General features: G+C 36.7%; 1 protein-coding gene across 1 annotated transcript; it reads left to right on the forward strand.

Annotated features, from left to right (window-relative positions):
- Window positions 1-22,791: 22,791 nt before the first annotated feature.
- On the forward strand, window positions 22,792-57,865 carry LYPLAL1 (lysophospholipase like 1). Its single transcript, XM_032872939.1, has 5 exons — window positions 22,792-22,928; window positions 27,993-28,092; window positions 45,115-45,284; window positions 56,619-56,734; window positions 57,522-57,865. The coding sequence occupies exons 1-5, from the start codon at window positions 22,835-22,837 to the stop codon at window positions 57,759-57,761; spliced, it is 720 nt and encodes a 239-aa protein (XP_032728830.1). The 5' UTR covers window positions 22,792-22,834; the 3' UTR covers window positions 57,762-57,865.
- The last annotated feature ends 14,224 nt before the right edge of the window (window positions 57,866-72,089 follow it).

Here is a 72,089-nt window from a genome sequence, read left to right on the forward strand (position 1 = left end):
CGACAAAGCAGGAAAGAATGTCCAATGGAAAAAAGACAGCCTCTTCAATAAATGGTGTTGGGAAAATTGGATAGCCACATGCAGAAAAATGAAATTGGATCATTTCCTTACACCACACACAAAAATAGACTCAAAATGGATGAAGGACCTCAATGTGAGAAAGGAATCCATCAAAATCCTTCAGGAGAACACAGGCAGCAACCTCTTTGACCTCAGCCACAGCAACATCTTCCTAGGAACATCACCAAAGGCAAGGGAAGCAAGGGCAAAAATGAACTATTGGGATTTTATCAAGATCAAAAGCTTTTGCACAGCAAAGGAAACAGTTAACAAAACCAAAAGACAACTGACAGAATGGGAGAAGATATTTGCAAACAACATATCAGATAAAGGGCTAGTGTCCAGAATCTGTAAAGAACTTAGCAAACTCAACACCCAAAGAACAAATAATCCAATCAAGAAATGGGCAGAAGACATGAATAGACATTTCTGCAAAGAAGACATCCAGATGGCCAACAGACACATGAAAAAGTGCTCCATATCACTCGGCATCAGGGAAATACAAATCAAAACCACAATGAGATACCACCTCACACCAGTCAGAATGGCTAAAATTAACAATTCTGGAAATGACAGATGCTGGCGAGGATGCGGAGAAAAGGGAACCCTCCTACACTGTTGGTGGGAATGCAAGCTGGTGCAAGCACTCTGGAAAACAGCATGGAGGTTCCTCAAAATGTTGAAAATAGAACTACCCTATGACCCAGCAATTGCACTGCTGGGTATTTACCCTAAAGATACAAACGTAGTGATCCGAAGGGGCACGTGCACCCGAATGTTTATAGCAGCAATGTCTACAATAGCCAAACTATGGAAAGAACCTAGATGTCCATCAACAGATGAATGGATAAAGAAGATGTGGTATATATACACAATGGAATACTATGCAGCCATCAAAAGAAATGAAATCTTGCCATTTGCGACGACGTGGATGGAACTAGAGGGTATCATGCTTAGCGAAATAAGTCAATCAGAGAAAGACAACTATCATATGATCTCCCTGATATGAGGGAGAGGAGATGCAACATGGGGGGTTAATGGGGTAGGAGAAGAGTAAATGAAACAAGTTGGGATTGGGAGGGAGACAAACCATAAGTGACTCTTAATCTCACAAAACAAACTGAGGGTTGCTGGGGGGAGGGGGGTTGGGAGAGGGGGGGTGGGGTTATGGACATTGGGGAGGGTATGTGCTATGGTGAGTGCTGTGAAGTGTGTAAACCTGGAGATTCACAGACCTGTACCCCTGGGGAAAAAATAAATATATGTTTATAAAAAAAAAAAGTTTAGTGACATGGACAAAACAAATAATGACTAAACTTACAGATTCTATATCTCACCTATAGGGTGAGATTTTTCATGAATGCAAAAAGTATCAGTTTAGGTAATGCCATTTTCATAAATCTCATGGTTTTCCAGCTTTGAGATAAAATAGGGGTTGGCAAATTATAGTCCATGAGTCAAATACAGCCTACCACCTGTTTTTGTACAGCCTGTGAACTAAAAATAACATTTTAAATACCTGAAAAAAATTAAAAAAATTAATCATAAAAAAAAAGACTAGATATCTAAGTGGAATTAAAGATTCATATAGGGCATAAATAAAAATGTAATTTTAGAAAAAAACATAATATATTCTTCACCGTGGACACATTACAAAGTGGGAGAAAGGAAATTATTACAAGCCTTGATGCTGGTCCACATTATTGAGATTTATCAAAATGAAAGGAATATGGAAATTTTGACTCCAGACCAAGTCATTCTCACCAGCTTGGACAGAATGCAGTTTCCTGGGGTTGGGAAAAGTCACTGACTTGGGTTAGGGTAGTTGTACAGCAAGAGGCGGTGCTGATAGGCACTATACACTTCAGTCCTCTCTGAATAGGAAGGGTTGAGATCCATTCACTTTCCTCTCTACTTGTGATACCCAACTGTCATCAAAAAGAGGGATATAATGTCAAGTATGTCCTTCTGAGACAGCTACTTGATGTTTTGCTTACTTTCAATAATATATGAGGAACCTTGATCTCAGTAGTCAAGGGGAACAGGTTTAGAAGACAACTAAGACCCAGAATTACCTGTGGCATTGAGATGCACACGCACTTCTAGTCATCAAGTTTTCTGAATGCCTGCTCTATGGCAAGCATAATGCTAGTCTCCAGTGGGAGAATTTCCTGCAAATCACATAAAAAAGTATCTAATAGGACAAGAAGTAATGGGAATAAGCCAGATTCTGGTCACTAGTTCTGGTGAACAAACACAGGAAAGCACATAAAGTAGATCATTCTTCTGAGGGATGCCATTGACCAGATTAAATTCCCATGGTAAGGTTTTAAAAAGAGAGAGAGAAGAAAAGTTGTATTCTCTTTCCCTCAACAAGGTGGGATGATTTTTTAAAAGCAAATACTAAACACAAACTTGACACAGGGGAAAAGTCTTTGAAAAGATACGCTTTCAGCATAAATATTTCAATATAACTCAGCAATGCATTCAAAATGAAATGTGAATTTTTCACTATCAAGGAAGTTCAAAGCCCTCCAACTGAATGTATTTGACCTGTTTGGTAGCAAAATAAATATGATGGGTGGTCTGGTTCAGGCACCTGTCCAAGTCCAGTCCCATTTTCATAGTATCAACATTTAAAAGCCCCATTCCCACTACATCAACAACAGCACATGGGAACATCTCCTGGACACATGGCAACCAAAGCATTATACAAACACATTTGCTCTGCAAGCCAGACTGTAGTGCAAACTCAGCAAATGAAGAAGGGATTTGCATGTTACAACTCAGCACTTTACCACTTGAAATACATCACATGGATTTGAGGAGTTAGGATTCATGTCATTAAGAGTCAGTACACTTTGCAAAAGCATGGACAACATTTTCCAGCTCAAATGGCAGAGAAGAGGCTAAAACACAGGTTTTCTGACTTTTAAATCAGTCTATTTTCAGTTACACAGGATGCTTCTCAGCTCAGTTTCCCATATCACTAAAGCCTGGTATAAAGCTACTATCTACCAACTTCCCCCCACTCCTTTAACATATAAGGTGTAGCCTATAGGTCAAGTCAACTAGATTTCAGTGCACGACTCTGCCATTACTTCTGTGTACCCAAGTAAGTCCCCTAAGTTCTCTTATATCCATTTTTTTCTAGCCTAACTATTGATTAGATTGAAGAGGTTTTGAAAGGATTGTATGAAGATTCTCAAAAGTTACAAGTACCACATAAGTATGTTAGTATTAATAATAATAATCATCTTCCTGAGGTTAAGGATTATATACATACTTATCAACTGAAATATCAAGCACTGTTCTAAACTTGTGTAACCTGATTTATTCTTTATCACAAGCCTATGAAAGAGTTGTTATTATTATTCCCATCCTATTACAAATGTCTGAGGCTCAGAGAGGCCAATAGGGGGACATGGTCACTATTTCATAAGGCGTATGATATAGTTACTAGAACTGGACCAGTAGTGAGCAGACCTTCACTCTGTTTCTGGTTTCAGGGACCTCCTAGCCAGAGCCAAGAACACCAAACATGTATTCATGACTCACTAGTCAAACTCAATGATGAGCAGCATGTTCTTTCACATGTCTCTGAATCCCACTTCGCCCACCGACCTCAATGATATGTGTGAGGGTCAGTCAGAAAACCCATTTTGTACAGGTGCAATGGGCTATTAACAGTATCTGTTAAGAAACAAATGCCTCAAATTAACAACTAGACTGGTCTTTCCACTCTTGCTTTACCCCTTCTGTGGTCTAGTCTAGCAGGTGGTGATTTGGTTTTGATATCAAGGTAGAACTTGATGATTCTATTCCCATGCATATGAGAGTCAGGAGATGCTGCAAGACATGCAAGGCCATAAGACCGTTGATTCTGCCATGACATACAACGTCCAAGGAATAGCTCCACTGCCAAACCACTTCCTGTTTCAGATCCTGAGGTCTCCACATTTTTAGCCAATCACCCTAGATAGGACCTAAGTAGGACCTCCCCTCTATAACTTGTCTGGCTGACAACCTTTAAGGCATGAAATAATGCAAGCCTGAGACATTATCATGACCACTTGTAGTAGGTTGAATATTGTCCTCTCGGTATGTTACCTGATGTGGAAACAGGTCCTGTACAGATGCAATTTATTAAAAATTGTGAGATGAAGTTATCCTGGATTTAGGCTTCACATGAAACCCAAAGACAGGGGTCTTTATCAAAGAAAGGACAGGGAGATTTGGGCACAGAGATACCCAGGCACAGAGGAGATGGAGATGTAGGAAAGAATGCCTTGGGAAGATGGAGGCAGAGATTGGAGAGTTGCAGAACAAACCAAGAAACACTAAGGATTGCCAGGAGCCACCAGGAGCTGGAAGAATCTCGGAAGAATCCTTCCCTAGGGCCTTGGGAGGGAAGATGGCACCCACCTGGATTTCAGACTTCCAGCCTTCAAATCTGTGAAGAATAAACTGTCTTTTTAAGCAAACCAGGTTGTGGTAATTTGTTAACAGCAGCCCTGAGGAATTAATGTACCCTTCCTACTGCTTTTTCTATAAAGAATTACACCAGGTAGGTCAAAGACTTCAGAGTTCACCAAAGAATCAGAGATTCTAAATACTGGACTCAGTTTAAAATTCTGTAAATCATACTCTGCCTGGGGAAAAAATTATGTGAATCATATTTCACATACAGAAAACATAAGCCATTACTGGCAACATTTATTTCCACTTTTGATGGTCCAATAATGAGAACAAAATCTATTTACAGTCAAGAGACTTTTTCCCTTGTGTAGCATACTTCTACATAATTATAATATAGCATGAGCTTAAAAAACATGTCCTACAAAAATAAACTTAAAGGAAATACTTTAGAAAAAAGCTAATTCCAAGAATATAATAAAACACTCATATTTCTGCCATCAAACAGCAATTTCAAGACATATTTTCATTACTTTTGGTTACTACTGATCTATCTAGCCCAGTTTTAAATCTATTACACAGTAAAGTTCTTTTAAAATATTCACTAATCCACATTTTTCCACAACCTAAACAACTAAGAACCATCAAAGATGATTTTTTTAAACATACTTTAACTGAGTCCATTTATGCATTTTGGACTATTTTGTCCCGGATTATTACCCAAATGAAACATAGACAAGACCCCAAATTTTCACTTATTAGGGAAAAAAAGCCTGTAAAAATTTTATGCTTTGCAATCAAAGGTAGTACTCCCAGCATGGTGCCTGCTACCCGTGTGCAGCTGTGAATGAAAAAAATCAAGGTGTGATTAAACGGTCTTTTTCATATTATTCTCCATTAAAGGTTTTTTAATTGGAACACAGCCATCATTAACAAAGTCTGTTCACCAGAAGTCTTTGCTCCAGGTGATGAAAGGAGCCACCCAACTTCTGACTTCTTGCCAGGCTGATGCCTGCTACTGACATCTCTCAATAGTGTACCCATGTCAGTTTTAATAAAGGAAATAACATAAAAATAACTCTGTTTATAAGCTTTTGACATCCTGTGACTCCATAAGAAATTTAATTTTCACAGCACAAACAGGAAGCACTGGGGCAGAGCTTCTCTCTTCTGTACACATACCTCTCTCTCCCATCCCCATTCTGTCCCTCCTTTCCCATCTCTCCACGTCCCTCAGTAGTAGGACTGTGTACTGGTGGCCTGGCCTGAAAACTTCAGAACCATTTTTGTGCTTCCTTCAGTGTGTTCCCTGTATCTAATTTGTCGTCAAAACATCCCTTAACTGAAGCAGTGCCCATTTGGGTCACAGCTCCAGCTCTCAGATCTCCTATTTCCTGTCACCCGAATCTTCTCCATGACACCCTGGGGCAGGCAGACTCCTCCCCACTGGAATCCCTCCCACAGGCAAATATGCCTAAAACATTACCTCTTCATGGAATTCCCCTGCTTAATATTTTGTTCTGGTTCCCCATTGTCCACTAGATGAAAGCACTAATCCCACAATGGGTTTTCAGATCCCTCTACAATTCTGCTCAATTTATGTGCCCATCTCTCTTTTTCTTGTAAACTCCAACACAGATACTGCTCCAGACAGGTCAGTGTCCACATGACTTCCTTTCTAACTGTACCTCTTCCTTCTCCAGGCCTCATGATCACTTTTTCATTCAATCCCAGGTTCCTCTTCAACTTTGGGCAGAGAATGTCCTTCCTCTTAACCTCTTACCTCTTACTTCCTCTTACTCTTAAAGTCCCTGCTCAGTCCTGCTTCCTCAGGGAGTCTTCTCACACTACTCTACACAATAATTTTCCATCTCTGAAATAATTAACCCCTGCCCTTTATATACATATTATTATATATATAATATATATTATATTATATATGTTATATATAATATATTATATTATATTTATATTATACATTATATTTTATATATAATATATTATATTATATTTATATTATACATTATATTATATTTATATTATATGTTATATATATATATTATAAATATATATATATATCTTCCTGGCCTTCCATCTCTCACATTCCCTCACGCTCAACTAAATTGGCTCAGACACCTGGGTGGAGACCTGTAGGCTTTATCCTCTTATTATTTTCCCAGTTTATCTGCCCTTTCTTGGCTTAATTCTTTCCTTGTTTAGCCTATACAGTATCCCATTCTCATCAATCTAATCCATAGTCTCACCTCACCTTAACCTTCAGCCTTGCTATCTCTAATACTGATTAATAAATTGTTTATTTCTTCTGTTTCTTTTCAGAAGCTACTAGTACAAATTTGATGACAATGTAGTTTAGCTCCTTTAAATTTTCTGTATATATTTCTGTCTATTTAGCCAATCTTAGCAAATCTTCTCTACTCTTACTCATCTTCCGTTTCTTTTAAGCCTTTATAGGGATTCTTAAGTGCCTAACCTGTTCCCTTTTCCTTTCATTCTTAACAAATGGCCATCAGAAGGTATAATCTTGTTCAGTGTCACTATCATTACATTCGGATTTGCCTAAATTTCTTCCTAGTCTTCAAGGACGAGCACCCCTACTCTCCACGGCTATCACTCCGTTCCCCTTCCATCTTCTTCAGGTTCCACTCTTCTACTTCACTCTCTCCTTTGGCTTCTTTTGTCAATTTATAACATGTTCAAAACATCCCATATTTTATGTTTTTTAAAGCTTTATTTATTTATTTATTTATTTTAGAGAGAGAGAGCATGCACGAGCATGAGTGGGGGGAGGGACGGGGGAGAGAGAGAATCTCAAGCAGATTCCTCGCTGAGCATGGAGCCTTACGTGGAGTTCAATCTCATGACCCCTTAGATCATGACCTAAGCTGAAATCAAGAATCCGACACTTAACCATCTGAGCCACCCAGGCACCCCAGCATTCCCTTATTTTAAAATGTCCCCATGGCCTTCTTGGCTTTACAAGTAAACTTGTTGAAGGAATAACCATGTTCAGTTCTTTACTCTTGATTCCCAGTCTGAGCCACAGCAATCTGACTCCTACCCTACTGTTTTACTGAAACTACTCTCAAAAACATGCATATATACACAGAGGAATGCTATTAAGCCATAAAAAAGGAAAGAAATTCTGCTATTTGCAACAAAATGGATGGACCCTGAGGGCATTATGCTAAGTGAAAGAATTTCTGCTGACATTTCACATAGCTTACAGGAAGTTGAAGTCATTGTTTTCACTCGACACTTGCTTGGTCCTCTGTATTCTTTACATTTGCTAATAGCTGCTCCAAAATACTTGGAGATAGTCATTTGAGACTATTTCCTATCCCATACCTCCAAGTCCAGTAGGTAACCAAGTCTTAACCCATTCTACCTTTCCAATCTTCCCTCACTCTTATCCTGAAAACCTAAATTCAGGTAATTCTTGAATCTCCCCAGTCTACTGAAAAAGACATCTAATGAGTCCCTCCTTCAAAAGCATGCCTCCCTTTTTCAATCTACTCAATATACCAGCCCTAAAGTTATTCATGTTGCTAGAGCTACCTTGTTACATACATGACCATGTCACTTTTTTATTTAAGAAAATCAACTCTGATCTGAAATATGTTTCTAAAGACTACCCTGTCTTTTATCTTCCCAAGGTAAAATAAGGTTTATTCATAAAGGTTTGTTGAGAAAACCAGTGTATAATGTTTGCCCATGTGGTTTTTATTTGAGAGATGGTTCCTATTTTCTGCCATTGTTCAAAGTACCAGGTGCCATCTTGAAACCATTTCTTCCTCTTTCCAGATGCAATTCCCTCTACTCCAAAAAGGTCTCTCCTCATCAGTGGTTGCATACCTGCTTCATTTGCCTATTGTGGCAATTCAGTTGTTATCTCATGGCCATGGTTAAAAGATGGCATTTAGGCTTCAGTGAGCTCTCTTAAAGATGTCATGCTTATGTCTACGGCAAAAGTATTTTCACTTGGCTATAAAATTAATGTCACTTTTACAATGTCTGCTGCAGTGTCTACTGTCCTGGCTTTCCAACTGGAATAATAATTTGAGGAGGATTAAAGGAACTCACCTAACTGAAGATGATCTTGGATTTTCAGGCTTATTTTCAAAGATTTACAATTGTTACTTTGCATTTTACATGTGCAAACAAAACCATCAAGCCAATTAAAGCTGCTTCCAATTACTATGACAGCACATGAAGGTGCTTATTCACTGTCCGTGCCAGCCTGGGCATCCTGCAAGTCTTAACACATGGCTCTCCCCTCCCACCATGGCTGGGAGAACTTGAGGATCTTTTTTCAAACCTTGTTTAAGATGTGTAAAGGCTGTTCTTCCACTCTACCTTCTTAATGTAAAGCCCTACTTCATAGCAGACTGAAAGCCTGATTTTGTGTTGACGTTTAAGCCTTTCTCACAACATAAATACCGAGAACTTTATCTGAGTTTACTTGTACTGTCTAACTCAAGATGGATCTTAAAAATGCTTTAAGAATCTCCCCCTGGTTTGTCATGTGTTAGGGTGTGTGAGAGCAGGGAAGAAGCAGCCAAGGATTAAGGTTGTTTATCTTCAAATTTTTAGCTTGTAGTCAATCATTTCGTTTTAATGTGCTACATCATACCACAGTAATTGTTTTAACCCATTTGTGCCAGTCATTACAGCCTTTCTGTGAAATCAACTTACTTTGTCTTTTTGAAACTGCTTTCTAGAAAACAAGAGAAATAAAGATTTGAAGTGCTTATATTAATAATTACATCAAAATCCCACTATTTAAGTAGAATTTGGGCTTGTATATTTCTCTACTGACTCACAATTTTGAGCATATTTGTCAAGCAAGCCCTGAGCCATCTATATTTTGTAAGATATAAAAGCAATCAATCAATTCATTAACTAATTGGTTAACTTTTAATTACCTTTCTGTTTCACTTGTCCTCTAACTACATAGCTGTCAACATTTGTTTAAGAAAGCCAAATTTTGGCGTGCCTGGGTGGCTCAGTGGGTTAAGCCTCTGCCTTCAGCTCAGGTCATGATTTCAGCGTCCTGGGATCAAGCCACGCATTGGGCTCTTTGCTCAGCAGGGAGCCTGCTTCCCCCCTTCTCTCTCTACCTTCCTCTCTGCCTACTTGTGATCTATCAAATAAATAAATAAAATCTTAAAAAAAAGAAAGCCAAATTTTATACTGATAATCATTTTAATAAGACATTTTTCCATGTTATAGAAGTTTTGGGATACAAAATCTTACAACTATAATGTCCTCTTAAAAAAAAAAAAAAAAAGACACCCTTCCCCCAAGTTAAAGAAAAGCTATAAATTTAGGCCAATATAAACTTGTCAGAGTTCTCCCTCTCAATTTCACACCAGGGCGTGGTGCTACACAGCTGGGGAGCTGAGCTAATAAGTGTTGAAAAATGAAAAATGCTGCTTTATGGCATCACATAAACTGGCAAAAAGATTACTTTTACCTCCACCCCATTTTCGACAAACAAATGCCAAAATGTAGATGCTGTAAGAATGAGACTTTATGGTATTAGACCCATGGGGCAAACAGAGTTGTCTTGCGGGATTTTCTTTTTATTGAATACTATATATAATAAGAAGTGGCATAACATTTATAAAATCTAATCACTTTTTGTTCCTTTTTGAACCTCAAAGGGGTCATTTCTAGGAAAGCTGTTGGAAACACTGCATAATGATCTATTTACCCAGTAGTGAAACAGGATTATCCCTCCTACAAGGAGACTGAGCTCCCCCCAACAGTATAAATACCATAATATGAATGCACAAAATGAGCATTTTGCAGACCGTCACATTCAACAAATATTTATTGAGTAACTATAATAAAGTTCAGAGAGTGAGGCTAAGTGCGCTTGTGACATTTACATTAAATAATATAACCAGGATCGAGTTGTTTTTCTTGGGCTGATTTGTTTCCTAGCTGATGGCCATTCACCTACTCACTCGTCACTCACTAGCCATCCATGTGGTACTTAGTCAGCAAATACCTATTGTACATTTACCATCTCCAAGTCATATAGGCCCACTAAATCACGAGAACTCTACCATTACAACAGATATCCCAAATTTATCATGAGAAGAAATCCCTTTATTCAAGGACTAGAAATCCCCCTGATAGAACTGGAACAAGGTAAGCAAAAAAAGAGAGGCATGAGGGTACCTTGTCAGGAACATTCCTTCCTTATAAAGACGTAGACTGAACCTCAGTGAAAAGGGGAAGAGAAGGTAGCTCAAGGCCCTATGCTCAGGCTTCTACGTGTTGCTAAGAGTCCAGCACCTGGGAATTTCTGATTATAATATTTAGAGAACTGGGGTTGCCTGTTCTACTTATTCCTTCCTGACTTTCCTCACCTAGAAACATATTCTTCCGCTCTAATCTTGCTAAAATTTTACCCTCAACTTTTTTATAGTAGTTATTAGTATTTATCTCATAAATATATTCACCTTCTGTCTCTCTACTAAATGTAAACTTCTGAAGGGTAGGGCATCTTACGTGTCGGTCACTCACGAACAGCATTTGGCATAGTGCATTATGGATATTCTATGTAATCAAATACTCATAGCATCAGATAATACTTACTGTAGTCCCAGATAAAGATGAAAAATACTAATGGAGAAAACTAAAAAGCATACCTAACATTTGGGAAAAGTACCATTTGAGTAATCTAAATCATATGCTGATTAATAAATAATAAGATGAAATGAGAAAATTCTGATTATAGCTTTTAAAATGTGTAATTACATGAAGAAGGCACTGAAAAGTGACCTTCAAACTCCCCAAAAATATTTGAGTATATTTTATAGGGTAAATTGAAACCTACAATTACATGAGCTGAGTCATTTTACCATTTTTATGTTCCATAATTCAATAAAAGTCATCACTGGAGTATCTTCCTCACAAAGGCAAATTCTGCAAATGGCAGTTGGTTTTCAAGAATGAATCTATTACCCTGTCATTATTACTACTGAGTTACTGCTCAGTTTACAATTACATACCCCAAAATGGTAAGAACAAGAAGGATTTTTGTTAATTATAATAGGTTCTAACGATTAAGCAAATGGCCATAATATGTATCTTTTTTTTCTCATTATCTTGCTGCTATATAATCTGAGATACAAAAAGGAAAATATACGGTCTTTAAGAATACGGATTTGTCCATCTATCAGTACTATTAACATTTTACCTAATCTGGTTAAGTTTAAGGAAAGTTTCTACTACCAATCCTTGGGTAATAGTTACTAAAGTTTAGGTATCCGGTCAAACTTTCAGGATGACTAAAAATGAGAAGACAGTTCACCATATCACCACATCACCACATCACATATCTAGGAAGGTGGCACTGATTTCTCATTTCATTCTGGAAGAGAGGATTATTACACTTTGGTTTGTTTTTGTTTTTGTTTTTTTTAAGATTTGGACTGTTCAAATTTGGAAAGTTGTGAATTTTGGACAATTTTACATTAATCTGAGACACCTGGATATGTGAGTAATCACCAATTTTATATCACTTACAGTGAGATTTTTTTCATCCACTTGAATTCAAATGATGGTCATCACGATACAATGTTACTGGGCTAGGCACAAAATACCCAAAAGGCTTATGTGAGGGTAAAGTGAGTCAACCACAAATAGCAGGTCCTGAAAGAAACACTCTGACAGAGGCAATAAAGCACTTCTTCAAACAATGTGGAGGTGGGAAACTTCAGCAGAACAACTTGGAATGTAGTAATGTGGAATGTGGGGACATCTTTCGAAGAAAGGATTTAGTCAACCACAGGTCAAAAAAGAAAATAATTATAAACAATGACAACCTCTGAGAACAACAGCCATAGCCACAAATTAAAGTTCTTTCTTCAAAGGGCTTCATTTTAAGCTTCAGATCCCAAAATAATTGCCATGATTAGCATAACTTTGAAAGTAAAGAATGTTCTTTTTTTCTAACTTGTGATATAATTTAAAAGAAAAAAGTATTTTGTTCTCTACAGTATTTCTGTCCTGTTTTTTGGGTTTTGCCTTGTGTTTTGGGGGGTTTTTTTGGAGCTCATATGAATCTTTTAAATGAAGTCCTTGGAGAAGTTTCTTTGATTGACCCTACTGGAAATATCCTAGAGATCTGCAGAACACAGTTAAGAAATGGTTGTTGTTGAGTACAAAGAGTCTGGTTGAACTTCTACTATCACATTCTACATTTTCCTTCTCCGGTTTTCCTTACTCAAAAATGAATAAATCCCCCCCCCTTTTGAAGATTTTACTTATTTATTTGAGAGAGAGCGAGCAAATGAAAGGAAGAGAGAGAGTGCGAGCATGAGCAGGAGTAGAGAGGGGAAGAGGGGGAAGCTGACTCCTCATGGAACAGGACTCTGGGATCATGGCTTGAGCCGAAGGGTGACACTTAACTGACTGAGCCACCCAGGTGTCCCTAAATAAGTCCCTTTAATGAGAGAAACTTGCTGCTATCCAAAAAGTACAATTGGAAAAAACTCGTGTATCTTGTGTTTACGGCTGGGACGTCAGGTCAAAATCAAAATTGTGTCCTGCATGAATTGAAATAATCAAGAGATTTCATTTGCTGTGCATTTTTTTAAAGATTTTATTTATTTATTTGACAGAGAGATCACAAGTAGGCAGAGAGGCAGGCGGGAGTGGGGGAAGCAGGCTCCCCACGGAGCAGAGAGCCCGATGTGGGGTTCGATCCCAGGACCCTGGGATCATGACCCAAGCCAAGGGCAGAGGCTTTAACCCACTGAGCCACCCAGGTGCCCCTTGCTGTGCATTTTTATGTTTTCTGGAAGTTTGCTTTAACACAAAAAAACAGATTTATTGATACTTCTGTCTTCACCTTGGTCTACTGAATGGCTTCAGACAATGAGATTGGAGTCTATGTTGTGTGTGTCAAAGGAAACATAGGATTCACCTTCTCTACCTCCATTCCTGGTATGCCTTCTCTGAATAGGTAACAAATTGGAGGTAGCTGTTACCCTGGTTGGCTTCCAGATGTTAAGCATGTGACTAGACAGAGTTCTTTTCTGTGGAGACTGGCAAGACAGGGAAACTTGGTCTATGCAATGATTTTACTAACAATGAAACACACTTTTGTTTTTGTCTATAAGCTCCACCTGCATGATGTAAAAAACCTACATAAATAGGATACTATTTTTGTGGGGGAGAGGAAGATTTAAATCTGTATAGCACACGTGAATCTACTCATTTTTTAAAAGAAAAAATAGCTGACTAAATGAAAGCTAATTATTATTTTTTAACTCTTTACTTTTTTTGTTTTAGATTTTCATGCTTTATAGAAAGGGATATACATTCTTACAGTCTGTTAAGTTACAACAAGCCCTTTTCATGTTTTATAAACTTCTAAGTAAAAATTTGCTGTTAAATTGTTTTCAGCTAAATTTGAACACTGATGCACTTTACATTTCTTTTGGCTGAAGAAAAATAAATAATTCACACTTTTGCATGTGAATTATGTACTTTTTCTGGCTTTCTCAAAATTATATTGTTATTAGAAGCAAGTGCCAGCAGGCTTCATGGGTGGCATTTCTCACTGAGAAGCAAGACATGAATCAATATTTTTATTAGAGTCAACCCACTTGTCTTCATAAACAAAATATTATTAATGTTTTTCCATTTAGACTTCAATGCTAGTAAGAAGAATATACAAATTGTTAGAAGAGAGAAGTAAACTACCCTGATAAACAGTTTTTCAAAGAACATCACTGGTGCAAGCTGGAGCAAAAGTTGAGATTGTCATTTAAAAAGTTTTGAAAGCTGATGTTTAATGTGTTTTTTTTTTAAATATAAATTGAGTAGATTGCTCATTCATCCCATAGGTTCCCTATTGACACAGCTGTAGTTAATAGGATTTGTGAACATCCTTTGTCTACTATGCATTCTATAATGATCATGTAAATATAAACTTGTATATGAATATGGGGAAAATTAAGTGAAAACTCTTTCTTACACACACACACACACACACACACACACACACGCATCACTACAGCCAGGCTTCAAGTGAGAGAATAAGGGCAAAGAACATAGCCTAGTGGCAACGTTAAATGGACGCTCTTTATTTTTGTTAATACCACTTTTTAGGGCCACAGTTTAGGAGTGGGAAGTTGGAAAGATAGAAGAGTAAAGGGTCAGATGTGCAAATGCTGGGTTAGTGGTGGCTGAGCTTACTCTAGGAGCTGGGAGAAAGGGCACTTGCGCTCAATGAAGACAATCAAAGGAAGTGAAGATAGTGGTTACTTGGCTACGTGGCCTTCAGTTATGAAAGACAAGTAGCCAAGAAAAAGCACAGGCTAGCTACTATCTCCTTGCCAAGAGATCCAAATGGCCAAAGGCACAAGGGCAAGAGGCAGCACAGCTGATCTGAAGAATCCTTCAAGTTCAACATGATGAAAGAATAGAATAGGACTAACAAACAAAGAAACACAGAGACAAACCTTAAAAACCAGACTCTTAAATACAGAAAACAGGCTAGTGGTTGCCAGAGGGCAATGGGTGAAATAGAGAAAGGGGATTGAGAATGCACCTGTCTTGATGAACACTGAAAAAGTCTAGAATTGTTGAATCATTATATCATATACCTGAAACTAACATAACACTTTATGTTTATTATACTTCAATGAAAAAAAAAATTTTTTAAAGCCTCCTCCCGTCCCCCCAAAAGAGAACAGAATAGGAGACTGGCTGTCTCTGGAAATAGGGAACTTAAGAGTTTTTTTGAAAACTGATTTTGTAAGATCAAGCCTTTTATTATGTATTACAAAAAAATCTTAAAAAAAAAAAACTCTGCGAAGAATCCTTTTTATATAGTCTAGGTATAGAGAATATAAAGATGAAAAAAATCCAGTTCGCCTTCAAGAAGTTCAAAGAAAGGCACTCGGTCAAATAGAAATTATACCATATTTAATTTATCTTGTAAATTTAGAGTTTGACATGTGTATCATACTTTCTTAAAATGAGGCACTACTATAAAAATAATCCCATTTGCTCCTTGTTTCCATGTGTGGATTTGCAAGAACAAAACTAAAGAACTAAAACTAAAGAACACTATTTTCTAAATAGGTTAACTTTACCTCAAGAGTGTGTAAGATAAGACAATCCTCCAGAATGTGGAAAGAAAATATTAAAACTTCTTGATATCTGATTTTTATCCCATGCTTTTAAATTTCTACTTTTATTTTTTTGTATGTACAGAATATATCGCTAAATAGGACATTCATAAAACTTACAAACAAATAAATAAGCACATATAAGAAATTTGGTAGAAATGTTTGACTGATGAGGCATCTAGTGGAAAAATTTTGGAGACAATCATTATAGAAGCTAATTATTTTTCTTCTACCAGCTAAACGGGATGACACATAGTAGCTAGACCAGCTAAATGGCCTTGCTTTGGTTTGGTTGAGGGTTTAAGACAAAGGGGTCTTTAAAAGTCTTGCTTGTTGGGAACTGGAATGAACCTGTGCCAGTAATTGTATGCGTTGTTGCTTTCAAAAATATAGAAGCCTGAAGCAGGGTCATGCCTGAGACTTACACATTTTTAGAGAGTCCTTTGGTGGGTTCACGATACCTTTAAAGTGCGTTTGAACTGTGTGTGTGTGTGTGTGTGTGTGTGTGTGTGTGTGTGTGTGTGTGTCTATGTGTTAATATCTGTCCCTTTCTTTTATGATGGTCCATAACTTTAAGCTGAATCTTAAAGGGCACCACAAACATGCCCTCACCACCCTCACTACCATCAAATCAATAGACTTGCTATAGAACAACATCCTCTCCTCATGGGCTGGTTGACTTCAGTGATCCAATCACACATGTCACATTTTAAGCAACTGATGGTCCTGGATTAAGGCTCTTTCTTTTCCTTGTCCTTTTTGACCTAGTTCTTTTCATTCAGCATCATGTCCTAGTTTTGTCTGATTCCCACCACAAGATTTCTTGGTAACGGGCTCTGTGCTTTATAAAGAATCCTGCTTCCCAAATAAAGGTGGAATCCAGTCCCAATACTGTGATCCTGACCCTGGCCCTGTCTGGTTTTCTCCAAATCTTGGCCTGCCCACCTCTAGCTCCTGCCAATATAGCCAGTGACAAGCAGGTGCCTGAAAGAGTGTAGAGTTTCACTCTTCAAACACTCTCTTTCTTCAAAATATAACTCAATTAAAAGCATACTTTAATTTCCAATAAGTAATGGTTATAATTCTGTTGTAGGTATTTCAAGAGAATACAGAGATAAATAAAATAGTTCTTGCCCTTAAGAAAGTGCAACTTATGAGATCACAGGACCAGCAGAATAAGGATTCACACTTAGGTTCCCTGTCTCCAATCCACTGCACCTGTCCTCCCAGAACACTGACAATTTCGTCTATAATTAGTTCAGTATTGTTTGTGGGATTTCAGGTTTTCAACACAGTTTAATAAAGATCCTTATTCTCACTCACATTCCTTTACTCTGTTAACCTCTGTAAAGGCAAATGAAACAAATGTATACAAATGAAAATGTATAAAGAATGCTAAATTAACATTCTGAATAATCCACTGTTTGAAACTCCTATTTTGTCACTTTCATCCATTTATCTGCTGGGATAGAAAGCATTTAACAACAAAATTTACCATCCTTACCATTCATGAGTGTACCATTCCAGTGTTAAGTATAGTCCCATTGTTGTAAAACAGAACCTTTTCATCTCTTAAATATGAAACTCTATCTGAAACCCTGAACCCATTAAATAACTCCTCCCCTTTCCCTGGTAACCACTCTTCTACTTTCTCTTTCTATAAACTTGACTACTCTAGATATATCATATAAGCAGAAACATACAGTATCTGTCCTTTTATGACTGGCTTATTTTACTTGGCATAATAGTCTCAAGGTTCATTCATGTTTTAGCATGTGACACAATTTCCTTGCCTTTTTTTAAAGATTTTATTTATTTATTTGACAGAGATCACAAGTAGGCAGAGAGGTAGGCAGAGAGGGGCCGGGGGCGGGGGAGGCAGGCTCCCTGTTGAGCAGAGAACCTGATGCAGGGCTTGATCCCAGGACCCTGGGATCATGACCTCAGCCGAAGGCAGAGGCTTTAACCCACTGAGCCACCCAGGTGCCCCTCCCCGCTTTTTAAAGCTGGATAATATTCCATTGTATGTATATACTATACTTTGTCTATCTGTCCACTCATCTCTTGATGGCTATTATAAATAACACTACTATAAACAGGGATGTACAAATCTCTCTTCAAGACCCTGCTTTCAATTATTTTGTATATATACACTTGCATCTATTTTTAACCTATATAATGAAAATTTGTTCTTAAATCCTGACATTTTGCCAGCATTTTATGAGAAAGTAAATTCTCAGAAAGTATAATAATACAAAGGAATGCTATTTGCTTTTAGAATGTAAATTAAGGAAAATTTTACAAAGCTCTTTTATTTTCTTAATAAAATACAGATATAACAATAGAAAATCCACTGTCATACTTTACATAAAATATTTTCTATTGGTCAATGATATAGATAAAGAGACAGATATACACACTTGTGTTTACATGTACATATTCTGAAAGAATCCACTTTGGAATAAATTACACTTACTTTTTAAATTGCAGAGACTGATTTCTATTATCTAGTTATTTTTTTAAAGAGCCTTTTCAACTCTTTTGCAGCCACAGGCTTTTACTCACTGACAAGGAAAGAGTAAGAAGAGAGAGTGAGCATGCTGAAGTCGGTCACACAAGGAAGGAGGACAATCATACTGGCTGTTCTTTCTGTACTACCAAACGGAGTTTGTGAAGAACAATTAACAGTGTTGAGCCATAATTTTATGAGGAGAGTTAAATATCAGAGGTACATTTACAAAAATACCAAGTGTTCCATATTTAGACTTTCGTGGATCCTAGAAACATCAAACCTAGAACTTGTAAGCTTATCAAGCCCTATTCCCTTATTTCACAGTTGAAGAAACACATTCAAGAGACCAATGCCCGGTCTAACGTCAGCCTATAATTCCTGAAGTTGGAACAGGAACTCCTTAGAATCATTTCAAAATCTTCTTATTACATACTATTACGATGATGTATATATTACATCTCCTCTTCACTGCACATAGCAGGATATAGATGCTCAGACTATATTGATAGGGAAATTACTCTTTTTGCTTTTCTTCCTTTTCTTTGTAATAGATGTACGGAATGCAACAGAGTCCTCTCAGCAAATGGGAGGATTTGAAGATTTAACCTTCACTGCCCTCAAGGAAACAGGATCTGGGTAGGAGTTGCCAATAGTTGTTGCTATGACTTTGAAGAGCTCTCCATCAAGGCCTGTGGTAGAAGAGCAAGGAATGGATTGTAGAGTACCCAGGCAATATTAAGGTCTGTAGATGGACCCCAACACAACTACAAGGACTTAGAGAAAAGAGAATAAAAGAGTAGCTTGGGAATATAAGAACTGGTCATGGGAGGTGCTCAAAAGGGAGACAATCCTTTTCCTATAGAAAAGTCATGTGACAATGCGGAGAACACGGGTAGGCGTCCCTGTATTGATGCTGACCACCCAGCCTACGCTCAAAGGAGGAACTTCTGCAGTCTTCATCCGGGATCTGCACACTGTATTGGTGGGAATCCCTTTGTTAACAGTGCAGCAGGAGTGATAAATACCCAGGCTCCAAAACTGTATGTGGTCATTATCTGAGTCTCATGTGCCCATCTCCCCAGTGCTGCCTTAGTCCAGCTCACAATGTCCCAGTTGACCTATCTGCTCTAAAAAGACCCCAACTATGCCTTGCATATCTAGTAGAAGTAGGGGGACTCCTCTTATCTGTACCTAGAAAGGCTGTGTCTAGAATAACAAATGCAAGTTTAAGCTCCCTAGAACTGAAGAAATGGCTATATTAAAGTTCATAAACTCATACAACTGTTCCTTTCTAAAGAGTTGAGTTTTACCGTTTTGTAAGAATTCAGGACCTTTCAGTTTTTTCTAGTATTTCTTTCATAAATGGATAAAGGGAAGATACAAAGGACCTTTCTTTGTTAATTTATAAAATTTTTTAAATTACCTAATGCTGAGACATTGTGTCTAACGTGTACTTGTTTTTTCCATCCATGTGTTTCTCTGTATTTTTAAATAATTCAACAGATAAAAACTAGCCAATGGAAAGGATACAGTTTGATGCTCAAGAACCAGGAAAACAAGATGCATAACTGTGCATTGTCTGTATGATGAATGAAACTTCACTTAACTGAAAGCATTTGAAAGTACCAAACATACTACTATTGTCAATGACTGGTCTTTCAATCTTTTTTTTTTTTTTTTTAAGTCAACAAGTGTATCCTGAAGAGTTTCTAAACACAGAGTGGAAGAGCAAACTAGATTCTGATCTTGTCTTTATATCTTTAGATTCCAGTAGATATTAAAACCCTACAAAATGGGAGGTGTTTTTTTTTTAACTTTTCTTTTGTTTGCTAGCTTTTCTTAGGCACTAAAGTTACCAAAAGTGGAGTACATCAATAATGGGCAAATGACTGTCTAAAAAGCAAATGAGTAACAACAAAAATATTAAGAGATACACAAAGAGTAAAAGAATGCATGAATAAAAATCTACCAGGAAGAATTTCCCCCAGTTCAATAGGGCAAAAGATCCACCATAAAAGAAGAAAACAACCATTCTAAAACTTAATTACATTTCAAAGTAATGTAGTTACATGAAAGGAACAAAACATTTTTGTTCAATAGTTTGCCTACCAGATGGCACTTCTAAATATAGTAACCTAAAACCTTCTGTTTGTTCTATAAATAAAGATGACAGGAACAGCAATAATAGCCAAGCATTTAAATCACTGGAAATAAAAGAGCACTTTGATTAGGTTTGGGAAAATCTGGTTTATCCTAATAAGGATCCTGAATCTGGGAAGACTCAAGTTCTAGGTGAAACTCAGAATCCCAGACTTCCAGGACTGCTCTTCTATCTGCCCAAAATGGTTTTCATTCAGGTAGAGAAATAAACCAGGAACTAATACCAGGAGACTTGGGGGATATCTCAAGTTACGTAAGAACTCCTAATCAGTAGAGACTCTAAAGGGCTACAGTCCAAATCCCAGAAGTATTTGGGGGTTTGGGTTTTATTGTTGTTGTTGTTTTGCTTTTGAAATGAAATAGCTGGGGCATGACCTGTCTTATTTTTGTGCACTCATGTGTAAATGTGTAACAGTTAGGGACCTGGACTTTGGAGTCAGGCCTAATATGTGAGCCCAGGTTCCACAAATGACTGGCAGAATGCTCTTGGGCCAAGTTCCTTACCTTTTTGAGCTTCACTGGCAAGAACAGAAACCGATAGTACAGAATTTTATGGAAACTTACTTATGACAACACTTGGCACTTACTAAGTCCCAATGATTTTCAGCTATGTAGTATCAGTATTAACAGTATGTATTAGCTATAATATATTAGCAAATAGTTATGTTTCTGATTTTCTGCTATTTTTCAAAGCATGAGATGATGAGCAGCCAGGTTCTCTGGCAGTAATGGAGTTCTAAGAGCAGAACTTCAAGCCTTACCTTGCATACCTCCAAGTGCTTTCTCCTAGTATAACACTGCCCTCTTCTCACCTGGCTCTTGAAAGTGATCCAGAATTCATGTGTGGAAGACAGGCCTACCGATAGAAGTATTTTTTAAGAATTGGTTATCAGAGGTCAGTCCACCCAGTCTGTCCTCTAGAATGACTTCATTCTCAGTACTCTCAGCTGAAGATCTAGAGGCTTTAGTGAAATGACTCAGCTCTTTTTGGATCTGGTGAACTAATGGGGTGTAGGACCATTCCCATAGACAGCATTGGTCCAACACTGTGATAGAATAGAGCTTATCTTGGCAACTGAGCCATGATGTTAAGCAACTTAGTCACTTGGGAGTAGGGTGAGTACCTTCAACAAAGAAAAGATAAGTTGGAATTGCTTAAACATGATGCAAACTACAATGAATAGAAGACTGGTGTTTAATGGCACTTAAAGTTCTACTTGGTTGTCTGATAAATTTTACATGAGGAAAGAGCCATTTCCTGGGTCTACAGTCCTTTCCATTAAAAGATGTCTACGGTTAGGTCTTTATATAGAAGGTAATTCCATTCATTTTTGGTAGTTTAAAAATTGTGATAAATTTTACATAACATAAAATGTACCATTTTAATGAGTTTCTAGTGTAGAGTTCAGTAACACTAAGTACGTTCGCAATGTTGTACAATCATCATCACTATTTCCAGAAATTTTTTGTTACCCCAAACAGAAACCCTATGCCCACGAAACATCTCATTTCCACTTCCCGTTTACTTTTGACAATTGCTACTTTACTCTCTGTCTTTAGGAATATGCCTATCCTAGGTATCTCATCTAAGTGGAATCATACAATATTTATCCTTCTGTGTCTGGTTTATTCCACTTGGCATACTGTTTTCAAGGTTCATGTGTGTTGTAGCATGTATCAGAATTTCATTCCTTTTTGAGGCTTAATAATACTCCATTGTACATATTTACATTTGTTTTCCATCCATCCATTGATGGCTAGTTGGGCTGCTTCTACCTTTTGGCTCTTGTGAATAATGAACACTGCTATACAAATATCAGTCCGAGTTCCTGCTTTCATTTCTTCATACATAACTAAAAGTAGAATTGCTAGATCATATGGTAATCATCTGACTTTCTGAGGAACAACTAAGCTGTTTCCACAGCTGCTGCCCTATTTTTCATTCCCATCAGCAATGCACAGGGGTTCCAATTTCTGCACATCATCACCAACATTTATTTTGTTTTTCTAGTAACAATCTACTTAATGGGTGTGAAACGGTACCTCCTTAGATCTGCTGTGTAAACTATTTTTTAAAACTACAGTTATTATATAGTTATATAATATAGTTATATTATATAGTCTTATTTTGTATATAAAAAGCTACAAACATCCGGTTCAAAGCCCAAAGTGGAAGGTAAAATATGATTTTATTTGTTACACCGTAAACATAATAACACCAATATTTCTCCAAATAAAAAGGCAATCCTGAATTTCAGGGCTGCAGTTAAAAATCCTGCAGCAAATAAATGTACCCACTAGCTTTACCAAAGCTGTCACCTGCACAAAACAACCCTCTGCAAAACCAGACTCTCAGGGAAGCAAGAGATGCCTCAGACCTGACCCAAAGGCCTGACCGTACCAGCCCCCCGCGCATGCGCCTCTCCAGGCGCGCCCCCTGCGTGCCTACGTGCGCGGGCCCGCGGGGCAGCGGAGGGGCGGGGCCCACGAAACTCCTCGGGCCGCAGCGATGGCGTCTGTGTCGGCTTCAGTTCGGTTGCAGCGTTGCATCGTGTCGCCGGCTGGGAGGCACAGCGCCTCTCTGATCTTCCTGCACGGCTCAGGTGGATTACAGTTTTACATCCTAGTTTTCTGCTTGGGAATCGTCCTCCCCTGGGGTCCCCTAGTGTTGCCCTAGTGGAGGAGTCGCTGGGCCTCGATAGGGCTCGGTGGACTCGGGGAGGGCGACCGTCGCCTCGCTAACCCCGCGGCTGCGGACACAGGGTCTTCTCCACCGTGTATTCCCTTTTTCGATCATGGGCCCATCGTGCTCCCTGATGGCCCTTGCGTCCCACCACTGGGCCATCCGTCCATCCGCAACACTCTCTCCATTGCAACCCTTGCTACCGTCCCTTCCCCCTCACTGTTCTCCCTCGAGTTTAAACGAAGCAAGTTAGTAAGGTAAGTTTTCTACTAGACACCAATGATTTAGTACTTTCCAGCGTCAGCTATTAGTGATCGGGATTTTCAACCGCCTTAGATTATTTGCCACTTTATTTTTCCAGTCTCTCGTACCACTGTGGACAGTTGAGACAGTTAACTTAATATTTATGTCCTTTCTGCGAGGCGCTGTGGCAGGGCTGGAGTACTTTCTCCCTTTCCTCTCTTTCTTGCTACTCCTTCCTTCTTCTTCCTCTTTCCCGTTCCCGTCCTGAAGCCCCTGAGATACAAGCACAGAGTCCACTCTCAGTCCCCAGGGCGGATACCTTCCTTCCACTGCCCGCCCTTAGTGGTGTGTGTGCTTAATTCTGTATAGCTTTCCTTACACTCATCTGTAATGACTTAAGCCTGTCTTTCCCACTTCACTTTCCCTTCCTCAAGAGTAAGGACCCTTATTTTAGTCTCTGCATCCCTAGTGCTTGGCCTAGGGTAAGTTCTTGGGAAATATTTTTTTAAAGAAATGAGATGCAGCCAGTGTCCTCAGGGCGCCTACCTAAAGTTAAAAACAAAAACAATTCAATTAGTTTGAGTCAGCAGTGGATGGGAGATCACAAGATGGTACATGATTTACTGCCAAGAGAACTGTAAGGAAAAAAACTGTGGTTAGGCATATTAAGGCATTTGGAAGAGGAAGAGCTGAGATTTTACCAATTTGACCAAGAGCATGGACTTTGAGCTGAGACTTGCTGTTGAATAGTGGAGGGAATTGGAAAGGTACAAGATGGAGACCTGGAAATGGGCAGTTATGGGAAGTATTCTCATTTTTAAAATGAGCCCTGATAAGTTGAACAGCTTGTTCAAGGTAACTTGGCTGTTGCTGTGAGTGGTAGTGGAGTTAGGATTCACACCCAGATCTCTCTGACTCCGGAAGGGTAAGGTGGAAAAACTCTGAGCTAAGCTGTTTCATTTTGGAAATAGGGAAGAAATGGGCCAAAGATGTTTAACAGGAAGGACTTCGCTAATGAAATATATTTAGAATGGTGAAGTGTCTAGGAGGACACCAAAGCCTTACAACTAAGAGACTGTTCCTGGTACTATTTGGGGATCCATGGGGGTTTACTTATAAGCATCCAGAAATTCCCAGATACTGTAGCTTTTGTAATAATTGTTTTGTAATATTGTTAGGAAATACTGCTAGACTTTTATTTTTTCCCGTGGGCCACTTTGCTTAAAGTACCATCCTTACTCTTTTCAAATTACTTATATTTTTATAAATTATAAACCCCAAATATCTATTTTTCCCTTTTGTACTTTGGAACAGAGTTTATCCAAAGAATTCTGCTAATTATGCAAATGAAATGCAATTTCCACATAGTTAGAGCTCCACTGCAGTAAATTTAAAACCCGTACTAGGAGTATGATTTTACATTAGACTTATTATATGTGGTTATATTATAGGTGTTTGGGTTCTGGTTAATCTAAATACAGACAAACCAGTTTTAATAGTTGTTACATGCTCTTAGAATAAAGTGCAGGCTTTTTAAAAAGTGGGCCTTGTGAATGGATGAATGGATGTTACTTTGTAGCATTAAGTTTTGCTTTTCAAGGTTGGAAAAGTATATTCAGAGGCAGTTTTTATTTTTTGTTTTTTGTTTTGTTTTTTGTTTTTTTTAATCCTAAAAGGCTGAAGTTCTCTCCTAGGCTACCGCTATGGTATGGTAGTCATAGAAGAAGGTATAGGAATGTGAGTAATAGATAGCCAACTTAATTTGAGACATTCCTACACCTAAAATACCAAACAGGTACCTTCTTTCAGGACGATAAAAGCAAGTAATAGTTTAATTAGCTTCGTTCAGCTTCCCAGCTTAGATTAATTCACTCTGTTGTATGTTCCTTTAGAACATTATGGCACTTCTTTTAATGGTATCCATTATTTGTAATTCCCAAATTTAATTTGTAATTCCCAAACTGCGCTATAAGGTTCACACAGACCCAAATTATGCTTATCTTGCTTTTTCCTCATGCAGTAAATCAAAGCAAACTGAGTTGGCATTGAGTGAAGTTACTAGTAACTTTACTGGTAACTGCTGTGTTGCTAAATGTGGGGAACATTTTTCAGTCATCTTCTTATTTGAACCATCCGCAACATTTGATGTTCTTGAAAGACTTTCTTGGTACTTACTACCTGTTTACTCCTTATAATTGATTTTCCAGTCTCATTCTATTCTGTCTGTTAATGTTGGGGCTTCTCAGAATTTGGTTCTGTGGTCTCTTTTCATTTTGCATTTTTCTCTGAAGGATAATGTGCACATATGCCTGAGGATTCTATTTTCCTCTATATGGTAACATAAATTTGTGTCTCTATTTTAATTTTCCTTTGAGTTCTGTACATGTTTATCCAACTGCCTCATAATCGTTCATTTATTAATCCATTCATTCAGGAAATATCTATTATATGGCCACTGTGCAGGGCACTGTTCTAGGCTCCAGGCATATATTAATGAATGAAACAAACAAAAAGTCCCGGCTCTTATGGAACTTACATTCCATTGGAGGAAATACTATATAGTGGATAGTAGTGAGTTCTGTGGAAAAAAGAGAAAGCAAGACAAGGAGGATAGGAGGTATTGGGGGTGATAGTTTAGCTAAGGTCGTCAGAGTAGGCCTCACTATGAAGGTGGTACTTCAGCAGCTAGACCTGAGTGATCTGGGTGTTGGGTTATACTGTTGCGGACAAGGGAGAAGGCAGGACAGAGGCCCTGAGGTAGGTTCCCTGACATTCACAGGAACAGCAAGTCAGGCGTTTTCCCTGACTTTCCCTGACTGAGGGAGAGGAGTAGGCCAGGATATACAGAGGATCCTGGCACAGGTGGTAGGAGGCAGGGGTCAGCAAACTTCCTGTAAAGGGTCAGGTAGCAGCCATTTCAGATTTTGCGAACCAGATATGGTTTCTTTCACATTTTTCTTTTCTGCCTCCCTTACTTTTTCTCCTTTTTCTTTATTTTTTTTAGCAACTCTTTTAAAAATGTAAAAAACCATTCATAGCTTATGGCTTTTGGCTTTTGTCTTCCAGCTGGCTATAGTTTGCTCAACCCCAGGTAGAGGACCTTGTAGGCAGTATAGCGAGTGTAGACCTGCTGATTCATGTGTTTCCTATCTCAGTGTTTAGTTCCATTGTTCACTCAGTTATCCTGGCCAGAAACCTTGAAACCTTCCACCATTGCCCTTATAACTAATCTATTACCAATACCTATTTATTTCCTCTCCTAAGTTTCCTTGAACCTATTCCCGCGCATGCCATTGCTAGATCCCTAATTTAAGCATCTGTCATCTGGACAGTCGCCTCCTAACTGATCTCCTCACACCTACTTTTGTTCCTTCTGTTGTCAGACAGTTGCCAGAGTGACCCTTAGAAGACAGCCACCTTTCTGCCAAAAAGTAACTCCATGCTGTTGGGATTTGCCACATCCCTACAGTTTCTCCAGCCTCTTCTTGTACTCACCACTCTTAACCTCATTCTTAGATGTCCTCCTCCTCCATCCTGTAAAGGATCTTAGCATTTGCCATATTCTGCCCAAAATGCTCTTTTCTTGTTTGCCTCACTTTTCACCATCCTGTGGGTCTTGAAAACTGGGTCAGTTTGTGTCATTTGTGATCTAGGCATTAAATAAACAAGTAACTCAGTGGCTAAAATACAAACTGAACTTTGCTTTGCAGAGCTTATCTTCTGATGTTATTCCTGAACTCCTTAGCTGGGTCAGTTCTGAATATAGTAAACCGTGGCAGCACCAAGTGTCTCATCTTCACAGTGGTTATATTTGTCTTTCATGTTCATGTATGATTATTTGACTTGTGTGTGTTTCTCACAGTAAACTGTGTCCTCAGTGAGAGGAGGGACTTTTTCTTCCTTATCTTGCCATCACTGCCTCTCTAGCAGTGAACACAGTGCCTGACACAATAATAGTTATTCAGTAGATAGACTGAGTTGATGTGTAATGAGCTGATCTAAAAAATTAAAAGTTGTTACCTTTAAAATTTCTTCTTCAGGACTATATAACATGGACCTAATTTCCTTCCATTTTTTAATGGAAATATCCATACATTAATTCTTGCTTTTGGTTATTTTTTATATGTTTTTTATGGTTATTAATTATACATTAATTCTTGATTTTGGTTATTTTTCAGGCTTGGGTTGTATAATCGTTATTTTACATCACATAAACCTGTTATCAAAATTAAATTTAGATTTCTTCAAGTTAAAAATAAAGTTTGCTAAATACCCCTTTTGAAAGATCTTGTTATTTTAACCAAGAAAATTGTTTTAGATCGTTCCATCTACAAAAGTTTATATTTGCTTCAGAAATTTACCATTTTTACAGGTAAGATAAGAAACGACAGTGTTTAAAATCAGATACAGAATTTTTTTAGGAAAATAATTTACTTCATCTATTTGTGCCTGTTTTACCCTTTAAACAAACAAGGAAACTTGAAACTCACACTTGAACAAGGTCTTTAAAGTGATCAGTGGTGAAGTTAGGAGTAAAACTTTCTAAATTATTTTTAGTTATTAATGCCTGATCAATTAATTCATGTTGATAAATTGGCTTCTGTGCAGTTATTTTTACATACGGAGATTTTTTTTATATTCCTTGTTCCAGCCTCTGTGTGATATGAAAGTTATAGAATGCTTTTAAATACACTGTGTTGTCAAAATGTTTTGTCTTAATTGATATTTTGTGATCCATCAGGTGATTCTGGACAAGGATTGAGAAAATGGATCCAGCAGGTTTTAAATCAAGAGTTAACATTCCAACACATAAAAATTATTTATCCAACAGCCCCTCCCAGGTATGTAGTAATTTATCTCACTGCTCAGTGTAACTGTGGCATAGAATGTATATAAACAGATACACCAGCTAAATGTTTTTGAAACTTCATTCTGTATTTAAAGTATTTGGAATTGCGGTACCTTTTTTTCTAGAACTTTTTTTTTTCTCCCCAGTTCCACAGTGGGGCCAAGTTTTGTGAGGCAAGTCATTTCTTTCTTCTTTGTAAAACATTCCCTGAAGCTCTGAAAATTTGTCCTAAGCACTCTGGCCCTGCACATCACTCATCTTTCAAAATTCTCTTTTTTTCCCTTCGTTTACCCCAAAAAGAAACTAATAGCTCCCAACAAGTATAAGCTTTCTAATAATTTAGTTATGCCAGAGTTCATAATCTCAGGCAAAGTGTTTTGTGGCATTCTTTCTACACTTAAAAAGATTTAAAAACAATGTTAAGTTTTTTGAATCTGTAAACCATAATAGGAATATGGAATTGACTACTTAATAAATATTTAGATTATATAACCCATAAATGTGTTTAATAAAATGCACAGTCATGAGATTGGTATAGTTTTGAAGTCATACTGCTTTTTATAATTATTAAGTTAGCATCTGCATAGGCTTTTATCCTGAGCACATACTTTAAACTGGGGTTTGCAAATCCTTTTTTGGGTAACCAAAATTACATACTGAGCTCTGCATCCCCCTCTGATTTCCCATTATCTCTTCTTGATTTATCCTTATTAATTATTCTGTGTGCTTATACACAGGCATTTTGTTCTTATTATTCTGTTAACTTAGTGTTAAGGAGAATCAGAACCAGAACTTCAAGGACCTTTTTAATGTGCAATTAAGATTTTACTTACTTAGTAAGTAATAAGTAAGATTTTACTTACTTAGTTGATAGAATTGAAAGAGGTAGAACAATAAAATAATTTTGTCATAAAATTTAAGATTTTAAAAAAAGTTAATATAATTTTAAAGGAGTTTAGTAGTTTGGTAGTGCAAATAAAAGACCTACTGACCAAAGGGTTATTTTTGTGTTGTTTCAGTTGAATGCCTTTGAAATGTCAAAAGAGCTTGTCATTTGCTATTCATTTTAGTGAAGTTTGGAAGAAGGACAGTGGTATTCCTATGGAGATGGGAAAGATAAGTTCATTTCAGCCTAAATATAAACATAATTGTCTAAATTGAATAGAAGATCATTGGAAACAGATTCTAGAATTAATGCTTTCAGCTTATGAATTTTATATTATCAGCAGTATTGATATATGTTCCAGACCAGTGGATTTCAAACTTTAGGCCGAAAGTATTTCTGAGAATCCAAAAATCTCCATGGATACTCAGTATCATTTGTGGGTGCTGTTGTGTTTAAGTAAAATGTAATATCAGTAAAATATAAAATCACTGAAATATTTTACTGAATTCATGGTAACTTTGGGGTATTATATATTTTCATCATCAGTATGTATTTGAACAGACCATGAAACATTTTGGACCATGCGAACCAATGAAATGTAATATGAGCTAACATGTAAAGTTAAGTGTTCTGACACCGCATTAAAAAAAGGAAAAACCAACAAGTAAATTAATTTTAAAATATGTGTTATTTAACCAATTATATCCAAAATATTTTCATTTCAACATGTAGTCAATATAAAATTACTAAAGTGATAAATTACATTCTTTTATTCATTCTAAATCTTTGAAATCTGGTATATATTTTACATTTGCAACACTTCTCCATTTGGACGCTGATTGATCAATTAAATTTATATTAAATAAATAATTATTTCTTCAAAGAAAGCAGAAACTCTTAATTTGAAAAGATAGGTGCATTCCTGTGTTTATTATTGCAGCATTATTTACAGTAGCCAAGATATGGAAGCAACCCACGTGCCATCGATAAATGAACAGATAAAGATGTGGTGCGTGTATGTGTGTGCACTCGCACACACTGGAATATTACTCGGCCATAAATAAGAATGAAATCTTGCCATATGCAACAAAATGGATGGACCTAGAGGTATTATGCTAGGTGAAATAAGCCAGAGAAAGACAAATACCACGTGATCTCACTTATATATGGAATATAATAAAACCAGCAAACAAAGAAACCAAAAAACATTCTTCTTTTTTTTTTTTTAAGATTTTTTACTTATTTATTTGAGAGAGAGAGACAGAGATAGCGAGAGAGAGCACAAGTGGGGAGGAAGGGAGAAGCAGGCTCCCCGTTGAGCGGGGAGCCCACAGCAGGGCTCGATCCAGGATCATAACCTGAGCCAAAGGCAGACACCCAAATGACTGAGCCACCCAGGCACCCCCAAAAAACAGATTCTTAAATACAGAGAACAAACTGATGGTTGCCAGAGGGGAAGTGGGTGGGGGATAGGTGAAGCAGGTAAATGGTATTAAGAGGTACAAATTTCCAATTATAAAATAAATAAGTCACAGAGATGAATAGGGAATATAGTCAATAATGTAGTAACATTTACAGGTGGTGACTACATATATCGGGTGAGCTCTGAGTAATGTATAGAATTGTTGAAGCATGTTGTATACCTGAAACTAACAGAACACTGTATGTTACTTATACTTCAATTAAAAAATTACATAAAAGTAAAAGTTCAGTAACCGGTTAAACTAGTTATAGGTTGCAATGCTTTATGGCTCCATGTGGCTAGGAGTTACCATTTTGGGCAATGTAATTTCAGACTTTTAAAAAAGGAGGTCCCATACATTTATAATGTGTGAGGGAGACTTTCCTAGATCAAATCATCATTTTCACTTAGATTTCTCATGGGTTATAGTGCTTGAACTTGTAAGATTTCCTTTTTTTTTTTTTTATAATGATGAGATGATTTAAATTATAGTTCTCAAGCAAGGATGATTCTCCCTCAGAACATTTGCACATTTGCAGTGTTTGGGAGACATTTTGGTTGTCACGGCTGGCAGGAGAGGCAGCCTGAGAGGCTCCGGGCATCTACCGGCTAGAAGCCTGGGATGCGGCTACATGTCCTACACTGCATGGGACAGCCCCCACAACAGACAGTTCTCCAGCCCCAAATCACAGTGGTGCCCAGGCTGAGAAACCCTGCTTTAAATTACACCTCTATTCCTGCACGTACCAGATGATTAGTATCTTGGTTCTCCATTAGGGGAAAAAAAAAGGTTGCAGTGTGGTCAGCTGTTTATATTTTAGAAAAACAAATATCTGAGGTAATTAAAGTATGAATGGCATCATTGTCTTCAAATCAATACAAAAAAGAAGTTGAGATTGCACCTAAGAACAGGTCTTTATGTACTAGGCTTTCTTTATTTTTAGATTTAATTACTCGAGATCAGAAACATTAAATACAAAATTCCACTTGCCTTCAGAATTTACTCTTGAGAGCATGGGATTGTGAAGCTTTGCTTCCCTGTTTTCACTGGCTCTGATTCCTAAAATGAAGAAATAAATACCTCACAATTGAATAAACTTTGCAGTTTCCCATTCAGGAATTCAAGAACTTTTCAAAAATTTTCAGAAAGAGTATATATATATGTTTTTACTATAAGTAAGATCTATAGATCTGCATCATGGGATATTACATCTCAGACCTCTATCCTTGATGAGAGGCATCAAATAAGAGAGTGAAATGAAACACGTATGATTAAGGATAGTAATGCCAGTTAATTTGCTGTCAATATACAAATCAAGTGAGTTTGTAAATGTTTTTTGCTCTCAAACGTAAGTACCAGAACCCTCAATTGACCTAGCAAAGTTATTTCGTGTCAGATATTTAGTAAGTTGTACATTCTGTAGCTCTGCTGTATTTCTTTGGTCCTTTCGCACATTGGAAATCAAATGGTACTGATCAAGGATTACCAATGGCTCCAGACTTTTCGATTTTATGATCTTCCAAATGTCAGGAGGGATCTTACAACAGGCAAGTATAACAAGCAAGAACTGGTTCAGTGTTTTATTATATTAGAAAATATAGTTCAGCATTACTGTGAAATCATTTTTCTTTTGTTCTATGAATAGTGCAGAAATCAGCAAGTCTTACTTCCAGATGTTTCAGACTCTCAGAGCAATTAGAAACTGTATTTAATATGTAATTTAAAATTACAAGATCTGAACTATTTTCATTTTCAAATTTGAACCATATCTCTGTTGACTGAGGATTTTTCAGTTTTAGTTCATCTTACATCTCATTGTACTTTTGGTATATGCTATTTCCTTGCTGTTTTAATGTATTTCCAGATTACTTTTTACTTAATACAGGAGCGTTAGCGGCATTGAAGTAGTAAAGACACTAGATAGTGTTTACCGTTCAATAATATTTTATTCTCTTGTCCTATTGAAATTGGTGACGATGCTTCCTTAATTTCATTGTGAATTAAATGTAATACATTTTAAGGGTTTTCATATTTTTAGGCCTAATTTTCTGTCCTACAGATTGTCGTTTCTTAGTTTTTTCCCATTAAATTATGTTTGGTGGGTAGGTATTATGACTCCTGTTGACCATCTGGCCTCTTTTCAGTATCCCTTTTCCAGGCTATTCAATCAGTCCAGCCCTAATGCCCTCAGATTTTAGAACTGTTAGTGGTGATTTTATATAAATATAGTTAATAAAAATTTATCCTAGAGGAACAACATTTTGGAAACCTTTTGCATTTTCCTAACTAAAAGTAAAAACTTGAGTAAACCACAAGTATTATAAAAAGTACGTGGCTACTGTTAAGCCTCTCATCCTCTCTTTAACATCTGTAATGTCTGGTGTATTTAGTTTTGCAAATGTGAGTTCATGCTAAACATAAAATTATAAATTCTTCCTTTTTTTCACCTAATGCTGTATTTGATGATTTCTTCCTGTGATGATTTTGTGTTGAAATACAGAAAACTGCTTTAGTAGCTACAGAATATTCTTTAAAATTTATTCTGTTGTAGACTGTTTTAGTTTTTATCCTCAGTTTACCACTATGTATATCTGTTTATCCTATTTCTGATTTTCCTTCAGGAAAAATTCCTAGAAAGTATTCAGAGGCCTTACAGTTTCTTTTTGTCTAGGGGATTAACTCTTCTAAATTGTTTTCCAAGAATGGACAGTTTGCATTATTACCAGTAGTGTATCAGGATACCCATTTCACCAAACACTTAGTAGCATTAATTTATTTTAAAAACAGTTTCTAATTTTATTTACTGAGGCTTTCTAAGGGTTATCTATCAGTTATCAAATAAACAGTGCTTTCAGTATCACTAATTCAGCTTAGCAGTTTACTGATGTGTTTAGGTAAAAATATAGATAGATAGGTATGTGATTTTTTTCCTTGTACACTCAAAAGTCTTTAAGTATTTTTTTTCTTAATCACAAAATTGCTGCTTTTACAATGATATCTACTTTATAATTTGACAACCTCTAAAATATAACAGACTGAGAAGAAAAATACATAGAAGTATTAAAACAGGAACAGAGTACTAATTTGTTGATTATTTCTAAGCTTAGTTAATGGATATAAGGTTTAGAAATATGTATAGTTACATTTATGTTTTATTCATTTCATTCCATTTATATTTAAGTATTTTATATATTTATATTTATATTAATATCCATTTATATTTAAGTATTTTATATATTTATATATAAATATATATAAATATTTTATATATAATATATATTTATATATATAATTATATATATAAATATATATTTTATATATTTGCAAAAGTTATGTGATACATATCCAAAGTGACAATATAGTTATATATAAGCAATGAATCACTTGTGATTCCTCTGATTACTTTGAATCAGCGATCTGATACGTGCTATACAATGTGGAGTCTTGGAGAAACCAGAACTACAGTTAAGGAGGAAAAGTGAAGACTTTTAGAAATATGTCATCTAATTCTTATTTTAAATAAAATTGTGAAGGCTGTTAATGAAAAATTGATCAGTTCTGGGTCTTAATTTTCACATGTCTAAAATGAACAATTTGGATTAGATATCCAAAATCCTTTAGTCATTAACTTTTTGAATTTTAGGTCCCTTCAGATTTTATGCACTGTAAGTAAGAACCAGTACTGTAATACTCCTCATTTTTGCCACAGTGTTAGACAATAGGTGAGGGAAATATTCGAGATATAATATTGTTCAGTAAGCTGTTGAAGATACATAGAATTATCATGGTACAGTGGTTAAAAATACGGTCCTTGGATTCAGCAGGCTCTGGCTTCCATCTGGATTTCTCTCTTTAAGTGCTATAAGATCTTGAGAGCAAGGTATTTTACCCTTACTGGTGTCCCATTTTCTTGAAGTGCAAAATGGAAGTAGTTGTCCTGAGAATATGTGATGTTACTGAATATATGTGTAAATCCGTAGCATGATGTCTGACGTAAAATAAGTATCAAATAAACGTTAGTTATTAATAGTAATCTGTGATATCCTTGTGGACAGGATGTAGAAATATTATCCAAAGAATTAATTGCTGATAATCCTTGAAGAAACTTTCCAAGCATATGTGTGTGGGTTGTATTTTCAAGGAATATGTGAGCTAGCAGTTGTAAAGCTGAGAAAAATAATGAATATATTGAAAAAAAAATGAAAATCTGAAATGATCTGATAGTCTAGAATAGCGTCAGCAAACTACAGCCTGTGGGTTAAATATGGCCAATCACCTATTCTTATAAATGAAGTTTTATTGGAATACAACCACACTCTCTCATTTGCCTATTATCTGTGGTTGCTTTTGTGCTACAAAAGGGATTTCAGTAGTCGCCAAAGAGACTATATGGTCCACAGAGCCTAAAATATTTACTCTGGCTTTTCCAGGAAAAGTTTGCTGACCCTTGGTCTAAGGCAGTAACTTTCAGAATTGTTAAACTCCAACTCACAATAGGTTATATATATATGGGTTGCTGATCATGTACATACATTTCAGTGATTAAAGTATTACAGATGCTAGAGTATAGGGTTGCCAGCTTTATTTAGCAAATAAAGAAATAATATCTGGGACATACTTATACTATAATAGTATAAATATAAAATATAAATATAAAAAATAGTATTTTTTTATAAAATAAAAAGTATTTATTGTATATCTGAAATTAAAATTTAACTGGTGTCCTGTATTTATCTGTGATTCCATCTGGTTGTTACCCCCAGAGAGTTTGATTTAATTGGCTTGGGATGTAGCCAAGGCAGAAAGATTTTTAAAAGCTTCATTTCTGATTCTTGTATGCAGCCAGAGGTGAGATCCACTGCTGTAGCAATCATAAAAGTCTGAACTAGGTCACTGTGGTGGAAATGTAACACAAGCATTCAATTCAAGAGAGATTCACACAGCATAGGCTGGGAAAAATTGAAAATCTGGGAAAAGGAGAAGGCAGTGATGTTAAGGTAGGAATCTATGAGAATATTGAACATGCAATGTGTTTTGTTTGGGGCATTTTAAACTTAGCATACTGGCCCCAATGTTCATGAGTCAGTACCCAATTGGAAGGATTTTTTTTTTCTTTAGCTTTACAGTTAATGGGAAATTGAAATTTCAAACTGGAAGATAATTGTTTTTAAAATATACTGTTCCCAGTAAGAATTATCTGGGATATTATTAAAATCTGGATATTTTAGGTTACAATCGCTTAGATTCTGACTGACCAGGTATGAGATGGAGCTCATAATTTGCAATTTAAGGAGCACCACTTCTAATGTAAGTAGATTATAGTGTCTACCAACCATTTGGACTCAAGTATATTAGCATAGTTATATTAAAAAAATTACAGAATCTTCTTTCCCACCTCTGAAAACTGAAGCAGGTTTGGATGTCATCTGCCTCCCTGTGTAGTTTTCCTGCATCAAAATTTGAGAGCTCTTACTTTGGAAAATTAAGGTTAATCTAAAGTGGAATTTTAAAAACATCTTTGCGAGAGATAACTTTTTATTTTTTTAAATTTACTTTTATTTAGGGCGCCTGGGTGGCTCAGTGGGTTAAAGCCTCTGCCTTCAGCTCAGGTCATGATCTCAGGGTCCTGGGATCGAGGCCCGCATCGGGCTCTCTGCTCAGCAGGGAGCCTGCTTCCCCCCTCTCTCTCTGCCTGCCTCTCTGCCTGCTTGTGATCTCTCTGTCAAATAAATAAATAAAATCTTTAAAAAAAAAAAAATTTACTTTTATTTAAATTCAGTTAATACATAATGTATTATTGGAAATGACTTTTTAAATGTCTTTATTATTAAATACTTGAGATTATTTGAGATACTAATTTTAAGTTTGGGAGAAGACTAATCAAAACAAAGCAAAAGGAAAGGAAACGATATGCTGTATAAACAGTAAACATAGGAAAGCTGACCTACTATATTATTATTAAATAAAGTATACTTCAAGGTATTACCAGAGATAAAAGTGAACATTTATAAGCTAAAAGTAAATATTAAGGAGGAAGACAATAATCCTTCATAGGCATGTACTTAATTATATTGCTTATAAACACATGCAAAGAAAACTGTCAGAACTAAAGAGAGAAGTGGACCAATCTACAATCATAATTGAAGCTTTTAATACTCATTCTTCATTATCTAATAGAACAATTTAGAGAAAGAATAGCTAGGCAGATATAAAATTTGATAAGTAATAGTACTAAAACTACCTTGAACATTGACATTTATAAAACTCTACTGAAAAAGCTTGTAGGACAGTCACCAAGAGAGTATATAGAAGGAAGACCATAATATAAGTACCAATGAGTAGCAGAACTCTGAGATTGTACAGAATATTGTCTGTGACAAGAATGGAATGAAATTGGAAATCAACAGCAATAAGATATCTGGAATACTCCCAAATATTTGGAAATTAACAACATATTTCTAAATACGAAACTAAATGAAGGATATCAACACAAATCCTAAAGGCAATAAAGGGAACTCTCGTGAACAACTTCATGCTAATAAAGTTGAACAATTAGAGAAAAGATACAAATTCCATGAGAAACACAAATGACAAAACTGACATAAAAGTAAAATAAAAATCAGAATACCTACATTATTATGAAAGAAATTGAATTCATTATCAGAACCTTCACACGAGAAACTTTCAGGTTCAGCCAATTCCACTAGTAAATTTTATTGAACATTGAAGTAAGGATTAACACAATTCCGGAAACAGGAGCATTTTCTAACACATATTAAGAGACCAGTATAACCCTGATGGCAACAAATTTCAAATACATTCAAGAAAACTACAAATCAATACCCTCATGACCATATATGTAAAATTCCTTAACAAAACACTAACAAATCAAATCCAGCTACATATAAAATGGATAATACATTATGACCAGATGGGTTTATCCCAGGAACGAAAAGTTAGCTTAACATTTGAAAATCCATCAGTGTAATCACTGTGTTAACAAAACAAAAGATTAAAAAATATGTTTATTTCAGAGGATACAGAAAAAGCATTTAACTAGTTCATCAAACTCAGCTAATTAGGTAAAGCGTGATATTTCCTCAACATAATAAAAGGTGCATTAATAAAAACTTGTAACACCATATTTAATAGTGAAATATTGAATGCTTCCCCTCAAAGATTACACAGAAGGAGATCTTTTAAAAAATAAAGTTTTTTTTTTTTTTTTTTTTTTTTTTTAATTTAAGAGACAGCACAAGTGGGGTAAGGGTCAAAGAGAGAACCAGCCTCCCTGCTGATCAGGGAGCCCATATCCTGGGCCAGAAAGAGATCGTTTGATTCTGTTCAACAATGTATGGAAGTTCAGACAAGTGCAATAAGGCTAAACAACGAAATAAAGAGAATAATGTTGAAGAGGAGAAAGTAACAGTGCCGTTATTCCCAGATGATATGACCGTTTACACAAAGATCATAAGGAATCTACTAAATAACTACTAGAAATAAGTTAATTTAGGAAGATAGCAGGATGCAAGAACAAGATACTAAAATTAAATGCATTTTTACATACAACAAATAGTAGTATAGTATGTCTTTTTTTCATCTTTTTACTTTTAGCCAATCTATATCATATTTAAAGTGGGTTTCTTACAGACATTATGTATCTGAGCTTTGTTTTTTCACTTTAACCAATGTGATAGTTTCTTTTAAGTGTTTTGTTTAGACCATTTATATTTAATGTAATTAGTGATAATGTTGTTTGACTTTAAGTCTACAGCTCTTTGTTCCTCTTTCTCCCTGTGCCATCTTCTTTATGGATAATTTGGATTTTGTTAATATTCCATTCACCTATCTATTTTTATTTTTTTTCCAGTTCTAGGGATTACAAGATACATATCAAACCTTTCACCTAGTTAGATTTTTACTTGACATGAAATGTAGGAAACATACAACCTTATAGTTTCCTTTATCTCCTCCCCATCCCATTATGCTTGTCATACATATTTCATTTACATATATTGAAAACTCTGTCAAGACACAGTTATGATTTTTGTTTTCAATAGTCATACGTATTTTAAAGAACTTAAAAGGAGGACAATAGTCTTTTATATTTACCAAGTTATGGTCCATTACAGCATGTCAGTATGTTTTGATTAAATTGTAAATTGCCATTTGACTATAAGGTATTCCTTTTCCTCAACCCTATTTAATAGATGTTTTTAATCAGCTAAGTTGGGGCATATTAAGTAAAAGTCAGCAATTAACTTGCCGGGTTGATTTAAATGGAAAATATTGCCTCATTTTTTTCATTGTTAATTTGGACTATTTAATTGAAGTGCTCAATAAAGATTTTTGTTTCTAAAGCATACTTTAGTTGTATATGTAATTAGAGGTTTTCTTGGTTTGGACTTACTATTAGAATTTCCATTTTAAAAATAATAGCAATTTTTTAACAAGCCAATTAATAACTTATATGATGATATAAATTGCTCTTGGTGTTTTGAAAAATTTAACAGTAATAAGATTTGCATAGTGCCTCTACTCTTTTATTACTATTTTTCCAGTGAAGTGTATGTTTATATTTTTTATTAAATGTATTCCAGAACAGGGTTAGGTACTTTTGATTTAGGTGCAGATAATAATGGATTCATTTTTGCTCTGTCACTTGAAATTGGAGTCCTATCTGAAGCAATATTGGGAGATCGCTCTCCTGATACCAGTAGATCTGTGTTTTAAGTACACTTCACTGGTAAGGAATCTATTAAAAACAGCTCTTTTGAAGAAATAGTTTTACTTCTTTGGTATTTATTTTAAAGAGCACACTTAAATGCTTATTAGTGTGTAAGAACTTAGAAATATTTTTTCTTTTAAGCAACAAAAGAAAAATTTGACCTTTTCCTAGAAATCACAATTTGGATTTTACACAAAGTCAAAAGATAATCAGAGCAAAATAGACCAATATTAGAGCAAAATAGATAATCAAAAGTCAAAAGATAATCAGAGCAAAATAGACCAATATTCTCTTATTTCCAGCTGACCCAAATTACTCCCAGGGACACAAACGATTATTGACACTGATCATTCAACAAATACTTGTTCTTGGTACTGAGTGTATTGCTGTGGAAAATATAAGAACAACTAATATATTCATTTCAAATAGTAATAAATTCTGTTAAGACAGGTAAATAGGATAACGGAATACACTTCTTTGAACCAACAATTTAAAGTGTATTTCCCCTCCACGCTAAAACACACACACACACACACTTAGTAGGATATTGCATTATCCTATTTGAGCTGAGACCTAAGTGATCCGTGCAAGCCCTACCATGCAGAAGTGTGGCACAGAGCATTCCAGGTAGAGAGGGTATCAGATGCAAACCCCCTAGATCAATAATGAGGCCATCCTGTTTGAAGGAAAACAAGAGGGAAATGTGCCTGGACCTGGTGATTGCTGGGGAAGTTCTATGACATGACACAGAAGAAGACTGAAGCCATGTGATGTTACCATAAAGGTTATGAATGACCTTTTGATTTTACGACTTTTAAAGAACACAGATTAAAACAGAACTTGGTATCAAACTGAATGTCAACTCTTTTTTGTTTTTTAGCTTTGGACATTTTATTCCAGCTTAATATTTTACCAGTGTGTTTGATTGATTGATTGACTTAGGAGCCACACAGATGTTCTTTACCAAGCATATTTATTTATTGTGGTAATGTCTGAGCTGTTTTATACTAGCTAATAAAGTGATTTATTTGAGGGAAAAGGTGAATGAGTATAACATATGTGCCAGTTTGTTTAGCTGTTTTAAAAAACAGCCTTATTTTTATGCCTCATTTAAAGGTTATTCTAACATATTAAGAGAATTCTGCATTCTTGATTATATTTTCTTAACACAAAAGTTCTAATATTCTTTGTCTTATTAAATTTTCCCAACTATCTCTTTTGAACAAAATGTAATTCTCTTAGAGAATTGAGAGAACAAAAAACTCCTATATTTGTGAAATTTACATTGGGAGTGCACCTCCGTGGAGCATCAGTGTCTGATTAAGTAAGGCACTGTCAAAGACAAAAAAGTTAAGTGAGTGTCATTTTTTTCTATTAATGGCTGAGTTCCCAGAATGATTCAGATTTTAGCCTATGATATCATCCTTACTTAAGTGTTTAGACAGACAAATAAATACTTAGAGAAATAGCAGAATCAAATCAAGAGGAAAGTAGAAATAATTAAAAAGAGTAACAGTCTAATTCAGGCTTTAAAGTGAGTGTTATATATTCAGTTTTGATTCAGAACATTGTGATTCCAATGACAAATTGAATGTACTTTTGGATTTCATTTTGTCTGACACTGACATTAATACTAGTGGAAAGCACCTGCTTTCATTTTCAGAGTACTTTAAGAAAGTTAATCCTGAGAAAGGGATTCTGGGAGATGGGAGGCTTGAATGCTTTCTGTGTTCTCTCCCCTTCTGATTCCAATTTATTTACCTCTCTTGAGCCAAGCAGCTTCGGAGGTCAGAAGGCCTGCAGGAATGAGGGAGAAAGTGGGTTCTGTGGAGTCCTGGTAGAAATCTGATGCAGAATTTTATCATCTCTGCACTCCTTGAAAGCCTGGAAAATAATGCAAGAGAAGCCCCACAAGGGAATGTGGCAGATCCTAGGAAGAGCTCAGTCTGCAAAAATCTCCCCTCCTCCCAGTTTTTTGTCCTAAAATGTTAATTCCCAGACAATTACTTATTAGTTAATTATTATTAGTTATATTATTATTTATTTAATTATTTATTAGTTAAATTAGTTAATATTAATTAAAACTCCACAAGGACTTATAAGGAGAATTTTTCGAAATTATTTTTAAATATGCGATTAATTTCTTAGATAAAAATGAGTGGATGCCTAAGAATAGGCAGGACGAGTCTGAAAAAAAGACACTGGTCTTGATGACGGTCGGGAGAGATAAACTAACATTACTCAACTTGACAGTACACTCTGAAGCTACTTCAATACAGTCAGTATGATCCTAACACAAGGATAGAGAAATACTTCAGTAGAACAAAATAGAACCTTTCTCAACCAGAGTTCTTCACCTGAAGCACAGCTCAGGATGTGATTTCAGTTACTGTTTTCTTGATTTCCCAAGGATAACATAGAACGAGTACCATTCTAGAGGCACTGGAAAGAAGTCCTTTTATTGTAAATAGTGTATGTGTTAGGCATCAGGGCTTCATTTTTTCACAGAATCTAGATTGAGAGAAACTAGGTAATTCAGAACTGTGAAATTAAATATATGGCAAGGATGGAATTTCACCTATGTGGAAGATTTTTTTTTTCCTTTTAGTAGTAATAGTATGGACACAATTGAGTATCCATATGGGAGAAAAAACTTGAATCCTGTGGCACTTCATGTATGAAATAAATACCAGGAAATTTCACAACTTTAATCTAAAAATGAAAATAAAAATCTTAAAAATTTTTGAGCTCCATGTGTAAAAATGAATGGACTAGGAAGAGCCTCTTAAATCAGGAGACCTAGAAATTTTAGTTGCTTTTTAAGGACAGATTCTATCAAATGCAATGTCTTTTATCTGATTTTTTTCCAAAAGACACCGTAAATACGTAATGTCGTATGTAAAAATGATGTTAAAAAATACTTGAAATAGAAATGACAAGTATTTAAGTGTCAGTTATAGGCCAACTGCTCTCCTAAACTAATAGGAAAAGCAAAACCACAATAGAAAAAAATAGCAAATGATACAAATAGGTAATTCCATTTATGTATATTTCTAGAATAGGAAACGCTAATCTGGAGTGATAAGAATCACTCCATGGTTGCCTGGGGCAGTACATGGGAATTGCTGGCAAAGGGGCAGGATGGAATTTTCTGAAGTAAAGGGAATGTTCCGTATCATTGTGGAGATGATTATATTGGCAGATCTTGGACCGATATAGTTAGGTGTTTAGTTTTATGTATGTAAATTATACTTCCAGAAAGTTGACTTAAAACTATAGTTGATACCCTTAAATGCTAGTATTTTAAAAGATGTTAGCACCTATTGCTCTAAGGGCTGTGGACAAAAGGATATTCTCTTTTCTTGCACAAAATTGGATTTATATAGTCTTAATGGTAGCAACTTTAAAACGTCTGATAAGAGAAAAATTAGTATCTTTCAATCCAGTAGTCCTGTTTCTTGGACTGTTCCATAGGACTAAAAGCCCCAGTACATAAAAACATGTATGCCAATATGTTTAACGCAGAACTGTTCTTAGTGGCTCAAACCTGTATACCAAATAAATGCCCATTATTAGGGGAATGGCTGATGAAACTGTGGGACATATTTATCATATGGTATTATGTAGCCATTTAAAAGGATGGGTTCAAACTATCAGGAAGGACACCCATAAGTTACAGTTAAGGGGGGAAAGCATGATGCACAAAGGGGAAGCAAATAGGCTATCTCATTTTTGAAATAGTGCTCTAAAAAAATGTCCTATAAAGATGCATGTTTTAATGTATATGCAAAAAAAAAAAAATCAAGGATATATTCCGGATCCTAAACATGGTTTACCTAGCATGAAAGGCAGGATGTGGGAGGAGTGAGAGAAGAGAGGAGCAATGGAGAGGAGGAGTGGTGCGCAGAATCAGATTTATCCGAAAAACATCACAACAGCACACACATATAATTTCCCGTCTTTGCAAAATATCATATATCTTCATAAGCCAGAAGAAAATTTGTTTTTATGGGGATATTCTAATATGCATTCAAATTTTAGAAAGATGCTGCAAAGTAATACTGATAACATTCTTCTATTTTAGTAAATAAACAAGATACTCTATAGATGAGCTCTGCTTTCAGTTTCTCCGAGACACTGTCCAAATATAATCCTCTTGATTTCCAGGCACAAAAAGTCCATTTATTTTGGAGTGGTATGATCAGTACAGAAAAATTAGTTCCGCTCTCTCCTGTACCAGCCATTTGGTCCCCTAGAGTGGCTGCTGCTCAAGGGCAGATCTGCACAGACTGTGGAGTCCTTTTTGATAACAGTGGTTGAGAGAATAAGAATTGACTACTTCTAGCTCTTTGGGTTTGCTGAAGTTCCACTTAGTCTTTCTCCAGGAAGCATGTTTCTCACTAGAGCATGTATAGGGAGGCACTGTGAGATCTCACTTGATGTCTTTCTTTCAGCCCCCCATTTTTTTTTCCCTTCTACCTGTACATTTCATACTCCTATTTTGCTGACTTTGGTTGGTGAGAGAATACATCCAACTCTGATTTGGTCAGAGTAGTAAATACAGGAGGAATTCTGCATCTGTGGTCATCATTGGTTTAGATTCCTTTGACATTACAATGGGTGTTTTTAGCACTGGTTGTGTTTTCTCGGTCTTTTTTGCATAGGACATAAATCCTGTTTTCACTGTCACGTAAGGGGAAAACGCACTTTGCCATGTGGGAAACAGTTTCTTTGATTGAACCCTCCTATCCCTCATCTTTGGAAAACCTTCGTTCTCCATGTTTATCTTCTGTATCCTGCTACACCTCTATGTTTGCTTACAGGAATGTCTAAGATTGTTTTCGTTCCCCTTCATTGACCTTTACTGACATAGGATATGAACACAGGAACCCTTAACCCCATTGTAATTGATTAAAACAGAACATTTGGAATACCTTGCCGCAGACACACACTCACTCACTTTATCAGAGCTTTCCAGAATAGGAACAGACGATGAATGGGTTAAGAGTCACTAATAGTATAGCCATCTCACCTCATATGTAGATATAAAGCATCTTGTAAGACCGGTCTTGTTCAACAGAGCACCCAGTTCAGAGCATCTGATCACATAAAACCTAAGTCCAATGAGGCACCCAGTTTGAGACCTCAGTGATGCAAACAGTGTGGAAGAGCTGTTTGATGAGTGCTTCCTAAGATTATCTGTACCCTATTAAATTCTCATTTGAAGGTTCCTAAGAAGACAAAAAAAAAAAAAAGTCTTAAAAAAAAATTGAGCCCTCATTCTAAGGATGACCTGGATGTGATTAAGAAAGCTCTTAAATTATTAACTCATCTTTCCATACTTAAGTGCTACAAATTAACCACCTTTTAAAAACATTGTGGTGAATCATTTTTTCCCACTCTTGAGATATTAAACATTATTCAGTTAGTTACGAATACTAAAATATTGATCTTACATTAAAGAGGGTGAAGGGACTAAAGTAAATCAAAACAAATTGAAAAAAAAAAAAAAAAAAGTAGACCTGATCAGTTAGTCATTCAAATTGAGCAGGAGAGAAAAAAAAAAAAAAAAAAAAAAACACAACAAAACACATGCACCCTATATATATATTAATTATATAATTATATGTTATATATATAATTTTTCATGGAAATTCTCTGGAGAATTTATGAATCTGAAAAGATGGGGCAAATAGGGAAGGATTTTGAGTTGGCATTAGGAAATGTTAATGGGATCAGTGTAAGTATAGGCAAGTTAGTCCGATATGCACGAGGCTGCTTTCAGTATGAACTCTTCAACTGATAAAACTTGGAGGAGATTGAAATTATTCAACGCATTGGTGTTTTAGAAATTGAAACATTCGTTTTAATAACATCCCCTTTCCCTTCGTTTTCTTCTCCTTTTTTGTTTTTTTTGTTTGTTTTGGTTTTATACAGGCCATATACTCCTATGAAAGGAGGAATCTCCAATGTATGGTTTGACAGATTTAAAATATCTAACGACTGCCCAGAACACCTTGAGTCAATCAATGTAATGTGTCAAGTGCTTACAGATTTGATTGATGATGAAGTAAAAAGTGGCATCAAGAAGAGTAGAATATTAGTAGGTAAGGCCATTAAATGTTGGTAATTTAAATTTCTTTCAATTTGCTCTTTTCTTATACATTAAACTTTACTTGGAATATTATTTAGAAACACTTGTATATCATTTGACCTGTTTATAGTTTCAAATAGAGTTTACATGTTAAGGGTTTCAAAAATATTAAATGACAGCTCATGAAACTTTATTTTCTTTCTGATAATAACATAATTTGAGAATTCCATGCTTAATTTTCAATTAAGAGATTATTCATTTTAGTTTTTAAAATATTTTATTTTAGTTAGCTTAAGTTTTATAAATATGTTTAAACTATTGCCATGATTAAGGTAGCATATGCCATCAAAATATCAAATTCATGAAAAGTAAACTCTTCAGGGTTAGTATCAAAGGAGTAGGATGTTTGTAAACTTCCTGTTAAACATACCTTCAGGGGCACCAGGGTGGCTCAGTGGTTTAAAGCCTCTGTCTTTGGCTCTGGTCATGATCCCAGAGTCCTGGAATCGAGCCCTGCATCCGGCTCTCTGCTCAGCAGGGAGCCTGCTTTCCTTCCTCTCTTTCTGCCTGCCTCTCTGCCTACTTGTGATCTCTGTCTGTCAAATAAATTAAAAAAATAAATAAAATCTTAAAAAAAAAACAAACAAAATACCTTAAGCAATTTCTGTTTCCAAGGAGATATAAAGTACCTTTACATAAACTGTTTATTCTACTTAATGCCCTTTGCTTCTTCTGTAAAAGAAATATTAAAATACAAATATTTTATAATATTAATTAAATACAAATATAAAATATTAAAATATTAAATACATAAGCTATTAAAATATCTATTTCTGTAATACATAGGAAAATGAGATTAGTTGGATAGGGTGTAGATGGTACAGGACATATTTTGGTGAAGGAGTTTATTTTCAAATACAACTTCAATATATAGCGAGTTGTATTTAGTGATGAAAATATAAAGCAAATTAGCTATCTCTGTCATATTCTAAATAACATTAAAATGCCATTGGGATTCTGTATAGACAAGATTTGGGTAAATTAATAAACTTCCTTTGTACTTACTGAAGTACTAAACTAGTCATTGAGTTGAGAGGCAGTATAAGACTTCTAATACATGTTGTCAAATTCCTTTCATGAAAAAATTGTACATATTGATACTTCTACCACCCCTATTAGAATGTCCATCTTATTATATCCTCATTGATAATATTGTCTTGAAAAAATTTGCTAAAAATAAGGCAATTAATTTGTAATTACTTTGTTATTTTCCTTCTAATTTTGTTTGTTACGTTTTTACACAGGAAAGCTTTTCTTAGTTGTCTGTTACTCTTTCCTCTTACGATTTTTCTTTTCCGAATAAGGTCTCAGTTTAAGAAAATCTCTAGAACTTGGGTAAATACTCAGATTTTCTGCTGGTTTTCTATAATATGTTTTTTTTTTTTACATGTAATTCTTTGATTCATCTGGAATTTATTTTGCTTTCTTTTTACCATGTCATGGAAGTATTAGTTAATTTTCTGAAGTACCAAGAGAACTTTATTAAAAAATAGTCTTGTTTATAAAGCGATCAGTAATATAGTCAGTATTTTCTCAGAACTCCACTGACTTTATAACAATATTTCTTTTGGAAAGCTTTGTAGATGATTATATTATAAAATGATAAAACTTGAAATTTATGGTAAAGCCATATTAAAATATTTATACATCGTTTTATGAATCTAAAAAGCTGGGAAAGAAAAAAAGATTTTTTTTAGAATTTGTGAGTTGAGCTGATTAACTTCTATAAAAAAGCTTGCTTCTTTCCTACTCTGAGATGTGAAAGAGACCACAAAGGTGCAGATGCAAGGCGGTTTGTTCTTGTTACCTGTATTGTTAGTCATTTCACTAGTCAAAGAACATAAATCTTCAGGAACGGTTCCGTAGCATTAAACATGTCCCCCAAATTCACATGATCCTTGATCTCTTACACTATGACAAAACATTAGTTATGTTTATATTCATTATTAATATAACTATATATTACAGATAGTTACCTATATAAAACTATGGTATATTATCATAACTATATATATATTAAAAATATGTTTATATTAGTTATTAACTCCTTTTTTGTGTCTAGGATTCTTTACATGGGTTAACTCTTAATGCAGAGAGGAAATACCATTCTAATCCTATGGAGATCTTTTTGCTGTGGTTGTTATTTGCTTGTCTTATGGACCTAACCAAACCACCCATTTGTTTGAAAATGTGGCACAAGAAGCAGTGTCACTGCTGTGTTTGAGTGTGTGTACGTGCATCCCCTGCGTTGTGTGAATCATAATTGCAGCTGATGGTGGTATACCACAAGCAAGAGCTTGGGCTCTGGACTCGGCCTGTGGGTTTGCAACCCTAGACTCACGACTTTATAGGTACAGAATCCCCTTAGCCTCTGTGCTTGGATGACAATAATAGTAGCTCTCTTATAGAGTTGTGATGATTGAACTAGTCAATTCCTACCATCTTAGAAACGTGTCTGGCACATAATGTTGAGACCGGTTTCTTGCTGTTATTAAATAATCTTTATAGCCCTTATGCCAGGGTCACTCCAAACAGCAGAAAGGCCCTACTGGGTTAGGCCCGCCCCTGGGAGACTCAGGTAGCTCACTGCTCCTTCCCCACCAGCTGTCTTCATTTTGCTCAGTGGTGGACATGCTGTGTTTCCCTTTCTTTTTCATAGATTACTTAAACAGAAGTTACTGCTTAATATTTTTCTACTGGTTTTTATACTTTTGTGTGTCTATTATGGTACATTTTAAGTGAAGTAAGATTTAAGTGCTATTCATAACATGCTAATGAAGGAGGGAATCAATGGGTAGTTGAAGAAAAATGCGCTTAAGATCTTGAACAATTTTTATTACAGACACACATATGCACCACAGTAAGGTTGGGTTATTTTCAAAAAATTGTAAAAGGAAAAACTAGAGAATTTTAGGGTCAGAAAGGAAAAATATGGAGATAATAGGTACAAAAATTGTTACCCTTATTGATCTTGTTTAATATGAGATAAAATTTCTGATTTAGTATCATACGGTATATGCTCATGGAACCCTTATCTCTAAGATTATATCTGCAACCGGTGTAGCTTTGTAAAGCAACACTATTCTATATTCTGGTAGGTGGGAGCCTATCGGTTGTCTGTGGTTTTATTTTGATGAGTGTTGTTTTTTTTTTTTTTAATTTTAAACTTAGTTTTAAAAACAATTGTTTTAATAATTTATATTTGCCAAACTGCTTTTGGATAGTATACCTAGCTCAATCAGGTCAAAGATGGTACTTCTCATACTAAATTTGATCTCCAAATTGTTAATAAAAATGTTGAGTCTTGGAATACCAAGAAAGTTTCAAAAATTTTACAGCCTAATGAGGGAGATGCAGAAGTAAGATGTTCTAATACGATGTATTGTGAAAATGTGTTACAAGCTGCATTGTGAGCAGTCAGGAAAAACAGGTGATCTTTGGGAGAGTTAAGGACTGTTTCTTAGAAGAGATGACTCCCCAGCTGAGTTTTAAAGAATGCGTAAGAATATGACTGGTAAACAAAGAGGGAAGCACATCCATGGAAGAAAAGAAGGGCACATCAGAATCTCTCAGAATATACTAGTTTAGTATGCACTCCAGTCCCCAAGGATTACTGAATTAGATGCAGAGAATGACGTGATGGAATGTGCATTTCAGAAAGCTTATGCTGGCAACATGGTGGTGTGGTGGCGGGCAGGCCAGTCTGAAGGCCTGGAGAATAGCTACGAGGCAAATGCAGTAGATCCAAGAGAATGACAGTGATTAACATACCCACTGTTTACAGATTTAGGGAACACGAAGATGAATAAGGTTTTTACTGAAGGACAGGATAGTCCACTGCAGGCATTACCTGTGAAAACAAATCTTGATTTTCTAGTCATCAGTGGAAATATATTGCTTTCTTAATGGAAAAAATAAATTAACTTTGGTTAAATAGGAAGAACTAGACAAAAAGTTCACTAACTGCCCTAGTGCTGGGGTCAGATAGAGGAGATGGTCAAGGAACACCAGTGTGTTCTTAGAGACATTTGTGAATCCTCACTCTGTACATTAAGACTATCAGGCATAAGAAAGCTTATTTATTTAATTTTATGTATTTGTACCACTCATGATTCTACAGAGGGTGTGATAAAAGTTAGGGGAAACGAGCAGTAAAATAGTGACTAAATCAGTTTCTGATTGTTGATAATATAGTTACTATAATAAATCAGTTGGTTCAAATCTTGTAGCCTGAGAAAATTATTGATAATGTTATATTATTCTGTCTTCTTGTTTTATTAACTTGGGGAGTGTCCATTGTGCAGAATGTAAGCAAATTCATAGTACTACATTCTGCCTCTCTGTTAATATCAGTGTTGAAACTCATTTCCTTCTTGTATATTTCTGTATAATGTGAAATCAAAATGAAGAAGGGTATATAATTTTTCCCATGTGTACTGGGGTGCTTTAAAAGTAAATATAGTAGTAATAGTACTAAAATAGTTCACATTTATATTACACTTGACAGTTTTTAAATCACCATTATTATACATCATATTGTTTTATGTTCAGATAGTGTTTAAATTATAAGGTTGTTTTCATGCACAGTATCTCTTTTGAGCCTTGTGACAGGTAAAACAGGAAATTATTATTCTCATTTTTGATATTTAAAAACAAAACAAAACAACAACAAAAAAACCTAAAATCCAAAGAGATTCTAGCTAACATAAAATCTAGTTGGGACTAGAACCCAGATCCTTTGACTTTACGTCACCTTTTTACCAGGATGGGTTTCCTTTTTTGGCCACTAGGTGGTGACAATTTGTTAAGACAAAATGATAAAATTTAGGGTTTAACTTTGATCTAGGACATCTAGAATCTGACTAATGATATAACCAGATTACAAGAATTTTGATAATATGAGCATACTGTCAGAATTTTGAGGCAGGGAGAATCAAGTAATCCTGGAATTACACCTGAGTAATTTATGTAGATGTTCTGAATACCCATCATGAGAGAAATGGTTAAGGGAATTATGGTCTATTAATACAGTTGAATATTATGTAATTATTAAATACTGTATGTACACATAGAATGAACATTATGAGTGTGTGTTCAATGAATAAAGTTGTGGTTTTTTTTAATTCTGTTGAAAGACTTAAGTCAGTATGATATGAAAAAGTAAGGTATAAAAATTATATATTGAGTGTTTAACTATTAAAATGAACTTTAAAAATATGTCAGAATTATGTATGAGTAGTGAAATTTTGGATGACTCATTTTATTTCTGCCTGTATGGTGTAAACACTTTATACACTGGATATATATCAGTGTATTAATTTTATAATATTTAAAATAAAAATGAAAGGACAATTGCAATGACCAAGATGAAGATGAGCACCAAAATTTCCAGTCTCCCTTCATCCTGACCTTATACAAGTTTCTTTTGATACTTTTAGCTCTTTCTTGAGCTAAAACTTGAGAAATAATAGCAGATTCCTACTTTCTTTTCGTGTGTGTGTGTGTGTGTGTGTGTGTATATCTTCATTAAACAACTTGTGTTTCTTCAACAACAATTAGAACTTTAAAGGCTTGGAAGTCCTGTTTCAACAGTTTTTTCTGGAAGATGATAAGTATTTTGTTTACCCTGTAAATATCAGAGAAAATAGACAAATAGATATTCCCAAACCTTTTGAGACTTTATCACAGTTTATAGTCTGAGTAACTATAATATATAAGTTAAATGGAAGAGTTGTTGAAATTTGAAGGGAGGGTAGATTTTATTACATGCTAAAAGTTCTGTTTAATTGATGGTAAACTTGAATTTGTAAGTATTTTTTTCCTCTGGATTTTGTTTTCAGATAGATTAGTTTTCCCAGGATAGTTTTTTTTTTCTTTTAATACATTGTTTCTAGTTTATTTTATTTAAAAAGTTCATAAAAGCTAGGTTTATTATTTTTTAACATGTTTTATTCAGCTTGTTAATCTTAAATGTATGTTGAAATGTTAACTCTTGACATTTTAATACTTTGCCAGCGACTATAAATACACATTGTAACCATTACTACAATGAGTTTACTATTTCGTATTTACTTATTGAACAGTATATTTTATATTGCATTTTAGACATTTAGATGGAAATTAAATTCAAATCACTAGTCTTTTGTGTTAAATTTCCTTCTATTAGAAAAAAATACACAAAGTCCCTTTTCATAATAAGTTGTGATGCTAAAGGTGATTGTATTGTCAAAGATGACTGGTGAGAAATAGCAGATTACCTCACAAGATTATAATTGGGTAAGGGGCTTAGAGTAAATCTTTAAATAATAAGATTTCAGTGAGCACATTCATTTTCACTGTGAATTATGAGTATCGGACGTGAGGTTCAGTATCTGCAGGACGCACTCATATCTGTTCATAATGACGCCTCAAATGTGGGAAAATGTTTTCTTACCTTTGGTTTTGTTCTTGTTAGGCTGGTTTCATTCAAGGGGCTCTGAAACTACACAAAGTGATTAGGTTACCCTGGTCAATAAGAATGAAATGGTGTAAAATTTTCTCAGTATGGATGATTTTAAAATAACTAAGTTATTTTTGCTTACTAATCTGTTTAATACACCTTTTATCTTGTGATTTTTAAATCTCTGGCATATTAAAAGATCACATTTAATAATCCTAACCTCAGCATGTCTTTATGAAATGTCTCTTTATGAAACATTTTCTTTTTGCTCCAGTTATGAATTGTGAAGCTTCTTTTGATCATTGATGCAGCTTAGACTACCTGGAACTCCATCTTCCGCTCTGATAGTCCTTAGCACATGTGACTATTTAGGCTTAAATTTGAACTCGCTGAAATTAAATAAAATTAAACATGTCGTTCCTTAGTCACACTGGTCATAGTTAATATATTCCTTAGGTACATTTGGCAAAAATGTAATTCAAGCCCTTGATTTTCTCCAAAAAATAAAAACTTGGTTCCTACAGCCTTGGTATCTATAACATACGGTTTCTTTTAAATCAAGACCATATTTTCACTTTCTGTTCTTCCCCATAATACCTAATCCTTAATCGTCTGCCTTGCAGGCATTGGTATTTTTCTAAGACTCTGATTCTCATACATTTGATGTGTAGGTAGAAGAGCTTTTAAAAATTAGACATGTACTTAGAGATTGTGTTAGAGGGTCTGGCGCTGAGTCTAGGAATCTTTAATTTTAAGGAGCCGGATTTAGAAATCTGGCTGGGGGACACTTTTTTGCTTTTTTCTAAGCTTTACTTTTATAGCCAGTCAGATCGCCAAAGAGCCACATTCCCTGATGATACAAATTTGTCCCCTTATAGATATAATTTTATAGAACCACAACCTATATTTATTCATTTATTTGATGAGATACTTACTAGATGCCTGCTATGTGCCAGGCACTTGTTCTAAGCATAGGGAGGGGACATCAGTGAGTAAGACAAAAATCCCTCTTCACATGAACCTTATAGACTACTGAATGCTAAGGCTTTATGTCCCAGACTTACATAAAAGTCATGAACAGAAGAAGCTGTCTGTACACTGTCTGATTTTGAGTTTGATGTTTAATAAAGATCTCCTTGATAAATTCCACCCAGGAATTCAATGCCAGTAGAAGTTCCTAGTAGGATTTGGCATGATTCCTTCTGTTAAAGAATGTTTGTTGTCTTGCTACAAGGAAGCAGTTGGAAGACCGGAAGTACCCGTAATTGCTGCTGCCTCCCCATATTATGTGTGTCTCTCTCTCTCCTTCGTTCTTTACCTCTCATTCTACCAGGAACCCCATCTCTCTCTCCCTCACATTTCCCCCTCATTTTAAAGCTGTAGTTTTATTGTGAACAGTGTGTTTGGTTATAAGCAACCTGGAATTCATTTTGTAAGTAAATTGGAAAAAGAGGGGAGATCTGAAGTGATGAAGGAAGTAATCATTTGCTAGGATTGGTTCTGTGAACTTGAAGGAAGTCTGCGGTCATATCCTGGGAGATACAGATTCTTAATCTTAAACTGAAAGTAGACTTCTGTATTTACAACAACTCTAAACTTTGAAAGTCCTTTTTGTTTGACTTTTACAACTCAAATATACCATTTGTATATAATAGATTTAAAAAACTTTGTGGAAATCCTGGGGCACCTGGGTGGCTCAGTCGGTTAAGCCTCTGCCTTCGGCTCATGATCTCAGGGTCCTTGGATTGAGCCCCACATCAGGCTCTCTGCTTAGTGGGGTGTCTGCTTCTCCCTCTGCCTCTCCCTCCCCTCCCAAATTGTGCTCACTGTTGCTCTTTCTTGCTCTCTCATTCTCTGTCTCTCTTTCTCTCTTAAATGAATAAATGAAAACTTTTAAAAAATAAAAACTTGGTGGAAACCCTAAAGATCATCTAGTCCAACTATCTGATCTTACTGGAAATGAGATTCTGGGTTTTAAATAATTTACCCCAAGGCAACATCTAGAGTGTCACTGGTAGGATTAAAACCTGGTTTCCCTTTATTTCACGGGGGTCCTCTTTCTACCAGACTTTACATTAAAAAATGTTTCATGTGGGGGTGCCTGGGTGGCTCAGTGGATTAAAGCCTCTGCCTTTGGCTCGGGTCATAATCCCAGGGTCCCAGGATCGAGCCCCGCATCGGGCTCTCTACTCAGCAGGGAGCCTGCTTCCTCTTCTCTCTCTCTCTGCCTGCCTCTCTGCCTACTTGTGATCTCTGTCAGATGAATAAATAAAATCTTTAAAAAAAAAGTTTATGTGCCTTTAAATATGATAAATTTAAGAGACATTCATAAACTTTTTATTACTTTCATCCTATAATATATGGTTTCTAAGAATTCAGCTAAACAGACTTTTGCTGAGTTACCACTGTGTACCAGGAAGTGTACTCACCACTGGGCACAGGAGATGAGGAAGCCACCTCCTGGGCACATGTGCTGAGGACACTTCGCTGAGCTCCTCATAAACTCGCAACACAGTGTGATCATGGGAGGCAGAACGGTTCTTATCCTCAACGATTTCAAAATCTAGAGAACTAACTTACAGTTGCTAAATTAAAACTTGGTCAGAATTCTGTTTCAGAGTGTTTGCTTTATAACCCACGTACTGTATCACATAGAAAAACTTGAGAAGAAAAAGAGCAGTCTATAACTAGAACTGTAGCAAAACCCAGTAAGAATCACATTCTCTCTGCTTACTTACAATGAGGGTTTACCGAAAACACTCATCTTGTCTGCAGCAAGCTCTGCATATCCAAATGGGGCATGTCCTGTTGATCAGTGTACACATCCACAGGTAATGCAGTCTGGTGGTTTTTAACCTTTTCGGGAATCTGATGCATATATGCAACTTTCACACTCAATTTTAAGGTGTGTGTGCTGCTCATCCCCTGCCAAGCCCATTCATGATCTCTCAGACACATCTGCATCTGTGGCTGGTGTGGGGGGTTATTTTGAAAGAGCCTTCCAGGTGGTTCTCTCAACTTCTGCTGTTGAGGCCCTATTATTTCTTTCTGGTATGTTGAAAACCACAGCTGTAATATTTATCGTACATTGTCATTATTTACATATTACGTACTTCTTAAAAATCCAAACTTCGCAAGCCTTAGTAATCTTCACTCATACGTTGTATCCTGAGTCCAAAATAATATTATTGCCCTGCCCAATAATATTATTAGACATTATTAAATAAATAAAATATAAAAACAAAATTTAAAAGCAGTTCTATTTGAGTAAATACTAGAGGATAGTGGAGAGTACATTAAGGTCTGTTAAAAACAATCTGGATTCCAAAAGGCCTAGCTTAACAGCCAGAATTAGGGACGCCATCCTTAAACAGGTCGCCCAATCTTGGGCCTTGGTTCACTTCATCCGTAAAAAGAGATTGTAGTACATTTAAATTTATAGTCTCTTTAAGCATTCAGCTTTACACTTTGTTAAGCGAAATAAAGCAGGAGGCTGGAAATGAGGAGATCTGGATTCCACACCAATGTATATTTTTATACTTCCCTAAGTGTGTGGCTGTGTGATTTTACTATATTTATTTCTCACAAAATGTAAATAAGACACCTTTTAGCTCTCACTCAAGCAGGGGAGTAGCATTTCCAGGTCTTGAGACTGAAGTTGGGCCCCCACATCTTATCCTTATCTCCGTATTCTGTGATGTCCCTGGTGCCCCATCGAGGACAAGGATCTGTGTATTTAGTACGTGTGCTGCTGAGGGGAGCACGGGACTGTGTATTTTCATCTGCATATCTTCGGTGGCTAGCACAGTGTTCAGACACATGAAAGACAATAACAGTTTGTTAAATGAATAAATTATTTTTTTTAATCTTTTGAAAAATTTGTATAGGTACATCTTTTAATTATACCATCGTAAGTCAGTTTCCAAAACAATATTGTAAATCAGAGATGTTTTAACTAGCTCACCAATTTTTTTTTAAATTATATTTATTTATTTGACAGACAGAGATCATAAGTAGAGAGGCAGGCAGAGAGGGGGGTGGAGGCAGGCTCTGTGTTGAGCACAGAGCCCGAGGCGTAGCTTGATCCCAGGACCCTGGGATCATGACCCAAGCCGAAGGCAGAGGCTTTAACCCACTGAGCCACCCAAGCACCCCTCACCAAATTTTTTATTATCTTCCCTAAAAGATCCCTAAACATCTCTTATAAGGCAGGCACGAGAAATGTAACTCTTCATCGTGCTTGGAGCTTGGCAAGTAAGAGAGGTGCATGTTATTAATTCTGGTGGCAGTGGGAGGACTCCTATAATACAAGTATAAGCAAAACGTAAGTGGACATTAGAAGTTTAAATAACACTTGTGCTGACTCGTATTTTGAATTATAATAAATGTTTAGTCAATGAGCATGATTTCTTTGTTTAATTACAACTTTTTTTTTAAGATTTAATTTATTTATTTGACAGACAGAGATCACAGGTAGGCGGGGGGTGGGGGGGTTGGAGGGGAAGCAGGCTCCCTGCTGAGCAGAGCACCTGATGTGGGGCTCGATCCCAGGACCCTGAGATCATGACCTGAGCCAAAGGCAGAGGCTTTCACCCCCTGAGCCATCCAGGTGCCCCCCAACTCTTTTAACAAGTCTCTTTACCAGTGATGACCTAGATGAACCAGTGTTACTCATTTTAAGTATTTTTTTAATGAGCTCGAAAGTAGACTGTACTTTTTAGCACTGTATCTCTGTAAAGGTCTCCAAATATTTTACAATATGCATAGAAGCCTGACCCAGATGTATCTTGTTTTAAATTATTGTCGCATTCAACTTCTTCTGATAAGTGAATTTTTTGCTTCCTTTAGGAGGATTTTCTATGGGAGGGTGCATGGCAATGCATTTAGCATATAGAAATCATCAAGATGTGGCAGGAGTATTTGCTCTTTCTAGTTTTCTTAATAAAACATCTGCTGTTTACCAGGTAAGTTCCAGATTTTAAAAACAAAACAAAACAAACAAGCATGAAATATTCACATGTTGAAACTAAAACGAAATTGTTAATTAGGCAGTAACCATCAGTGCACAAAGCACTGCTGGGACTCCATCCCCGATTATATTATTTAATATAGTTAAATAATAATTCCAGCTGGTTATTAATGTTCAGGAAATGCCATAGAAAGACTATTGTTAAGCTCAGCGTCAAAGGTGAAAGAATAAAAATAATCTGTATGTATGATATATATGTATCCCTTACACCATGATAAAAATATGGGTGATTATAGCGAGGTTTGTTTATGTCATGAATGTAATCGAAACAGAATCTCTCACATTCCCGATGCCTGTTTCATAGCAACAGGCTAATACAGGGATACAGTACATAGCGCTGTAACTTCATACCTGCAGTAGAAACGGCGGATACAGAAATGAGAACTACAATGTAATTTTTCCCTTAATTGTCCCTGTCTTCCTCCGTCCTTCCACCCTGCGTGAAGAGGTGTGTCTGCTCGAGTTACACGGTTTCTTCAGGAAACACTCTGCCCATATTTGAGACAGTCCTCTGTGGAGTCACTGCTGGTTGCATAGGACTAACGGTAGCTCCCTGGTACCTGCAGCCAGCTGGATGCCCCAGACGGCACCACGCCCGCCTCTTCTCCCTTGGAACAGTGAAGCTTGGGTAGAGTGGCCCTTTGTCTGCCCTGTCTGATTTCCCAGAATTATGTCCTTTAGGGAATTTCTTAAACATTTCCGTTTCCGTATCCTGTTCTCAGGCTCTTCAGGACAGCGATGGTGTGCTCCCTGAATTATTTCAGTGCCACGGTGCCGCAGACGAGTTAGTTCTTCATTCTTGGGGTGAGGAGACAAACTCGATGTTAAGGTCCCTAGGAGTGAGCGTGAAGTTTCACAGTTTCCCGGGTGTTTACCATGAGCTAAGCAGAGCCGAGCTCGAAAAACTGAAGTCATGGATTCTTACAAAGCTTCCGGGAGAAGTGGAAAGGCAACGTGAATGAGTCAGGGTAGATTGGCTCATCTACATGTCATGTCTCCATGAAAAGTGGTTTTTACTGCCAAATTACAGTTTGATAAATGATAATTAAAATACTAATAAATATCATGTGTACTGATTTATTTACTAGTCACTGAAATGCTTAGCACTACAGAGAGTAGCATCATCTTATCAATGGCAAATATTAATTTAGACAAACATCTGTGGATTGTTTTTCAGATACATTTGTAAATAATTGGAGACTTTTTAAAAAAATTTTATTTTTTTTAATTGCTTTTCAGTGTTCCAGAGTTCATTGTTTATGCACCACACCCAGTGCTCCATGCAATACGTGCCCTCCACTATACCCACCACCAGACTCACCCAACCTCCCACGTCCACCCCTCCAAAACCCTCAGTTCCTCAGAGTCCACAGTCTCTCAAGGTTCATCTCCCCCTCCGATGGGAGACCTTTTGAGTAATAAATATGGTCCTCTGAGCTCTGCATGAAGTGTTTTCTCTCCGCTCTGTGGCCTGGGAGGTCTCTGAAGGCAGTAAGCTGGGGCATAGGGCTCACCTTGTTCCCTGCCCCTTCCATCAGAGACCACTGTCCTTTACTGTCCGATGTCCAGTACTTTGAAAAACTTTGTTTTCAGTATTTTGCCTTTTTTGTTGTTGTTGTTCTTTCAGATGAAAGAATAGATTCATTTCCTACGTTACGTCAATGGCTGGAAGTGACACTAAATTATCCTTTAAAGTTTAATATTTTAAAATTATTTTATATCTGCTTTTTCCAGTGCTCTTCATTCCTTAAGTGCCAGATTTCCATATGATACCATTTTCCTTCTGCCTGAAATATTTTAACATTTATGATAATGCCGGTCCGCAGCTATTAAATTCTTTCAACTTTTATATGTCTGAAAAAGTCTTTTGCCTTCATTTTTTTAATGATATATAGAATTCTAGGTTCACAGGGTATTTTTTCCTTTCATTACTGTAAAGATCTTACATTATCATCTTCTAGTTTGCATTTTTTGTTTTTTTTTTTATGACTGTATTTACAATTTTTTCTGTCTTTAGTTTTAAGCAATTTGGTTATGATGTGCTTTGGTGTTGTTTTCTCCTTTTTTTTTTTTTTTATTTGTGCCAAGTGTTTGTTGAGTTTCTGCTTTTGAAATCTGTGGATTTATAGTTTTCATTAAATTTAGAGACATTTTGGCCACTGCATTTTCTAAAATTTTTTGCCTCTTCCTCTTCTCTTTTTTAGGGGACTTCAGGCTTATTGGTACTTATTCCTTTTCTTCCCCCCTTTTCCTTTTTTTTTTTTTTTTTTGGTCTTCCACTCTGCATTTCATTTTGGATAGTTTCTACCACTGTGTATCAAGTCCATTGATCTTCTGCAATGTTTAATTTATCATTAATCCTACCTACTTTGTTTTTTATCCAAGGTACTGTCCATCTGTGATTAAAAAAAATTCTGTGTTTAATTTGTTGCATTTTATATTTAATATCTTTATTCTCCTTCTAGAATATATGGGATATAAATAACAACGGTTCTATTCTTTATTGAGTCTGTCACCTCGGTCATTTGTTAGTTTGTCTCTATTGATTGATCTCTCTTTCCACTAAGGATGATATTTTCTTGCCTCCTTCCTAGGCCTCATGATTTTTTATTAGATCCCAAGCATTGTAAGTTCTACCTCATTAAGCAGTGGGCTATTTGCATTTCTATAAATAGGAGCTTTGTCACTGAGTGCAATTAAATTACCTGGAAAGTACTTAGAAACAGTTTCATCCTTTCAGGCTTCAAGCTTTCTTAGGAGGTTCCAGAGCCCTGTTTTTCCAGGACCGACTTTGCCCCACTCTTCAAGCAGTGCATTGTGGGTACTCAAGCTGACATTTGCTGGACTATGAGGTTTCACATGTTTCACATGAGCCCCGGTGGTTGTTTCCTCTGTTCCCAGTGGGTCGCCCTCCCCTCCCACATCTCTCTCTGATGGTTAGTGCTGGAGTTGGGCTGAACCTCTGCAGATCTGTGGCTCTCTCACACTCTGCTCTGTGACCTCTAAGCTCCGGGCTCTCCTGGCTCCCTCGGGGTCTCCCTCCTCACACTGCAGCCCAGAAACTCCCTTCGCACAGTAAGCTGAGCATCTGTAGACCTCACCTCATCTTTGCTTCGTAAGAACCATCCTGTGCTGCCAGTGTCCAGGATCCGGAAGCCTACACGTGGTTTAGCTGTTGAGCTGTTTCAGGTTGAAGAATAAATCTGGTCCTTGTATATCTCCATCTTGGTCATAAGCAGAAAGTCCCTTTACTCTTCTTGTATTTAAAGTTATCGATTCTAGGGGCGCCTGGGTGGCTCAGTGGGTTAAAGCCTCTGCTTTCTGCTCAGGTCATGATCCCAGGATCCTGGGATTGAGCTCAGCATTGGGCTCTCTGCTCAGCAGGGAGCCTGCTTCCTCCTCTCTTCTGCCTGCTTCTCTGCCTACTTGTGATCTCTCTGTCAAATAAATAAATAAAATCTTAAAAAAAAAAAAGTTATCAACTCTAAATGTGAAGAGGGAGGGTGGGAGAGAGAAAGAGACAGATAAAATTTAATAAAATCCAAAAATCCCTTTACAGAAGACTGTGTAGGGTTTTAATTATCCCAAGCTTTTAATGACCTTCAACTCCTTGAACTTCTAAATGTCTCAGCTTGAATATACACAGTATGACTCACACATAAACCCCTTATGGCTGCATTTACCCTGGGAGTACCACATATACCTGGCATAAAGAAGAGTGTCAAGTGTATACATCCCAGATAGAGTGCAAGGAAAGAAATCAGATTTTTTTTTCTTAATACTTAGGCTGTTACTTACTAATCATGTACTCTGGCATAAACCTCAGCCTCTGCCACAATATACTCTTCTTTGAGATTATTGCCTGAAGATCAACCTATATAGTCTATGTAAAAGTCTTTAATATAAGTTAAACAGAGGTGCCTGGGTGGCTCAGTCGGTTAAGTGTGTGCCTTCAGCTCAGGTCATGATCTCAGGGTCCTGCTCATTGGAAAGCCTGCTTTTCCCCCTTCCCTCTCCCACTGCTTGTGTACTCTCTCTTGCTGTGTCTCTTTCTGTCAAATAAATAAAATTATATATATATATTATATATACATAATATATGTTATATTAAATATAATATATGTTATATATTTTTTTCTTGAAATATCTGCATGCTTTTGGCATTGAAATGTTTGCATGGCTTTGGTAATTCTGTCCTCATATCAAGAAATCCCTTTTATATGATAAAGACTTTTTGCCTAAACACATTCTGGCTAAATGATATTTTATATATACATATTTATAAAATATATAATATATATATTATATAAATTATATTATATCAAATATATATTACATTAAATATTATATATATTAAATTATATATATATTAAATTCAAGGTATTACTAGTACTAGTTAGTATGGTTATAAATGCAGCTCCACAAATAGATCCATGCATGGAGGATAGATCTAAAATTTTACGTGGCTATAACCTTCAGTCCAATTCTGGTCCCCTCCCCATTGGGCCAGTAAGATACCTATTGTGTTATCCTGAGCAGTATGTTCAGGGGAGGTCCTCCAGGCTCCAGTACTCACTCACTAATCTTGAGGTCCCTGTTGTCCATATGCATGTGGTCTCTTAAAGCCCAGTTTTTGAGCCTGAGAAAAATATGCTAAGGCTGGAAACACCAGGGTTTAAAGTGTCCTCCTAAGGAAACCACTCAGTCATTCCTTTCCTGTCCCATCCCAAACCTTACTGTTGCTTTACCCGCAGAAACATTTTGAAGGCAAAGGAATTGAAATAGCTGTGGTCCTTTCTTATGTGGGAGAAGAAAAATGGCAAGAAGAAGAAAATGTAAATCAGCATCACAATAAATTATATACCTTCATGTTGGGGAGGTTGGAATTTTGCAAGGAAGGAGAGAGAAAGCTCGGATACAAGTAAGTGGAAACTTGCACCTTTTACTCTTTCTTCTGTTTGAATTTTTGTAGTGTGCTTTGTTACTTTTATGATCTGTAAGTGAAGCCAAATGTTTATTGGTAGTATTTTTTCTCAACTGAAATTGGAATAAGAAAGATCATCAGTGGTAAGGAGCTTAAATGTATTTTTTTTTAAGATTTTTTTTTTATTTATTTATTTGACAGACAGATCACAAGTAGGCAGAGAGGCAGGCAGAGAGAGACAGGAGGAGGAGGCAGGCTCCCTGCTGAGCAGAGAGCCCGATGCGGGACTCGATCCCAGGACCCTGAGATCATGACCTGAGCCGAAGGCAGAGGCTTTAACCACTGAGCCACCCAGGCGCCCCTAAATGTATTTTTTATAGGAAGTTGAGTATTTCTTTTGGGGGGGGTATTTATGCTAATTTCTTTTTTTTTTTTATTTCTTTTCAGCATAACAGTATTCATTGTTTTTGCACCACACCCAGTGATCCATGGAATACGTGCCTTCCCTAATACTCACCACCTTGTTCCCCCAACCTCCCACCCCCGACCCATGTCCTCCATGTTATTTGCTATGCTCCACAAATAAGTGAAACCATATGATAATTGATCTCTCTGCTTGACTTATTTCACTCAGCAGAATCTCTTCCAGTCCTGTCCATGTTGCTACAAAAGTTGGGGATTCATCCTTTCTGATGGAGGCATAATACTCCATAGTGTATATGGACCACATCTTTCTTATCCATTCGTCCGTTGAAGGGCATCTTGGTTTTTTCCACAGTTTGGCAACTGTGGCCATTGCTGCTATAAACATTGGGGTACAGATGGCCCTTCTTTTCACTACATCTGTATCTTTGGGGTAAATACCCAGTAGTGCAATTGCAGTTGAATATTTCAATTGAAGTATAACAAAATGAACTGAGAGCAAAATATAAAGCAGAATGACAATTTGGCTCTGGATAATGTGTGGTACTTTGATATGTAAAAGAGAATGTCAAGATACCGTTTAGCCAGAATGTATTTAGGCAAAAAGTCTTTATCATATAAAAGGGATTTCTTGATATGAGGACAGAATTACCAAAGCCATGCAAACATTTCAATGTGAAAAGCATGCAGATATTTCAAGAAAATTCAGATTGTATGGTACATAAAGTCAGTTAGTTCATAAGACTGACTTGGAGTAATTTCAACACATGAAAAGTTAGAACTGTATTTACAGAGAAGAAATGTGTTGTCATACATATTTTAATTTTACGTCCCAGTTTGCTCCTTAAAAAATAGGTTTCTGTGAGTGTACATGTGTAAACTCTTCTGAAGTAAGTTTAGCATATTCCTACACTGAGGGTTACATGCATGAGCTGTCTCTTGTCATATTTGTTAAATTCTGCCATTTGGCTGTAACCAAATTTGTTCCGTACAACACTGAATTAAGACTGCTATGAACAGGACTCTACAAACTTGAATGAGGCCCCCCTGTAGCACTGACCTCAGCTGTGTCCACCAGGTTCTGGTCCCATCCAACTGAACAAATCTCATGACCATTTAGAGTTTTCCTTGGGAGGCCAGCGGTCCTTCTCCTTAAGTTTCTATATTGCCCTTCCCACTTGTCATTAGCATTAGTCCAGGCATCACAGGATATATGAGCAATTACACGGACTCCATCTTGGTCTACAAGTAGATCATCTAGGACAGCGTGTCCTCTACAACCCCATAGCCATGATTTGAATTGGCACTGAATGTTTCCAGAAACAAGAGGAGTAATCTTTGAGCATTTTAGCTAAAGACAGGCACAAATTTCTTACTGAATTTTTTAACTGGATGAGTGGATCCCATTGTAAAGATTAGAGCCCTTAGGCTATACATAAATAGCAAATTGGTTATCCTCTCTAGAAAGCTTTCACGAATAACAGGGGTAACTTCATTTTGGAGCGATCTCTACAGTCATGTGGGATCTATATGAGCTACTCATGAAAACACTTGAAAATGTCTTACATGGATGAAAGTCACCATGTGTTCCAGAGAGAAGAGTTAACACCTACTTTACAATTGTTAGCCCTCCTAAAATGGGACCTCCATCAGTCAAGGGCACAGGCGACAGTGTCTCCAATGTGAATTCCTGTCTAGCTGTCTAGCTTTACAGTTTCAAGTTCTGTTCAATAACTGAGTCTAGTTCTTGCTTTTATAGAGAATGCCCAGGGGGCAGTCACTCTGTGCTGTTTGTGCACATCACCAGCTTGGTGGCATTTGTCCACACCATAGAATAAACAAGTGACAGCTATGGGAATGGGTGTGGGAAATAAGAAAGATGTGTTGATAGGTGTTTTTTTTATTTTTTGTAAGGGAAGGATTTAGAACCCAGGCCATCCTTTACTGTTTCCAAAGTCTTCTTAGTAATGTTAAGAAGAATGGCAATCAAATTTTGAGTCCTCTGTTGAGAAAGGCAGGGCCAGCAGTCACTTAAATTTTAAGGTGCTTGTAACAGTTTGGGAAAACCATGCTAGGTTGTTCTACATCTTCAGGAAAGCTCCAGCCATTCTCAATGACAGTGCTCAAAATATTTTTTTCCACAGAAGCTTCTGGGGTCAGATATTCTCAGTTTCCAGAATTGCTGTTTTCCCTCCATTTATATGTAACTATGTCCCATTTCAGTAGCTGTAATTCCACTGCTTGCCAGTTGTTCCCTCCTCATACCCAGACCTTTCATCTGGAAGGGCTGGGTACAAGAGGGACAAGGGCGTTTTTATAAAACTGTATTACAGAGACCCATTGTGGGCCCCCCAATCTGGCCCCACATGGACCACTGTAGCGAGGCTTGGTAAGCACTTGTACTCAAAGAGTTAGTGATTATCTTTTTGATCTAAGACCATATCAATGCAACAAATAAATTCCTATCTGTGAGCCAAAATCAATTTGAATCCCTTGCCTCCTTTTGGTTAAGCAGCCTCCCAGAGAGTGGACCAAACAAGTCAACCTCAGGTTGTCATTAGGGAAAAGAAGAAGAATGAATCATAATCAGGAATGATCAGGAGGAATCCTGAATTTTCAAAACTGTTCTATACAATCTCCCAACACTTTCATTTTGACTCTAATTCAGAAAACAGCAGAGAAGAGATTATCCCTTTTTGAGGACTGTTGCATTCATCGACCAAACTGCCTTACTAAGGTATGTGGACTGGAGGAAAGTGACAGAAGTAGAGCCAGCCAGACATTTTTGAGTCAGTTCTTGAGGAGAAGGCCCCAATGCTCAGGAAGATCAGATCCCAGTGAATTGCAGGGAATGTGAAAAGTCCATCAAATACTTACCTTTCAGCCCATTGTTGAATTGTTTTGTGATAAAAGGCACAGCATTGTCAGGTTGGAAATGGTCCAGAAATATAAACCAAAAATATCTCTCAGATTACTTTCACAAGCCACAATAGTACAGCCAGTATAGGCTTATCAGACTGGAACAGGAACACAACCTGAAAAGGGGTTGATAGCAGTAAGGCACCACTTATCCCAAGAACAGGTCAAAGATCAGTTGTAATTCATGTGTTGGGAGCAAGTTCAGGCAATGCTCCCTGCTGTGTGGTTTACCTGCCCTGAGAGGCAACCGGATCAAATTTTGTTAGGACTCAGAATTGGGCACGTAATGGTAGCCTCTGCTTTTCAAACAGAACCTTTTACTCCGTACCCAGTAGAATGGTTGATGGGTTACCACGTCTGGTATGATGATGGTTCGGGTAAGCAACAGTGGCAGTCTGGGTAAGGCAGACTCAACCAGCAGTTCAATTCCGGTCGGTGTCAACAGGTCCAGCTACAGGAGTGACCCAGAACATTCAATCAGCAGTCACTATGTGTTTCCTCAGTGAGCAGTGCCAAAGAGGGTGTCATTAATCTCCCAGTCTGTACTTTTCCAAGTGATAGTCCAAATAGGCCACGGCAACAACCTCAGAGTTAGTAAAAATATAATGAGGTTTACCAAGGGTAGGATTTGTCAGAGCTGTAAGAACAGGCTTGAGTTCTGCCCACTGAATGGAACGACTGTGGCCATTTTCAGGTCTGAACAGTTGGCCCTGAGGCTGAATGGTTGGAGCTGCCCAGTGGACACCCTCCGATTTCAGCTTAGCCAAACCACCGGTGAAGCGAGCCCCAGCACTGTAGGGAGACGATGGGAACCCCGGGCCTCACTGAGCCAGTGATTTTGCTTCAGGTGCTGGAGTGGAACAACTGCCATCTGCTCATGTGGAGCCAAGATGCCTCAGAGGCCAGGCCAGCTGCGTTCCTGAATGTACCATTTCCATTACTGGATCCTTTTGACTCTGTTAGTCATTGAGGTTGAGTCCGTCCACCCCAAAATAGAAATGTCAGGTTATAGTCACAGTTCTTTCAGGGGTCAGGCACTCGGCTTCAACAAGAGCCCCTTCTCAAACTAAGACCTGCTTCTCAAAAGAGGCAAAACGGGTAGCTATGTTGAGGAGGCAATGAGTCCAAACCCCAAGGGGCATCACCGAGTGGAGGTTACCCCCCTTTGCCAGAAGCTTCAGTTGGCAACGTAGTCAGTCATCGAGACTTGTAGCTCAAAGCGATCACTGAAGATGGAGGGCCCCAGAAGTATTAGTATTCTCTATACCTGGCTCTTCCCAATCTGGAGAAGCCCCTTTGGTACTTAGGAGTATTGCATATAAGCATGTAAAACACCAATACCAATTCTACGTTCAGCACTGGAACCTGGAACAGCAATGCATTAACATGTAGTTTCCACCCCCAAGTTCATGCTAACTTCCCTCCCCTCTGTGAGCTTGTCCCAATCCCATCAGCTGAATTTGGGCATCTCCTCATCACATGAGACCCAGTAAAATGGTAATTCAGAGGTTGGTACCCACCAGAGCCACAACAGTGTGAATCCCTTTCCTTCCCAACATTCCCCAACACACTCGATAGAATGTAGCCTTTCATCCCTTTTGGGAACAGGGAGATGTCACCCTAGCCTCCTTTCTCCTTAAACCAGCTGAGGTTAGTTAAAGGAGACAGGATGGATTCCCAGGGGTGCAGAGAGGAAGAGGACGCCACACAGCAAATCACGTCTCCGTTTTGAGAGGCATGGCAGTTACTTGCAAATATTATTTCGTTTTCAGGTTCTCTTCATGGAATCAACCTCATCAGCATGGTAAGCCAAATCCAGGACAATAAGAACTTTAATACCAGTCAATGCCCTCTCTGTGGTTTCCCATGGGAAATTATTTCAGGGAAATTTTCCGAGAGGCCCAAAGCTTCCTTAAAGCAGGTAGAGCCCAGTGCAGAAAAAAACAAAACAAAACTCTAGGACCTTTTACCACCACCTTCAAATGGATCTAGGTTGGCATGAGAGACTGAAGGAGAGGCTGAGCCCTAAGAAGGCCCAGTTGTTCTGTTCTTCCTTAACGACCATCCTGCCCAATGCCCTCCATGTTCCAGGCGAATCGGCCATAGTTCTAAAGATTGGCCTGGTCTCTGCATGTAGGGATGGTGAATTTCCCTGCTTTCATACTCAACGCAAGTGTGCATTTCTGTAACTATTTCTGAAAAAGGCCAGAACCTTCTGCCCCTTCAGAACACTTGTCAGCACTCACTATTCTGAAGGGGTAGGCCCAAGGCTGTCCTCCCATTTGGAGGAGAATTAGCAACAAACAGGGCAGCATTTGGGTCGTTGTTTTGACCCCTTTCTTCAGCCTATAATCCTTTCCCTAAATTCTCCTAATTAAGAGGAAAAAAGGTGGAAGACCATTTATTGCCCAACTGACCACAGGATTTGGCTGATACGTTTGCAACCACTTTCCATGGACTTCCTTCAAGTGCTGTTTAACCACCCTGCAAAGCCTTCATTCCTTTCTACTACTCCAGTATTTCAGAAAATGAGTGAAATTTCATTTGAAATATTGAGTGGACTTTTACAAAAATGTAAAATATTATTTTAAAGTATATTTTCTTTGTGATGCCCTCACGCTGTTATGTGCGTTACCTTTGTGAGTTTATATAGACCTTTGTTTTGGATTGGTTGTGAAAGCCACGTAAGATTTTTATATAGAATTGATGGTTCTATGATAAATAGCGCACATCCTGTTTTGAAGAAATATTTTGGGAAAAATGCCCATAAGAGACATGTTTTTGCCAATAATTTAGTTCACAGCATCTGGAATATTTTTTCCTTTCCTCCCTTCCCTCCCTCCCTCCCTTCCTTCCTTCCCTCTTCCTTCCTTCCTTTCCTTTTTTCTTTCTTTCTTCTCTCTGTCTTAAAAAGTGATGAGCAAATTTCAATGCCTTTGCATTTTATTTTAAATTCATTTTAACAGTGATATCAACATAGCTTGTTACTTCATTTTTTGCTATAACTAATTAATAACTGGGGTTTTTGATTCGGTTTGGTTTGGTGTTTCACTACCTACTCTTACGGGTGTAGTGTTACCTTAGTTAAAAATCACTCCATTTTCATTTTCTATTTCCCTCTTTCTTCCCACCCTAATTTCTTCCAGTGAGTTGTTGGCTTGTCCAATTGTAGCTAGAGATACACTTGACATATTAGTTACTTGACATATTAATTTTGGCCACTTCTGGTATGCTTTCTTTTGCCAATGAAATTATTGAAATTGAAAAATTGGGTGGGGGTGTCTATGAGAGACGGAAGTCTTTCCCCTGGGCATTAAGCATGAAGCCAGTTTCTCTATCACATAACAACAGAGAAGTGTTAAAACCAAAGTTCACGGCTTGCGACTGGCAGAAGCAAATAAATGCTTCCCTTTAAAAATTTCACTTCAATAGCAATAAATCTCTAGTTAAGTCTAAAAACACGGTTTTACAATGGCAAATGAAAAATATATCGATTTCAAATAGTAGATGAAATGTGTTTTTGTTTTGTTTTGTTTTAAGGTTTCTTAATTATCCTGTGAAATGTGAAGTGTGCCTGAGAGCAGCTGCTGAGCATTGTTCTCCCATAGAATCAAAGAGTCCTTACTGCTGGAGGGAATTCAGAGATTATCATTTTACACTTACAGGAACTGAGAGGGCTCAACTGTGATTCCTCTTTCTGATGCTCTTTTCACCATGCCGCAACGCTGCACCCTTGGCGTTTGGAAAGTATAGCTACAAATACACATAAATTTCAAATGTCTTAGATCCAGAGCCATTTCCTTTCCTTTGTAGATATTTCATACGCCTGCTGCTTTGGGTTCCATTTTTCCTGTTTTGCTAGAAGAATGCAACGGTCTCTCCCTCTGCCCCAATGAAATAGCAAGTCCAACCTAATTTTTAAGTCATTGTATAGATTTAAGAGTTTTTTTCAGATTATTAACTGTTTTTATCAGGGTTCTAATTTCTGAATCTTATAGCCTGGTTCAGTCTTTATCTTACTTGATATCTTCATAGGACTATACCTTGAATATATTCAAAACAATGCAAAATGTTCACATTGATCAAATGTATGATTGGGGTTAAAAAAGAAACATCATCTCTCCAATTTCTGTTCTCCCAGCTGTAAAATGGGGTTGTTATGAAATTTAATGTGAAGAACCCAACACAGCCGTTGAGAAGTATTGCTTTGTTGCCCATTCCTGAACCGCTTCTCCTGTTGTGATCTCTTTTAAAGGACTTTCCTCTACGTAATAATGTCCTCAGTTGTACTTCACTGGTCCCCACCTCTCAACTTTCCACCATGTCAATTCACAAATGCTTTCATGTTCTACCGAAGAAGCATCTGTCCACTTTGGCCTTAAACCATCCTCAATGTCTCTGTCTTAGTTCTGCTCCTATCATGTCTTTGGGTGGGTCTCCTTGCCTCTGGTTTCTTCTGTTTTTCTCCAGCATGGCATCAGAGTTATTGGTCTGCCCCACTACCTCACCACATCCTGCTGACTTCCCAGTGTCTTCAGAATTAAATTATTATAATTTTCTAACTATGCAGTTAACCCCTTCATAGTCTGATCCCTACCTCCTATTTCAGCTTCATCTTTTGCCCATCTTTTCTCTCATGCCACAGTGCACATAAATAGACACACACACATGCGTGCGCGCATGCACACACACACATGCACACACACACACAAACTCCCAATGCTTCTGCTGCACCCAGATTCCCTTGACATGCCCTTTGTCAAGACCTTGCATTCAGTATGTTATTCCCACCAGTTGGAAAGCTCTCTCCTCCCTCAACTGACAAGCTCCTAACGTTTAAGACACAGGTTTTGGGCAACTCAATGCCTTATCCAATTATCTTCGGCAGAAGAAGTTTCTCTGTTCTCATGTTTCTGTATGGATCCTTTACATGTTGGTTCTCTACCCATTCCAAATTTTGATCTCAAAGGCAAGGGCTATATATTTGTTTTCCTCTTCAATACCTAGTACCGTGATTTGTATGCAATAGACATGTAATAAATTAGACAACATAATTATCACTTCCTGATGACTTCTTAACTAAGATTTCTTTGGTGTTCTTTGGGATTTATTTTATAAGACTTGAGGAATGTGGCCCTGTCTTCTATGTTGGCTTCCCCTGAGGTTACATTTAATGCTTAGGAAGACAACATTTTGCAGCAAAATGTGGGGGAAAAGCAGCAAATAAACAACAACAAAACCCAACGGTATGCATTCTGCTTCCCACCCAGCCTCCAGCAGATGTATCAAGCAAGGCATTCTTCTCTAAGAAGTCAGCTAGTCTTCCTTCTCAATGCAAGATTCCAAGAGCCACTATCAACTGAATGAAGTTGGTGGCCAATGTGGAATCCCACTGGGATAACAGGTCATTAGAAAAGACAGGATGGATAACAGATGACCTGAAATTCTGGTCCAGCTTTATTGTTGACAGCTCTGAGATACATGTGATGGCACTTTATGTGGTGTCTTCCATGACATAAATATTCAGCAATTAATTGTCTAGTAGTGAATGATGATTACTGAGCTATTTGCCTCATTTTCTCTACCCAAATATTAGGGAAAATAATTTCCAAGCTACTTTTTTGGTTGGCATAAGAATAAATGTGGATGTGAATTAACTAGGAGAAAGTTTAAAATCATATAGAAATAATAGTTTCATTGAGTTGAAGTATTATGTACAATGAAGTAGTTAACTTGTAAAACTAATTTAGGACTTACTGGTGAGTTATAATGACTAGAAAGGTAGGATATACTGGTATATATTTTTTAAAGTTCCAAATATATATTAAAGTTGTAAGCATAGTATTAAGAACTTTCTTTTCTGAACAATTTGCGAAAACATTGCTAACAAAATGCCTCATCATGCTATAATACTTTGGTGTGTATTTCCTACAAACAAGAACATTCTAAAGTTCTGTGGTACAACTATAATAATCAAGAAATTCAAAATAATGCATTACTGCTATCTAATCCTATTAGATTATATCCCCATTCAACTTTCACCAAATGTTCGATTATATCCTTTACAGCAAAGAGTCCATGCCAGATTGTACACTGTATTAACTTGTTTCTTTAGTTGCCTTTGGTTTGCAGCAATTCTTTAGTCTTTCTTGGAGTTATATTACCTTAACACTCAAAGGGCAGTTATTTTTGTAAACTGGATTTTTCTGATATTTCCTTATGATTATATTAAATTCCTCTCATGCAGAAATATAGAAGTGATGATAGATACTTTTTATTGTGTCCTATCAAGTGAGTCATGGTTTCAGTTTATCTCATTGCTAAAAATATTCACTTTGACCATTTTATCAGTATGGTGACTTCACTATAAAGGATTATTCATTATAAAGTTATCCTTTTCCTTTTTGCAATTAATGAGTAAGTATTTTGTGATGACTATGGCAGTATCTAATTCTTTTTTTAATTAATTTTTTGAAGAACAATGTCAGCATTATTTTATAAAGTTAATATACATCAGCTTTTTAAATGTGATGTATATTAAATTAAAATACAATGTATTATTGGTTTCAGAGGTAGAGGTCAGTGATTCATCAGTCTTATGTAACACCCAGTGCTCATTATATCATATGCCCTCCTTAATGTCCATCACCCAGTTAACCCATCCCCCACTTCCCCCTCCAGGAACTCTCAGTTTCTTTTTCCTATGATTAAGAGTCTCTTATGGTTCTAATTCTTCATGAAAGTTTTAATTTGTTTATTTACTTATATCAGAATCAACTCATGGCTTCATATTTTATTCAGTGGGTTGTAATATATCACAGTAATATGTTGTAAATTTTTTTTATATTGACATGATCCCAGAATTGACAATTTATAGCCTCTTTGAGTTGGCTTTGGTGTCATTTTTACATGTCCTTTTCATTCTTTGAAAATTGCATTATTTTACAGCTCAAAAAAATGTATCAGGCTTATCGTTTGTTGCCCAATCCCTAAATCAATCATTTCTCCAAGGACTTCTGACTCC

Source organism: Lontra canadensis, unplaced genomic scaffold, assembly GCF_010015895.1.
Source record: "Lontra canadensis isolate GAN:19392208 unplaced genomic scaffold, GSC_riverotter_1.0 scaffold46, whole genome shotgun sequence".
Taxonomy (NCBI): Eukaryota; Metazoa; Chordata; class Mammalia; order Carnivora; family Mustelidae; genus Lontra; species Lontra canadensis.

What these genes read in the sequence shown, in the direction of transcription:
- LYPLAL1 (XM_032872939.1), top strand. Translation starts at nt 22,835, where the DNA reads ATGGCGTCTGTGTCGGCTTCAGTTCGGTTGCAGCGTTGCATCGTGTCG. An exon ending in GATCTTCCTGCACGGCTCAG is followed by an intron (nt 22,929 to 27,992) that starts GTGGATTACAGT and finishes GTGATCCATCAG; the next exon opens with GTGATTCTGGACAAGGATTG. An exon ending in TATCCAACAGCCCCTCCCAG is followed by an intron (nt 28,093 to 45,114) that starts GTATGTAGTAAT and finishes GGTTTTATACAG; the next exon opens with GCCATATACTCCTATGAAAG.